The sequence below is a fragment of the Dioscorea cayenensis genome, chromosome 5 (assembly GCF_009730915.1).
Source record: "Dioscorea cayenensis subsp. rotundata cultivar TDr96_F1 chromosome 5, TDr96_F1_v2_PseudoChromosome.rev07_lg8_w22 25.fasta, whole genome shotgun sequence".
NCBI classification, from domain to species: Eukaryota; Viridiplantae; Streptophyta; class Magnoliopsida; order Dioscoreales; family Dioscoreaceae; genus Dioscorea; species Dioscorea cayenensis.
In genome coordinates, this window is record NC_052475.1 from 14,407,532 (window position 1) to 14,476,565 (window position 69,034).

The 69,034-nt window shown below is 36.7% G+C and overlaps 3 protein-coding genes, 1 long non-coding RNA gene and 1 pseudogene across 5 annotated transcripts; 4 read left to right on the top strand and 1 right to left on the bottom strand.

The window, feature by feature from the left end:
* Positions 1-28,932: 28,932 nt before the first annotated feature.
* Positions 28,933-31,462, top strand: LOC120260746 (subtilisin-like protease 3). The gene is made up of 2 exons (XM_039268304.1): positions 28,933-30,541; positions 30,619-31,462. The coding sequence occupies exon 2, from the start codon at positions 30,773-30,775 to the stop codon at positions 31,295-31,297; it is 525 nt and encodes a 174-aa protein (XP_039124238.1). The 5' UTR covers positions 28,933-30,541; positions 30,619-30,772; the 3' UTR covers positions 31,298-31,462.
* Positions 29,574-30,560, top strand: LOC120260018 (subtilisin-like protease 4). Its single transcript, XM_039267464.1, has 2 exons — positions 29,574-29,990; positions 30,042-30,560. Exons 1-2 carry the CDS (start codon positions 29,574-29,576, stop codon positions 30,558-30,560), a joined length of 936 nt encoding a protein of 311 aa, XP_039123398.1.
* Positions 31,463-32,689: 1,227 nt separating the features above from the next.
* Positions 32,690-37,599, bottom strand: LOC120261458 (E3 ubiquitin-protein ligase At1g63170-like). Of its 2 annotated transcripts, none has more exons than XM_039269361.1 (6): positions 37,423-37,599; positions 36,700-36,769; positions 35,835-36,509; positions 33,973-34,098; positions 33,610-33,904; positions 32,690-33,354 (listed from the first exon to the last, which is right to left on the bottom strand). In XM_039269361.1, the coding sequence occupies exons 3-6, from the start codon at positions 36,494-36,496 to the stop codon at positions 33,130-33,132; spliced, it is 1,308 nt and encodes a 435-aa protein (XP_039125295.1). In that variant the 5' UTR covers positions 36,497-36,509; positions 36,700-36,769; positions 37,423-37,599; the 3' UTR covers positions 32,690-33,129. The 2 variants fall into 2 exon arrangements, with proteins under 2 accessions (XP_039125295.1, XP_039125297.1); XM_039269363.1 differs by having other exon boundaries at positions 35,835-36,511; positions 36,701-36,769; positions 37,450-37,515.
* An 8,170-nt stretch (positions 37,600-45,769) lies between these two features.
* On the top strand, positions 45,770-47,046 carry LOC120260019 (annotated as a pseudogene).
* Positions 47,047-63,383: 16,337 nt separating this feature from the next.
* LOC120260473 lies at positions 63,384-65,202 on the top strand. The gene is made up of 3 exons (XR_005536413.1): positions 63,384-63,505; positions 63,867-63,939; positions 65,087-65,202. It is a non-coding gene; the product is annotated as an uncharacterized LOC120260473 (long non-coding RNA).
* Positions 65,203-69,034: the final 3,832 nt, after the last annotated feature.

Below are 69,034 nucleotides of genomic sequence, written 5' to 3' on the forward strand. Positions count from 1 at the left end.
ACAAGCACTTATCAAACTAGCACTTATCAAGCAACAACAGAGTCGACCGAGCAGAACAGCGACACTTGAGGCTTCTTTATTTTATGTTCTTATATTTTTTGTATTTTATTTCTGCATCTTATTTTGGACTTTTATTACTCAGAAAGGATCTTCCTTTTGAGTTTATCTTTTATTTTCAATTGCTTCAAGTTGTATTTTATTTTCATATTTTTATAGACTCGAGTTTATTTTGTTTTTGTTGAGCTTCACTGAACCCCCTTGTGTATACGTGCAAATGGTCTTGTGAGTCTAGAATCTGAGGAATAGTCATTGGCACGGTCAATGTGACATTCACATGGCCGCGTGTACCCCCACAACCCATTGGAAATCAACTCTCAATGAAATTAGCTCCATCAAATGTACCAATAGGAGTTTAGGGGAGTATTGTTTCAATTACCCATCTCCACACATGTTTTGATTGCTTTACATCTTATTGTGCTTCCATGTACATTGAGGGCAATGTACATCTTAATTGTGTGTGTGGAGGGGGAGTTCACATTACACATGTTCTATACTTATGTTTCATTATGCATGCCCATGTAGCCAATGGCGGTTCACCTTAGTTGCAATAGTTGTATTCATAAGTTTAGGAGAATTTCTAACATTGAATGCTCTCATGCTCTAGTTTTTACTTGAATTTGTTCAGGAATTTTTGCCCGATTGACACTTGTTGCACTGCTCACTTATTAAACCTTGTGGAAACTCAAGTTTGATGTTTAAGGGATTGTTTTAGTTTGTTTCTTGTTTTAATTTCTTCAAAAAAAATTTGAAAATTGCAAGTAAAGAGAAACGAAAATAAAAAAAAAGTTATGGTTGAATTGTTTGTGCATTAGGGGTGGAAAGAGCTACCACTTATGAAGCATGAAGCTACTCTCATAAGTCGGATACTAGTTATACCCTAATGAGAGAAAGAGCTATCTCATGGGATGAGTGAAGGCTACTACCCCAGTAAAAAGAGCTACATCCTTGAAAGTGTGAAAGCCACCATAGTGGCCACTTAGGAAAGGGCTACCTTAGAGGATGTGTGAAGCTACTACCTTCTCATTTATTCTTTTTGTACATAAATAAGTCCATCTCACTTAGAGCTTTGAGGAGTATACGTTGAGTTGACTTAAGTCAGTTTATACACACTTACACGATATCGGGTTTTTGTCCTTTTTGATTGAAGTTTTTAGCTAGAGCATTGATTTTTCCTATTTGGTTTTAGAAATTTTCCATACTAGTAGAATGCTTCCTTTGAATGCTTTTGCTTCCTTCTTGAATGCTTCAATGTTTTATTTTTGTTTGAGGACAAGAAAAATCTTAAGTGTGTGGGAGTTTGATAAGTGCTAATGTATTAGTAATACGAAGTATTCTTTTCTTATATTGAGCATTACTTTTCTTAGATTTTATCGCTTATTCTTGTGTACATGTGTTCTTTTGTACATGTTGGGTTGTGGAGATAATTGTGGAAGAAAGGAACCAAAAGTAGATCATGGATGTAATTTTTGATGAAGTTCTTGGATTGAACAAACATGAAGACACAAGTTGTGCTCAAAGACATTTGGGTGCGTGCCAACCTCCATTGTGTTCAAGAAAATATACAAATTAGAGCGGCACAAAGGCAATCATACTCATGTGTTCCGACTTGTGCAATATTAGCAAAATCTTCGTCAATGTGATTTCATTGAATACGCAACGTGATCTACCGCATGGATGTGTGCCCATTCATGTGGCCTCGATCACTATAGCAGTCGGGAGTATTTTGGTGAGTACTACAGCAGTTTACTGTAGCAGATCACTACAGCAAAAACATTGTAGCAGTTACCGTTCATAGCTTGTAGGTTATCAACTTTTGCAAATTCACACGGGCGTGTGGAAATTCCACACGCCAGTGTGGATGCCCGATTCCAGCCCCTATAAAAACCATGATTTGGGATTCTTTTCCTATCCTTTTATCATCTTTTCCCCATCTTTGGAGGCACTCACGGCTAGGGTTTAGAGAGGCTTTGGCTAGGTCTTTGGAGTTGTTCTACGTCCTTTGACACCGCATTCCTTCGGAAGATAGTTATTAGGGGAGCTTTCATCGGCATCGATTCGATGAGGTGTGCCCTAGGCTTGATGAGGGAACCCTTGAAGAAGATGAGGCAACTCTACAAGACTATTGATACAAACTATGAGGGGGTTTTACTTATAGATTACATGCTTTTACATTCGATTTCATTATTGTTTGTATCTTTCTCCATGAAGAGCTAAGCTCCTAGTGGGTGCTTGGACTTGTAAACCTAGAATGATTTTGTTTCATTGATCTTTCATTATGTTTCTTTAATTGATGTTTTTAATTGAGTTCCAACCTTGAATGCTTGTTGAATTGATTTTCCCTTAGAGTGACACTAGGGTTTAGAATCTATCTTGGTAATCCTTGCAGATGAGTGACACACCATGAGAGTTAGACAAAGCTAGGTTGGAGAGGTTAGAGAGGATGAGTCGAGAGGTAGCGGAACGTCCCCTTTCCCTTTCGATGTAATTTATCCTACCTCCACGTTCCAAGAGTTCTTTGCGGTCACAATTGAGTACAGTGCTAAGAGACAAACTCCACTAGGGCTTAGTTGCGCAAGCAATAGAGTGAAGTTTTGGAGTAATCCTTAGTGCTGGGGCTTAATTGTGACTAAGGGTCTTTCTCCTGGACCAAAGGATTAGATGTATATTAGGGAATAGGGTTTATCACTTTGAATCCCCAAATCTTCATGCAACCTCATACAGTTCGAGGCGTTGAGAGTATCCCTTTCCGCCGGGGCATAGTGCGAGGGTTAGTCACAGCTGACCTTAGGTTTGGGACCGTGTGTCTTACGATTTCCACGACTCATTAGACATCAGTTATAAGACATAATGATTGGTCTTGCACTTGAAACAATATTCCTAGGGTGAGCAATGTCCGGGTGCCCCATTATCTATTGATTACCTCTCTTATTATTCTATTGCGTCTCTTTTTTCTTTACTTTATTTCTATTTGCATTGATATTGTTCACACCTCTCTTAAATCATCTTCACTATAGTTAAATAGCAATACTTGTGTTTTTGAGCACTATTCCCTATGGATACGACTACCCACTCACCAGGGTACTTTATTACTTCGATAACCCGTATACTTGCAGTACACACACGCAAGGGGTGTGTCAACAATGCGTATATAAATTGTATATCTGGCGAGCAAACACCGAGCACATTAGTAGTTATTTCTAGTTTTCTTGTTCTATATCTTGGGCAAACAACTTTTTGCACATTAACACCAAGACAATTCTACATTGAAGTAAACATCTTATGATTAACAAGCCATCTACCATATTTTTCCACCACCTATCTACAATTGTTATGTGAAATTACCGTAAACATTTTCCATCTATGATCATTTAAATTTTGAGAATAGGTTCGGGTTTCTTCAATAATACATCGTGACATAGGATAATTGGCCTGAACGGCATGAAAATGTTGGCTAACTGTCTTAGTTGATCTGACAAAGTCAAAATTAATTGTCCTATGTTTTATGTGGTGTGCCACAATGTTTAAGAACATCACGATCATTCCATCAACCATGACATTTCTTGTACAACGAAGCCCACCAGTAGTAGTCAGAAATTGATATAATTTTTGAAAACATTGACGATTCATCCATAGCTTATCGATGATGTTCACAACGAAAAAAAATGAATGCATACATCATGTGAAGTAAGTGCTCCGCTTGAACATCTTCCACTATTTCGTTAACCATATCTAAAATTAACAAATGAAACAAGAAACGTTTTGTAAGAATGATTAAACTATGAGTTAAACTATGATAACTATGATGGATTAATATATATGGTCCAGCCCTTATATATATATATATATATATATGTCATTCCTATACAATCATGCATATATGTTATTGCTATACAATGATTAAACTAAGATTCTAATGTTTGGATAAGCTTGGAATGGGCGTGAGAATGAAGATAACTGACAAGCCTCATCAAAGTATATTCTTAGTTTGTCCTTAATCAAACCAAATAATTAACTATACACACATTCCAAAAGCACTAAATCATAAGTAAAAATAATAATAATAATAATAATAATAATAATAATAATAATAATAATAATAATAATAATAATCAAAGCAAACACATATATCATTTATGATGAAATTTTTGAATGAATTGTTATTGATTTGATTCAATTTGGTGCTGAAGTGGAATACATATATCATTTGATAAGCTATTCATATGAGCATGAAACTCAATGAGCATTTACGATCATAAATGAGATAAACGTAACACAAACTTATCAACAAATGTCAACTAAAACATCCACAAATAAGGTATATTGAAAGGCACATCAAAGCATAGTCGGAATTGCTAGTAAATCATTTATATGAACTTAGTGAAAAAGTTTATGTGAAAAAATGAGAATGAGATGCCAGACAAGAAATAACTAGAAGTCTAGAACATAAAAAAATTAATTATAAAGTATGGCAGGCATTTGTATCATAGGAAGTTAGTGCAAGTGCATGTCAAATTATTAGGCAAATTAAGAATAAGGAGTCAATACTGAAGAAACTGAAACCATCACTCAATCAAAAAGCAAACAAAATAAAATTACCATAATTGCAACACACAAAAAGTGATGAAACCACTTTTATTATTGAGGACAAGGTTGAAGAATAAGACTACTTGATTCCGATTGAAAAATAAAAAATTAGACAGTGAGAAATAGGGATCTAGCCAGCATGAAGTATGCACATATTGTCTAGAAGATATCGAGTAGTAAAATTAAACAAAAGACCTAAAAAGAGCAAATTAAAGAGGCAACACCCAGCAAATTGTCGGGATTATATTGTAAGGTAATAAACTATGTGGCTACTAAAATACCTATCCTCCTTCATGCACACACACACACATACAGACCAAAAAATAAGGATAAAAAATTAAATTAAAATTAAACAATGATCATCAGCACGGTTGTTTATTGTCCACAATATGACAAAAAATAAAAATTACAAGCATAATATGGTAAAATGAGATTAAGAGAATGGGCGATCAACTAAACTTAGTCAACATGACAAGCACCTTAATGCCTTAAGGTGAATAACCATGGGCAGTTGAAGTGATCGTTAGGCATCTAACTAATAGTTAGGGAAATGCCAGAATCAATCTGTTTAGAAAACCAAGAAGTAATAAGGTACCTTGTTAGACTCCTTCGAGACCAAATAGGAGAGGGAGGGAGGGAGAGAAGAAGGACGAGATCATCGTCGGCGATGGATCTAAAGCTCGGAGAAGGAATGAGAGGAGAAGGACCAGATCGGTGAGTCTCAACGAGAAAAAGAAAAGATAAAGAAAGGTGGAAATATTTCTAAAGTAAGGGCATAATAGTCATTTCAATATCAAGGGGTCCAACTCCCCCAAATTTTGTTAGGATTGGGAAGACTCCACATGCAACCTTCTCATTACCATGCCAACCATTTACTCACTCCTATCCTGGTTGCCAAACATGGGTTTAAACCTCAAGGGTGCATCTCATTCCGACTCCCAAGGCATGAATCCAGGAGCCAAATGCCCTCTTAATTCTTACTTTTGGAGGTTATAAACATTAGGTTTTATTATGCTCTAGTTTTCATCCAATTTTCTTGAAATGTTTTGTCTAATTGCTACTTCATACACTTTTCTCACTCATTAAACTTATGAAAACTCTAGTTCAATATTTGTGGGATACCGTAGTGTTAGTTTAAATATGAAAAAAAATAAAAAAAATCCAAAAAAATTTCAAATTTTTTTTTTTTTGTGTACATAGGGGGTGGAAAGAGCTACCACCTTTGTTGTGTGTAGCTACTCTCATAAGTTGGATACTTGTTATGCCCTAATGAGAGAAAGAGTTATCTCATGGGATGTGTGAAAGCTACCACTCCTGTAGAAAGAGCTATCACCTTAAAAGTGTGAAAGCCACTCGGGCGGCCATCCGAGAAAGCGCTACCTTAGTAGATGTGTGAAGCTACTACCTATTCTGTTTGTCTATAAATAAGTCCCATTGTATTAAGCACTTTGAGTAGTAGACATAGTGTTGACATGATTTGAGTTCCTCACACGCAAACGCTTTCGGATTTTATTGCTTTCTTTTTTATTGGATTGTTTGCTGGAGTATTAATTGTTTCATCTAGTGTTTGCCTCTCTCCATGATTTTAGAATTTTGTTCTTATACTCTTGTGGTGAATCTAAGGCCAAGCACTTCTCTTTCCATTCCATGAATTCAATGTTTATTTTTACTTGAGGACAAACAAATGCTTAAGTGTGGGGAGTTTGATAAGTGTTTGAGTGGACATATTTCTTTATATATTTTACATGTATTGAGCATCATTTTTATCATGTTTTGTGGCTAATAAATTGTATTTGGTGTTTCATTGTGCAAATAGGGTGTGAAAGCCTTGAGAGATGAAAAGAAAGCAAAGATAGGTACTATAGTAAAACACTGTTCACACTCCCTAGTCAGAATTCCACCAGGGCGTGTGGAGAAATTTGTAGCCAACTCGAGCGGGTCAAGGCACATGACAGCTCCGAATTCTGATTATAAATAGTCATTTTACCCTATTTTTTTTACATATTTTGTGGGGCTCTTAAGATGTGAGGTAGTTATGGTTTGGAGAGGAGGTCTTTGTGGCTTAGGAGGCTTTTCTTCACCAAGTTTAATCGATTCCTTCTCTATCATAGCATCAAGGAAGCTACCGGTAACCCTAGCTTTGGAGTGGATTCCATCAAGATGTCGAAACTCTCCTTCAAGGCCATCAGTTCAGATATAGGAAGGTTTATTTCTATGGCTTTTATATACTTTCATTCTTTGATGGTTTGTTTTGTATATTGCTCCATGGAGAGCTAAACCCCTATAGGATATTTCGATTTGGGAACCCTAGGATTCTAATATTGTGTAGATTTGCTTTGTGTTTCTATTTAATCCGAGTTTAGTTGAGTTTCAATCTTGTTTTTCTAATGCTTGCTTACTTTATTGATCTTATGGTTGTTTGGTTTGCATAATTTGTTCACCTTGGTTAGAGAGAGGTCTCCATTAGGGTTAGAACCTCAAGATTGAAGAGAATTGAGAGGGAGTCATGAGATAGTGGAGTATCCCCTTTTCCCCCTGATTGGTGTATTCTATCTCTGTATTTCCTAAGCTTTAAGCAACCATATGTGGTGTGAGGTGTTGAGATTGAGAGAGTTCTCCATCGGGACCTCATAGGGGTTTAGGGACCTTTCACCTAGAGGTAGGGTTAGGCCTATTCTTAGGAATCAGATACACCCTTTGGAATCTCTAGAGTACTATGCGGTCATATGTGGTGTGAGGTGTTGAGGCTGAGAGATCTCTCAGCTGGAACCTCGTAAGGGACTACTATCGGTGATCTGGAGGTAGGATCTAATTATCTTTAGATTTTCACAACTTAATCTACTCATTATAGAAGCACTTTGCACACCTGGTACCTAATACCTGAATCTTAGGGGGAGCATTGCCCGAATACCCCACTTATACTGATTGAGATCTCCCTCTATTTTATCCTTAAATATTCATTTTCGGTATTCATTTCTATACATAATAGATCATCACTTCATCCCATTGATCAATAGGCTAGATAGTAGTGAAACAGCTACTACTAGTAACCATGTTCCCTGCGGATTGGACTACCCGACCCATTGGGTACTTTATTACTTTGATACCCGTGCACTTGAGGTACACACACACAGGAGATGTGTCATTGAACTCTAGGCTTTAATTTATTGACATTGGTTGTTGGATCTTTGATGATTTAGTTGTTTTCTTAATTGCAATCATCTTTATTTGCATCTAATTCCATGTTTTGTTGAATGATTGCTATTATAGAGAGAACCCCCTAGTTTTCATACATCTGATGTGCTTTGTGACGAGAAAAAATTCCCACCTAACATAGACATGACGCAATTTGAGAGGATAGTGAGTACACCTCTAGTTAGGGTACTTTGGAGACTCATTCTTGCGCAATCCTTTCAAGTGAGTTAGTGATTACCTCCGTGCTCTTTGCAATCATGTGGAGTGGATTTAAGGAGAAATTACATTGAGGTTTCACAGAGTGTTAATGTGATTATGTGGATATTTGTATCAGCTCTACACCTATTCAGTTACTGTTTATCTAAGAAATTGGGGTTTGGTATAATTGTGTATACCTCTCAGTTCAAATTGGATTGCATACTTAAGCAATCTTTGTCCTATACTTCATAACCCTAGAGGGATACGAGGCCTGGGCATCATTTCTTCCCTTGATTTCTCTCCTGCTTTATTTCCGTATTTCTCATTTAACTTCTTTTGTTCACACACACATCACTCTAATACTTAGGCTATTTTTTGGAATTAGAGCTATTACTAGTATTCAATTTCTTCCCTGTAAACCGACACTAGGCACTTACACACACTTTCTTATGCGATCAGCACACACACTTGCCTAACTATCAAGTTTTAATCGCTATTACAGGGGAAGATTAGTGATATTAGGAACACTTGAATTTTTGTCACTTTATCCATTTCTTTTCTTTCATATTTTTTTCTTTTGTTTATCTTTTTTCTTTTCTAATTCTTTTTCTATTGTTTGTTTTCAGTATATGCCACCAAAGGGCAAGGCAACAAGACTAGCAGAAGGTGAGAGCACTATAGAAAGAGTGATTGGAACCAGATTGAGAACATCTTTACTAATGAGATGGGATCTTTGACAGTGAGTGTTGAGGGAGAGTAATTGGATGCCATGGCAGTTCAAGGAAACAGACATAGGACCCTTTCAGATTATACTCATCCCACTTTTGACGGTTCTCAGTATAGTTCCATGGGCTACCAGACAAAGATTCTAATGGCCACATAGGAGGATTTCTTGAAAGGGAGAGCTAAGTAGTGGGTCCAGGCTTCCTAGAGCATTTATCATGACTTAGGGAGTAGCTCCTCAAAGTAATCTTTGATCATTATTTCCCAGCAGGAAGAACGACCAAGTTGTGTCAAAAGATTATAGCTTATGCATAGTTGGAAACTGAATTGGTATTTGAGGCATAGGAGCGATTTAAAGACTTGTTAAGGAAATGCTCGCATCACAATCTCCCCAAATGGATGGAAGTTTAGATTTTACATAAAGGCCTTTATCAGAGTATCAGACAGCTTATTGATTTAGCAATGGGAGGATAGCTTGGTAGTAAGGCCCCAGAGGCAGCTAAGAAGTTGATTGAAGAAATAACCATAAACAATTATTAAAGGAACTCAAGAGGCAAGTCAGTTGGAAAGCCAGCCGATATGATTGAGGTTAGTGAAGTTACAGCACTAGCAGCCCAAGTAGAAACTTTAAGCCGAAAGATTAATAACTTGTCTACTTAGAAGACGACTACAGTCATAGTTTGTGGCACATGTAGGGGCACACATGCTTCGAGAGATTGTTCCATTATATAAGTGCCGCATGGACCCCTCGAATAGGTAGATTTCATTGGCAGTGACCTCTGACAATAAGGAACAGTGGCACGTATAACCCAAGATGGCGGAATCACCACAATTTCTTTTGGGTAAACCAAGGGCAGCAGCATAAGCCCCCTTCAAGATTTCCTTCTCACCAGCAAAATAATAAGAGACCCACATTGGAGGAAGTACTTACTCGATTCATTCAGAGCATAGATATTAAGTTTTAGCAACCCGGCAATCGATTCCAAAGCATAGAGGCATCAATGAGAAACTAGCAAGCTTCTCTTCAGAATCTAGAGTATCAAGTGATGCAAATTGCTAAATTATTGTCCAAGCGTCCTGAAGAGAGTTTGCCAAGTAACACATAAGCCAATCCTCGTGAGCATCTCAAGGCTATCACTCTTCGGGGTGGTAAAGATATGGGGATGGGTAGCGAAAGGGTGATGGAGAAGGAAAAAAAGACTAAAATTGATATTGTAGATAGTTCAGTGAAAGAGGGAAAGACCGCTCTAACTGTTGACAAGAGACACCACCACCGGTGATGGAGTATATCCCTCGCTTCCTGTACCCATCAAGATTGAAGAATGATCACACGGATGAACAATTCAAGAGATTTCTAGATCTATTGAAGCAAATGCACATTAATGTACCATTCATTGAAGCTCTCTCTCAAATGCCAAAGTACACTAAGTTTCTTAAGGATCTAGTAACAAACAAGCGGATATTTGAAGAGGTATTAACGGTCACACTAAGAGAGGGGAGCTCGGCATTGCTTTAGAAATGACTACCGAGGAAGAAGATAGATCTTGGGAGCTTTACTATTCCTTATAACATTGGTGGTTTGATTAATGAAAAAGCCCTAGCTGATCTAGGTGCTAGTATAAATGTAATTTCTTACACCATGTGTAGGAAACTTGGACTTAGTGACCTTAAGCTGACTATGATGGCCTTGCAACTAGCGGACAGTTCCATTAGGCATCCTAGGGGAATCATAGAAGATGTGTTGGTTAAGGTTGATAAATTTATTGTCCAGATAGAATTTGTGATTTTAGATGTAGATTAGGATATTGAGGTACCCCTCATTCTTATTAGACATTTCATAGCCACCTCCCGAGCCCTAATTGATGTTAGCAATGGTAGAATGACACTTAGGGTTGATGACGAGGAAGTCATGTTTGCTCTATCTGATACCATAAAACATCCTTCTACTTCTAATGATACTTGTTATTTCAATGATAAGACTAATTTGGTTATTAATGAATGTGTGCAGGAAATTTTGCACAAGAAGCTTTCGAGGAGTCATTGGATGACCCTTATGCTAAAGAGACCACCCCTTTGCTTGCAACAACTTTGGTTGAGGAAAGCATGAGCAAGAAGCATTGTTAAGAGGTCACTTCCCCCAAGAAAGGCAAAAGAAAACCTTCACCCAAAAAGGTAACCCCCAAGTCAGTTTTTTCATTGGTAAGTTATCTATTTTCTCCGATCTCACACTTGGGCACTATTTTGGAGACATTGATTTTGGTTTTGAGGAGTGCTTCTATTTTGAACCTTCTTGACTTGTGTGTTCTAGGTACGTCAAGCTCGTTATTTTAAACAAGCGCTTCTTGGAAGGCAACCCAAGCAAAATATTTTATATTTTGTTGAGTTGGAGTCTTTAGTAGAAATTTTGTAGTTTTACCTGGGTTAGTAATAATTGCTCAGCTTGTCTTGAATTTACACGTGTTGGTTGGTTGTTTGTTACTATAGACACTCATTTACCACTTCATATGTTATATATGTACTTGAGCTTAACAATAGGAAACAAAGGGAACTCTGCTCAAATTTTCAGGACTACTTACAAGCTACTTACGCCCATAATCAAGGCTATAAGCCTCAAATAGAGAGTTTTGTAGGCATCTTATGCCCGTAAGCCACCCCACAAAGGGGTTCCATAGAGTCTTATGAGTGCACTTACGACCCATAAGTCCTAGAGGGCACAGTTCAGAGCTTTCTTACGGGTCCTTTATGCCAGTAAGTGATAAGTGCTTGTATATTAGTAATACGAAGTATTCTTTTCTTACATTGAGTATTACTTTTCTCAGATTTTATCGCTTATCCGTGCGTATTTGTATTCTTTTGTGCATGAAGGGTTATGGAGACAAGTGTGGAAGAAAGGAACCAAAAGTAGATCATGGATGCAATTTTTGATGAAGTCTTAGATTGAACAAATGTGAAGACACAAGTTGTACTCAAAGACATGTGAGTGTGTGCCAACCACCATTATGCTCGAGCTCACATACAAATTGGAGGGGCACAAAGGCAGTCACATTCATGTGTTCTAACTTGTGCAACACTAGCAAGATCTTTATCAAATGTGATTTTATTGAAGACACAACGTGATCTACCACATGGATGTGTACCCATTCATGTGGCCTCGATGAAAAGTGTGGATTTGGCAGAATTTTGGTGAAGCACTTTAGCAGTAATGTACCAAATCACTGTAGCAAAATTACTGTAGTAATTATAGTTCACAGCTCGCAGAAATTCAATTCCTGGAAATTCACACGGGCGTGTGGAAATTCCACACGCCTGTGTGGATGCCCGATTCTAGCCCTATTTAACCTGCAATTTCAGACGTTTGAAAGAACCTTTTTCTAATCTTTTCCCCATCTTTGGAGGCGCTGGCGGCTAGGGTTTAGAGAGGCTTTGGCTAGGTTTTTGGAGTGGTTCTACGACCTTCAACACCGCGTTCCTTCGGAAGATAGTTATTGGGGAGGCTTTCATCGGCATCGATTCGGTGAGGTGTGACATAGTTTTGACGAGAGAACTTTTGGAGAAGACGAAGCTACTCCACAATACTATCTATACGGACTACGAGGGGCTTTTACTTATGGATTGTATGCTTTTACATTTGATTTCATTGTTGATTGTATCTTGCTCCATGGAGAGCTAAAACCCTAGTGGGTGCTTAGACTTCTAAACCATAGGATGATTTTGTTTCATTTATCTTTTACTATGTTTCTTTAATTGATGTTTTAATTGAGTTCCAACCTTGAATGCTTGCTGAATTGATTTTTTCTTAGAGTGACACTAGGGTTGAGAATCTATCTTAGTAATCTTTGTGGATGAGTGTCACACCATCAGGGTTAGACAAAGCTAGGTTGGAGAGGATTGAGTGGGTGAGTCGAGAGGTAGCAAAACATCCTTTTTCCCTTCCGATGTGATTTATCCTACCTCCACGTTCCAAGAGTTCTTTACGGTCACAATAAAATGAAGTGCTAAGAGACAAACTCCACTAGGGCTTACTTGTATGAGCAATAGAGTGAAGTGTTGAAGTAATCCTTAGTGATGGGGCTTAATTGTGACTAGAGGTCTTTTGCCTGGACCAAAGGGTTAGATCTATATTAGGGAATAGTGTTTATCACTTGGAGTCCCCAAATCTTTATGCAATCCCACGCAGTGTGAGGCGTAGAGAATATTCTTTTTTGCCGGCATAGTGTGAGGGTTAGTCACGGTTGACCTTAGGTTTGGGACTGTGTATCTTAGGATTTCTACGACTTATTAAACATCAGTTAGGAGACATAGTGAGTGGTCTTGCACTTGAAACAATAGTCCTAGGGAGAGTAATGTCCAGCCGCCCCACCTTACATCGATTGCCTCTCCTATTATTTTATTGTGTCTCTTTCTTCTTTACTTTGTTTCTATTTTCATTGATATTGTTCACACCACTCTTCAATTATCTTCACTATTGTTAAATAGCAATACTTGTGTTTCTGAGCACTATTCCCTGTGGATACAACTACCCACTCACTAGGGTATTTTATTACTTTGACAACCCGTGTACTTGCGGTACACACTCACAAGGGGTGTGTTAGTAAGTGAGGCCATAAGGGTCATCCAATACCCTTTATGGGTATACTTTAAACCGTTACAGCCTATAACCTCCAAGGGAAATAACCAAGGTTCCTAAAGGGTACATTACGCCCGTAAGATAAACCATAAGAGAAAGACAGAACTTTACGGCCTATAGTATAAAGATTCTTACAGTCATAACATCTGTTTTAAAGGAGATGTACCCTTACAGGATAGGCCTTATGGCTGTAAGCACAACGTGATTGTTCATTCTGAGAGACTTACAATCACGGCTTACTCCCATAAGTCACCCATATGCACCTAGGGTTTTAACGTAGACAGTGATATTTGATCTTCATTTCGAATTATTTCTCACCGGATTTTGGTCGCCTATGCCATTTTCACCTCCCATTTACCTCATTCTCCTTTTCGATTTCTAGTGGTTTTGATCAAGTTTGGATCATACCCGTAGCTCTTCACGGGCCCGTTTTTCTTTTTTCCTTTTTTTCTCAAAGGTAATCTTCATTTTTCATGATTTTTAATTCAATTAATTAACATTTTGCATGAAACCGGATGTATGAATGATTAGCAATGCATTATGAATGTTTAAGATGCTTAATTTGTAAATTTTTTAACTACATTGTACAGGAGGGATCCTTACAGCCTAAGCCCGTCGCTTATGGCTGTAAAGTCACCATAAAGGTGACTTTTGCTAATTCTTAGAGTCGTAAGACTTCCCATAAGCAAACTATAAGCACTCCTAATTCATGCAAATTTCAGATTTTTTGTGTTCTAAACATCATATTTTCTCTCTTACAGGATGGTCAGAGCAAAAAGGGTAGCTTCTGGGTTGGGAAAGAGGAAGAGATCCAAGGCATTGACCTCGGATATAGCTGTTGTAAAGGAGACCTTGACCCCTACAGTCCCCTTGACCCTTATATTTCAAGAGTTTTGCTTCCTAGAGTGGTCATCCCCTTGAGGACAAAGCGGTTAGGCCAACCCGGTATGGTGGATTAGCCCATTCTTGTTCAGCTGGGGTTGGAAGAGGAAGGGGTATGATGCAGTCAAGAGGATGGAGCCAACTATTTTCATTCGAGAAGTAGGCATACCAAGACATGATCCTTGAGGTCTTGTCCACCTTTAAGGTAGATTGAAGGTTGGTGGGATTTAACAAGGCTGACACCATCCATTTCTAGCTGTTCAGGGAGCAGCGGAGGATGAGCTACACTGAGATCTCTCTATTAACAGAGTTGTATGACATCGACTACACCAGCGTTCCTCAATATGAGTAGCTTCTCATTGACTTTTCATCTAGCGTCATGCCTTAGGAGCGTGGTAATACTTGAGCCGGGGACGGAGCTATAAGCTGGGCCTCACCAAGTCCTCATTCCTTACCCGACTAGCTCTCAGGTATGTACACGCTGTCATCGTCCTATCTTTTGCTAAGAAAGGTGACAACACCAGAGTGGTAGGGCGGCATAAGCTCTTATTCCTATTCAGTCTGGTTGAGAATCGCCCCATCTATCTTGGCTACACTCTAGCTGATTTCATTACTCACCAGGGCCAACACATATGCATAGGTGCAATCTTTGCTAGTCCATACAATACACAACTCATCAGGGGTATAGGACTAGGAGATCGACCCCAAGGTCAGGAGACCATGAGCAGTTCGGCACCCCTCGGCATGGACACTTTGTGGCTAATGGGGATGGTCATCCGTCATGACTCCATATGGGTACTAACCCCCAGTCCGACCGAGCAGCCACTAGAGGGAGGTAAGGCTAAGGATGATTAGTCGAACGATAAGTTTGATAGTGAGTCATCCTTACCATCGGCCACTGCACCCGCAGGATCACCGATCATAGTAGTAGCTCCTCCCCGATGCAGATCCCATATTCAGGAGCTATAGGCTGAGATACAACAGCTGCAGGAGAACTAGCCGACTATCCTTCCAACACAAGTATGATTGGAGTCTGACCTCGGCCGTGACCTGGATTTTTTATCCGACCTGGTCCTTCCTCTAGCTCCATCTCCTCAGGCATTGATTCCTCTCTCATCACGACATCCACCGACTGAGTCCGCAACATCGGACACCGTCGAGAATTAGTTCTTTTATTTTGTTTTATCTTTCATTTTCCCTCATTGTATTCAGTATTTTGGCAAGGATTCGCCCTGCCTATTTTTGTGACTTTTAGCGGATTTCAATTTCAGTTTTTGTTATTTTATTTTGTTGAGTGTTAATGTTTTTCTTATTCTTCACAGGACATATATGCAACACCCAAAATGCTCAATTACAAAGGCGATGCTGACTCAATGATTTCTTGACCTTGAGTGACCCCTAACTGCTAGGGCACAACAATGGACATATTAGGCCAGTTCCAAGTATCAATGAACTCTTCAATTTTAACTGGAGAAGTACTCATATTCCACTCCCCTTCTATTCTTGTTTACATTATCTTACAAGCTTCTATTTACACACATTGAGGACAATATATGAATTAATTGTGGGGGAGGGGTTTAAGCTTCATTGTTAATTATTTTACATGCCAAGTATGACTTATGACAGTGTATTTGTAATATAGTAGGAATTCCTTAGTATTATGGTTGACACATGCAAGTTTGTTCAATTTTGAGTTCTTATATTTTTAAGTGTACACTCTATTCTTGGCTATTCACTTAATTAGAGCACATGACTTGTCTATTGTAACAACTTAGACCATTGTTGGGCTTTATTTAGTTTTGTTCATTTTACTTCGTGTGGGAAAAAGAAAAAATTTTGCAAATTTAAAGGAATTTTAAAAAAAAAAAAAGAAGAAGAAGAGGAGAAAAGTTGAGAAACGGAAAGAGCTACCACTTTTGAAGTGTGAAGCTACCTCGATAAGTCGGATACTATGTATGCCCTAATGAGAGAAAGAATTATCTCTTTAGGTGAATGAAAGCTACTATATTCAAGTAAAAGATGTGTTAAGAGCTATCAATCTTGAACATCAAAGCCGCTCAATAAGCCCTCGTGGGAAAAAACTACCTTAGGAGTTGTGTGAAGCTACCACCATTTAAATAAAAATTGCTGTGGATTTTTACTTTTTGATGTCCTCCAGGTCAAAAGAAGTGAAGTAGAGAGTTGTAATACACACACAGTGATAATCTTGAATAGAGTGTTCACTATATTTAGAACTTGAAGTTTTTAGCATTCTTGTATTGTTGAGACCCAAACTACTTGTGAAACTCCCCAATTCTTGAGCACACGAGGTCTTGCGCTTTCTCCACTTGGTTTGTAATGTTTTATTTTTTTGCTTGAAGACAAGCAAAAGCTTAAGTGTGGCGGAATTTGATGAGTGTACATTGTTCATGTATTTCATATCATTTTGTACATTCATTTAACATGTATTAGAACTATATTGTAGAATTCGATGCTAAATCTAGTGTATTTTACATTCTCAGGCATAGGGCAACACTTCAAGATAAGAGAGAGCCAAAAGAAGCATTCCAGACCTTAAATGAAGGATTTGGAACTTTCTTGGCACCATTTAAATAAAAGACAAGACAAATTGAGTGGCTTACGGGCAGCTTAAGGCCAACCTTACTGTCGTAAGTTAATTCCAGATAACCTTGAGGGCATGCTTGTACCAGTAAGGGGGATTCGGAGCCAAATCATAGAACCTTATGGGCAAGGCTTACACCCGTAAGGATGTCCGTAAGGACAATCAAGAGGAGTTTATGACCACAGCATACACCCATAAGGGCAATTGCAAGAAGCAACACAGTGACGTTTACGGCCCAGTGCTTGCACTCGTAAGTTAGACCGTAAGCAATCGGGTATAAATAGAAGTGATGATGATTTTTTAAGGCATTATTTTCTTTACTTTTGGGTGATTCTTGGAGGCGAAGTTACGGAAGAAAGGAGACGAATCTCCAGTACTCAAGGGGGTATTTGAAGGGAGATTTGGATCCACATTCAAGAAGATTGGAGGTCATAGCCATCAAGCTCACCTTGGCAGCATCCGTGGAAGCTTTCCTATTGCTTCTTCGGCGATCCTCCATTGGAGCGATTGAGAAAGGGCATTCATGGTTTTCATGTCTCTTCCTATTATTTGTATCTTGAATGCTTACCCTCCTTTAATGAAGGGCTAATTTGTAAATGTTTGGGCATAGTTAAACTGTTTTCTTAACTGCAATCATCTCTATTTGAATCTAATTGCATGTTTTTTATCAAATGATTGCTATTATGGTGAGAGCCCCCTAGTTTTCATACATCTGATGTGCTTTGTGACGAGAAAAAATTCCCACCTAGCATAGACATGTGGCAATTCGAGAGAATACTGAGTACGCCTCTAGTTAGGGTACTTTGGCGACTCATTCTCCTGTAATACTATCGAGTGAGTTAATGATTACCTCTGTGCTCTTTGTAATCATATGGAGTGGATTTTAGGAGAAATCATATTTCTACTCTATATTCAAATTAGGGGCAATCTCTTTCTTTGAGGAAGATTATTTACTTAAGAGATTGTCATTAGCTTACAGTGAGTTTTCATAGAGTGTTAATGTGATTGTGTGGATGCCTGTATCAACTCTGCACCTATTTAGTTACTATTTACCTGAGAAATTGGGGTTTATTATAATTCTGGAAACCTATCAGTTCAACTAGGATTGCATTCTCAGACAACTTTTTTCTGTACTTCATAACCCAAGATGGATATCATGCCCGTGCATCGTTTCTTCCCTTGATTTCTCTCCTACTTTATTTTTGTGTTTCTTAATTTAGCTTCTTTTGTTCACACACTGATAAGTGCTTGTGTATTAGAAATATGAATTATTCTATTTTTACAATGACCATTACTTTTATCATATTTTATCGCTTATACATGTATATTCGTGTTCTTTTGTGCATGTAGGTTTGTGGAGACAAGTATGGAAGAAAGAAGCCAAAGTAGATCATGAATGCACTTTGTTGATGAAATCTTGGAGTGAACAAATGTGAGGACATAAGTTGTGCTCAAAGACATATGAGTGTGTGCCAACTTCTGTTGTGCTCAAGTGAACATGCAAATTGAAGGGGCACAAAGGTAGTCACACTCATCGGTTCTGACTTGTGCAATGCTAGCAAGATTGTCGTCAAATGTGATTTTATTGAAGATGCAACGCGATCTATAGCATGGATGTGTGCCCGTTCATGTGGCCTCGATGAAAGTGTGGATTCGGGAGTATGGTGGCGGAGTATTGTAGTAGGTTAATGTAGCAAATCACTGTGTCAAAGGCTACTTGCCTCTCCCGACCGAGTTATACATACATTCATGCCAGCCATAGCATATCAGTGAATGGTCGGGGTGACATCATTGGAGTTCTGAGCAGATAGGAGATGTTATATTTGTGCTCCATGGTGCAAAGGGAGCCGATTCACTTAGGACATATAGTAGTAGAGTATCTGAGACACCAGGGTCAGTATGCCAGGATCGGCGTCCTCTTCTCCGGTCCCTACATTACGAGGCTCATCATGGGTATGGGTCTTTTAGACGCCATTCGTGGGACCGAGAAGATGATCATACCGGTACCCCTCGGTTTAGAGACAATGAGGCTTATGGGCATGATTCAACAATATAAAGATGGGGTGTTTGTGGGCCCCCACCAGAGCCAGTCGAGGCCGAGGGAGATGTAGCCGAAGGATCTCAGCCGGTGCAGGAGCCCTAGCAGGTGCAGATAGCGATAGAGGCATCTTCTACAGCACAAGAGCCACCTCCCATGCGCATTTTCTCTTCACCTTGAGCCCATGATCATTTTGAGAGACACGACAGTGCTGTGGGGGGTGCTACAGAGTGACCTGGCCGAGGTTCGTGCGCTACAGGCCACGAACCACATAGAGGTTATGACGCGTCTCGACATCTTACAACAGATTCTCGAGTGAGACGCGACATCACCCTTTGTTATGAGACCTCGCACTCCTCAAGCATCACCGACACCACTATCACCACTAGAGGCACCATATATTTCAGCAGTAGTAGTAGCGGAGCCCGAGATAGCACCAGATACAGACGCTTGATACGTTTTTTATTTTCTTTACATTTATGTTTCGTATTTTATTTTTGCATTCAGTTTAGACTTGTATCACTCAAAAAGGATTCTCCTTCTGAGTTATCTTTTATTTTCGTTGTCTCGAGTTGTATTTCTTTGCTTTATCTTTATATACTCAAATTGTTTTTGTTTTTGTTGAGCTTTACCGAACCTCCCTTGTGTATAACTGCAGATGGTCTTGTGAGTATAGAAATTGAGGAATAGTCATGGACACAGTCAATGTGATTTTCACATGGCCGTGTGTGCTCCACAACCCATTGGAACTCAACTCTCAAGGAATATAGCTCCATCAAATGTACCATTAGGAATTCAGGAGAGTATTGTTTCAATTGCCCACCTTCACATATGCTTTTGAGTGTTATACTTTTTATTGTGCTTACACATACATTGAGGGCAATGTACATCTTAAGTATGGGAGGAGTTCACATTACACATGTTCTTTACATAAGTTTTGACTGAAAATGCTCACGTAGCCAATGGCGGTTCACCTTAGTTACAATGGTTGCATTTTTAAAGTTAAGAGAATTTTTAACATTGAATGTTCTCATGCTCTAGTTTTTACTTGAATTTTTAGGAATTTTTGCCCGATTGACACTTGTTGCACTACTCGCTCATTAAACCTTTTTGGAAACTCAAGTTCATTGTTTAAGGGACTAGTTAGTTTTGTTTCTTGTGTTAATTTTTGCTTAAAAAAATGGTTGAATGAAAAAAAAAAAAAGGAAAAATATATACTTGTTTTGGTTGTGCATTTGGGGTGGAAAAAGCTACCGCCTATGAAGTATGAAGCTACTATACTCTCATAAGTCGGATACTAGTTATGCCCTAATGAGAGAAAGAGTTATCTCATGGGATGAGTGAAAGCTACTACCCTGGTAGAAAGAGCAATCACCTAAAATTGTAAAAGTCACCTTAGCGGTCGCTTCGAAAAGGGCTACCTTAGAGAATGTGTGAAGCTCCTACCGTCTTTTTGTTTTGTTTTATAAATAAATGAGTCCTTTATACTTAGAACTGTGAGGAGTATACGTTGGGTTGACTTGAGTGAGTTTACACACACACGATTTCGGGTTTATTGTCCTTTTTTATTCGAGTTTTTAGCTAGAGCAATGATTTTTCGTATTTAGTGTTGAAATTTTCCTTACCTGTAGAATGCTTCTTTTGCATACTTTTGGTGAACCTAAGGCCAAGTACTTTCAATATTTACTTCTTCTATGCTTCAATGTTTTATTTTTGCTTGAGGACAAGCAAAAGCTTAAGTGTTGGGGAGTTTGATAAGTGCTTGTGTATTAGTAATACGAAGTATTCTTTTCTTGCAATGAGCATTATTTTCCTCAGATTCTATCTCTTATACGTGTGTATTTGTGTTACTTTTGTGCATGTTGTTGATGAAATCTTAGAGTGAACAAACGTGAAGACACAAGTTGTGCTTAAAAATACGTGAGTGTGTGCCAACCTCTGTTCTGCTCGAGTAAACATGCAAAGTGGAGGCGCACAGAGGCAGTCACACTCATGTGTTCCGACTTGTGCAAAGCTAGCAAGATTATCATCAAATGTGATTTTGTTGAAGAAGCAACGCGATCTACTACATGAATGTGTGCCCATTCATGTGGCCTTGATGAAAACTGTGAATTAGGGAGTATTTTGGCAGAGTACTGTAGCAGTACTGTAGAAAATCATTGTAGCAAAGTTATTGTAGTAGTCACTATTCACAAACCGTAGAAAATCAATTCCTGCAGATTCACACGTGCATGTGGAATTTCCACACGCCCGTGTGGATGCCTAATTCCAGCCTATTTAAATCCGCAACTTCAGCCAATTTTGGAATGTTTTGGCCCTATCTTTTTTTCTCATCTTTTCCCCATCTTTGGGGGCGCTCACGCCTAGGGTTAGGAGAGGCTTTGGCAAGATTTTTGTAGTGGTTCTATGGTCTTTAACATTGTGTTCCTTTGGAAGATAGTTTTTGGGAGAGCTTTCATCGACATTGATTCAGTGAGGTCTGCCCTAGGCTTGACGAGGGAACCTTTAGAGAAGATGCGGCCACTCCACCAGACCATCGACCCGAATACCAAGGGGGTTTTATTTATGGATTGCATGTTCTTACTTTTGATTTCATTATTGATTGTATCTTGCTCCATGGAGAGAAACCCCTAGTGGGTACTTGGACTTGTAAACCCTAGGATGATGTTGTTTCTTTGACCTTTCTATTATGCTCCTTTAATTGATGTCTTTATTTGAGTTCTAATCTTGAATGCTTGTTAAATGAGTTTTCTTTTAGAGTGACACTAGGGTTGAGAACCTATATTGGTAATCCTTGTGAGTGAGTGACACACCTTGAGGGTTAGACAAAGCAAGATTTTAGAGTGTCAAGAGGGTGAGTCGAGAGATAGCGGAACATCCCCTTTCCCCTCCGGTGTGATTTATCCTACCTCCACATTCCAAGAGTTCTATGCGGTCACAATAGAGTGAAGTACTAAGAGACGAACTCCACTATAGCTTAGTTGCGCAAGCAACAGAGAGAAGCATTGAAGTAATCCTTAGTATCTAGGGCTTAATTGTAACTAGGAGTCTTTCACCTGGACCAAAGGGTTAGATCTATGTTAGGGAATAGGGTTTATCACTTGGAGTCCCTAGAGCTTTAAGCAACTTTGCACAGTGTGAGGTGTTGAGACTGAGCGATTTCTCCGCCGGGCAAAGTATAGGGTTAGTCACGGTTGACCTAAGGTTTGGGACCATGTATTTTAGGATTTTCATGACTCATTAAGCATCAGTTAGGAGACATAATAGTTGGTTTTGCACTTGAAGCAATAGTCCTAGGGGGAACATTGTCTGGGTGCCTCACTTTCTATTGATTGCCTTTTCTCTCATTTTTTTATAGCGTTTCTCTTTCTTGTTCTTTTTATTTCTTTTCATATTGATATTGTTCACACTACTATCGATCCATCTTCACTTTAGTTAAATTGCAATCCTTGTGTTTCTGATCACTATTCCCTGTGGATACAACTACCTACTCACCAAAATATTATTACTTCGACAAACCCATACACTTGCGGTACATATGCAAAAGGCGTTTTGTCACGACTTCTCCATAAAACCATCGACACGGACACCAAGGGGGTTTTATTCATGGATTGCAAATTTGTACTCTCGATTTTATTATTGATTGTATTTTGCTCTATGGAGGGCTAAACCCCTAGTGGGTGCTTGGAATTGTAAACCATAGGATGATTTTATTTCATTGATCTTTTATTATGTTTCTTTAATTGATGTTTTAATTGAGTTCCAACCTTGAATGCTTGTTGAGTTGATTTTCCCTTAGAGTGACACTAGGGTTGAGAATCCATCTTGGTAACCTTTGTGGATGAGTGATACACCATGAGGGTTAGACAATGCTAGATTGGAGAGGGTTGAGAGGGTGAGTCGTCAGGTAGCGTTCCGTCCACTTTCCCCTCCGGTATGATTTATCCCACCTCCATGTTCCAAGAGTTCTTTGCGGTCACAATAGAGTGAAGTGCTAAGAGACGAACTCCAATGGAGTTTAATTAGGTAAGCAACAGAGTGAATCGTTGAAGAAATCCTTAGTGCTGGGGCTTAATTGTGACTAAGGTCTTTCGCATGGACCAAAGGGTTAAATCTATATTAGGGAATAGGGTTTACCACTTTTAGTTCCTAGAGCTTTAAGCAACCTTACACAGTGTGAGGCGTCAAGACTGAGCGATTTCTCCGCCGAGGCATAGTGTAGGGTTAGTCACGGTTGACCTTAGGTTTAGGACCGTGTGTTTTAGGATTTTCACGACTCATTAAGCATCAGTTGAGAAACATAATGGTTGGTCTTGCACTTGAAACAATAGTCCTAGGGTGAGCAATGTCTGGGTGCCCCAATTTCTGTCGATTACCTCTCCTATCTTTTATTTGCGCCTCCTCCTTCTTCTTTCCTTATTTCTATTTTCATTGATTTTGTTCACACCACTATCGATTCATCTTCATTCTAGTTAAATAGCAATCTTTGTGTTTCTGATCACTATTCCCTGTGGATACGACTACCCACTCACCAGGGTATTATTACTTTGACAAACCCGTGAACTTGTGGTTCACACGAAAAAGGGCGTTGTCACACACACATCACTCGATCACTTAGGCTATTTTTCAGAATTAGGGCTATTACTAGTATTCACTTTCTTCCCTATGGACCGACACTCTGCCCTTATGTACATTTTAATACGCGATTCACGTGTACACTTACATCCCTATCAGATTGGATCCATAGTAGTTAGTAAGAGGACAAGGAAGGATCTCATTAGATTAAAAAGGTGAATAATAATGATGATGATAATAATAATAATAATAATAATAATAATAATAATAATAATAATAATAACAACTAACATCTATGATTAGAAGGTATGGAGTTCACATTTATAGCAGCAACTATTGATGCCTTTTTCAATTAAGTAAACCGATGGGCAAAACATTATATGTAATCAATCAAAAGCTTTGAAAAAAACAAATAAAAATAAACAATATAATGTTCCATTGTTTTAAGTAAACTATTTTGTTGTACCATTGTTTAAGGATATCATTAGATTTTTATTAAATGAAAAACCAAATTGTACAACAAAATAAACAATAGAACAACAAAGTAACAGAAGATAGAAGAAACATAGAATGGGGAAGGTAAAGAAGAGAAAGAGCATAAGAACACAGAAACTAGGAGGCAATCACCGGAGGTGAAGTTCTCATTTACAAACAAGACTAATGGAAACACAAAAGGAAAAACTACTAAATAGGCAAATTTGACCTTGGGTTAGCAAGAGGCCTGAACAAACTATCTGGATAGATCTTCTGATCTAACACTCAAGAAGTCTAGCGAGTGTTTGAGGTTTCTAAGCGAGTCTCCTAGAAAGCGTTACTGTGGGTCTCGAGCTGTAAAAATCCAAAAGAGAAGCATATGAATAATTTTTAAAGATGATTGAAAAAAGGGAAAGTGCATGCAACTTGAAACCCTAAAAACATATGTTTTAACAAATGACTCTTAAAAGAAGATCCCATAATGAGCACGAGCTTCCAATGAAGGTAGCCAAAATCTCCAAACCTCACATATGGCCTATGGGCAAGAATGCAAATCTAGTGTTCACCTAAAGAAGTCCTAGATGCACTCGGTAACACTTAAAAGAAAAGGTGGTTCATTACTTTTGAAGCTCAGTGACAAAGGACATATGAATCAGTAGCACAATGGATGTTACAACAACCTCTCATTACCAAATTGATAAGGAAGAGGATTTTGTTATCCTAAGCCATCTAATAGAATAGAATTATCTTACTCAGGCAACACACATTCTAGAAATGAGCACTTAAGAAACTGTGAAGCCCTTCATCAGAAAGAAATTTGTAGAAGAAATGCTAGGAGAAGATCGTATTGCCTTCTAGTTTCCATATCTTCGTTTCCTGGCTACTCACACAATTTGGAATGGAAGATAGGAGAGGCAAGTTTTTAGGGAGATAAGCTGTTTAGATTAACATCTCTAGGGTGAAAGAACCCTAGACGAACTACCTAATTGAGATCAATGGGGTGGTACAGTCTTGATAGAGGCCAGGCCAAATATCTTTATATAGGGGCACTACCCTCCTACCCATGCCACAAAAAGAAAAAAAATATATACACTTTACTGAATATCTACATATCAACATTATGGGGTACTGTACTATGGTCATTTTTCATTTTGAGCATTGAACTCCAATTTATATCATTTTAGTCACTCAACTTTAATTTGTGCTCGCCGGAAGCGTACTAAGAGAATTACAAACATAATTTGATTACATGTATACCGAATTACCATGATAACACCAATTCGATGGTCATATGCATATGCAGACATGACATATCATTAAAGAGGGCCATATAGCCATTTTTATTAACACTGCACATGCCACCTTAGCTCAGTTAACTATTTAATAAGAGTTTCCATGTGGCTTTCTTTGATGACGCAGCATATCTGCATATACAGATGACATGCGAACTAGTGTTGTCATAGTAAATCCAGTATATATGTTATCAAATTCTCCCCGGAATCCACTTGGTACTCTCCGAATGAACACAAATTAAAGATGGGTGACCAAAATGATACAAATTGAAGTTTGATGCTTAAAATGAAAAGTTACCATAATACGATACCCATACAACAAATTTACCCCAACATTTTGCCATTAATAGTTTGCAACTAGTATGCAATCAACTAGATAAATTCCCTCGCTATGTGTCAAGATTTTTGCGATTGTAATAGTTTTGGAATACGTATTTCTATTTGTAACGGTAGTTTTAATAGAATTTTCTCCATATTATTAAACCTAAATTTTCCAAATTAATAATTCAATAAAATTACCCAAGTAAATAGTAATAAAACAATTAAAAACTAAACAATATTGACACAGAATTTTAGCAATACTGCATATAGACATAAATTTCAAAATATAAATAAAGTAATTTAATTAACTAAATTCTAATATTATACATAGAATATGTATTACAATTAACAAAGTAACTACAAATGAAACAATAGCTAGTAGAAGAACAACCCAAAACTAAAATGATAATAATATTTAGAAGAGAAATAAAAGGGGAAAATAAATGTAATTAAGCAATAAGATATTGCATAGATTTTTTAACAACACTTTGAAAGAATCAAAACCATGTTAATTATTATTTTGAGATTAAATCATATGATCAATGAACCTGCTCTAAATTATATCGTTCTCTTTCATTAAAATTTTACTATTATACTTTGTTAAGAAACTCATTATTTTTATGAAATTCCAACATCTTCTATCATTTGATTTTCCATGCTTTTGTGTCTTCAATTTTTTTACACAGTTTAGACATTTTTTATTTTCAACTATAACTCTTTTTATTTTCAATAAAACTCAAAAATAATCAATGCCAACCATTAATGAAAATATATGCCCAACAATCTCTAGCATCTATTTTTCATATAGTTATTAAACACATATTGGCCGACTTGGTAACTTAATCCCTAATTTGGGCCACTTATGTAACCTATCTTGACCACCTTGAACCAACCAACCCCACTGAATTGTCATGATTTCTATGACCTATTGAGCATAATGAAATAAATTTTTCATTCTTTCGCTATATTTATTTTCTATGTTAAAAGAAAATTGATACATAATTTTCATTAAATGAAAAATTTGTAAAAAAAAAAATTGCTTACTTTTATTTCCTAATAATTATGCTTGAAGCTTTCCTTTGTTAAGATTTTTTGTTTTTGTGTGTTAATTTATAGTTACGATTAAGTGATTAACAATTTGCTTATTTTCCTTCAAATTATTTATTTTATAATTAACAAATAGTAATGAATATTATATTATATTTTATATATCAAATAGCTAAAAAAAGATTTATAATTCTAAAATAATATTCAAAAATACTTTTATTAACCTAACATTTACACAAAATTGAACTATTTAATCTAATATCCAAAGCATAATGTTTGCACGGATTCTAATAACTATACTCCAAACATTTTTTAAGCTATCGGTATACCATTTTTTTCATAAAATATTTTTTAATAATTATAATTTGTTTGAAACATAGAATGGAACAAAGCATGCAAAGTTCTAGACGAAGAGCTTGTTGACTGGGGAGACGATGAATACTAAGATTTTATTGTAGAAGATTTTGCAGATGAAGAAAATTTTCTCGAAGAAGATAATATCCCCCTTGAGGTACATGAATGCATTTTATAAGATGATCAAGCACTTGATGAATAGTGTGGCCCAATTCCTAACCTTTGTGACAGAGAAATGGATCTGGATGAAGTAGGAGAATCAGTGACCAAACATTCTCAAGAAGCGCAATCCATATGTCCCTGTGTTTCAATTCCAATGCTTGCTCAAATTCGTAGGAGTGATAGAACCAAGAAACTTTCTACCTGTTGGAATAAAGAGGCAACATTTCTTCCTCACCCACCTAGATCTGCTAAGAAGAAGATTCTAGAGGATCCTCGAGAAGCTAGGGACCCGTAACATCAACACTTACCCTCTAATTTAGTTCAAAATCTCAAGCGCTCTCTAGTCTTCTTGAGTGAATGACCAACTAAGCACAACAACACCACGAAACAACCTGCTCGGGAGTGATCCACCCCCTCTCTTCTCCCCCTCTTTCTCCCTCTAACAGTAGGAGAAGACCTTTGTCATCTTCTAGCGGACTTCGTTTTCTTAGCTGTGGTGCTTCTTTTTTTAGTTGTATTTCCGGCTTGCTAGTCTTTGGTTGTTAGAAGTATATTACCTCTGGTGATGGCCTTATAACTTGGTTGGTTATAATTTGTTTTCACTTCTCTGGTTTCTGTTGCTTGTCTTTTCTGTTCTCTTTTGATCTATATTTGTTCCTGTCTTTTTTTAATAACTCGCGATTTATCCACTTTTATAAATATATATAACTATATATATATATATATATTGTATTTCTTAAAAAGTTATGAAATTATCACTGTAATTTAGGAGATGAACATAATTTATAAGTTTGGAAATAATTCACAACATACAATTGATCTTTTCTGATAATAAACCCATGAATTGTTTTGTTCCTGAATAACATTTACTTAAAATATTTACGTATCAAATTTTATATTTTCTCACAAAATAGTATTTCCATTAATGAGTTTGTAATACTATGAAAAATAAAACTTATTTGTTGTAGAAACACTAGAAAAAATATATAAATCAAAATATTATTATATCAGGATAGCAATAAGAAAATATATAACATTATTTGTCATCCCAAATCAAATTGTAACAACAATACAATAAAATCAAAATAATATTTTATGTAAATTTAAAATATATATATATATATATATCTGTAATTGACAATAACCAATTCATCATGTATATCAGTGTATAGAAGGATGTGGCAGGTCATTTTTATAAATCTAAAATAAATAAATACATTTGATTTCACGTTAGTTCCAAACCCTCATTGATTGAAATCTATCCATCTCAGCTTGTAGTTATTTTGTTTGCCGATATAGTTGTCCTCTATATATATTCTACTATAGAAAATCTGTGTGCATGGTTTTGGTGTCTAGTTAATTCCCTAGAAGGTATCCTATATTTCTGTGGTGAATTTGGCATTTCGCAGGCGAAGAAAAACCACAGAGCTAGAGTTCTCTGCTAAAATCATTATATTCATTAAAAGAGTTCTTGTCGCACTTTGTAGATATTTTATTCTATAATATGGCTTTCCCTTAATTACTATTTCTTGTTCAAGTACAAATGCTTATCTTTTCATTTAAAGATGATAATGAATGATAAGAATTTTAAAAAAAAAAGTAGCCTTGTTTAACTGATTTCTTGTAATTTTCCTATAATTATGTTTGTCTAATCAATTTTCTTCCCATCAATTATTGAAGTTTCCATGGCATTGTATTAATTTTTTAATTTGTGGCATCCTAGAAGTAACACGGGCAAATAAAGAAATATATATATAGGGAGGAAGAGAGCCTTTTACATGCATAGCTGAGTCCTTAGTTGATTTCCACCCTGATCATAATGAAGGGTTCCACTTCCATTTTAGTCCTCTTGTTCATCTTCTTTTTTGTTACGAGTGTTCATGCTTCAAAAACAAGTGAGACTAAGCTTTGATCAGTGGCTAGTCAGAGCAGTAATAGCAATGAGATATTGACATACATCATTCACTTGACCAAGCTTGAGGGCAAGACCTTACTTTGCTATAAAGAGTTAGAGAGCTGGCACAAATCTTTCCTTCCAAACATGACATTGGACTCCGGTGAACCCCGGCTAGTGTACTCCTATTTCGAAGTGATGACTGGCTTCGCAGCAAGATTAACAACGGCTGAAGTTGAAGCCATGTAACGCATGGATGGCTTCCTGTATGCAGAGCTAGATGTTCAAAGAGAACTCGAGACCACATACACCCCTCAATATTTGGGGTTAAGTGATACATCAACTGGAATATGGTCAACAGAATCCAACATGGGAGAAGGCATCATCATCGGAGTGATAGACTTAGGTATCCCACCTAACCACCCATCATTTTCTGATGATCAAATGCCTGCAAAACCGGTCAGCTGGAATGGCATATGTAACTTCACCAACTTCTCTTGCACCAATAAGATCATTGGCAGTGCGGCATTTGCAAATAGGATAAAATGAATAGTCCACCAGTGGACACAGGTGGACATGGGACCCATGTGGCGAGCATAGCCGGCGGGAATTTTGTGAAGAACGCCATGATTGTTGGCAAGTTCAATTACACTACCTCTAGGATGGCGCCCAGAGCTCACCTGGCCATCTACAAGACAAACTTCACCCTTGTTGACAATCTAAAAAGTTATGATCAGGCAATGATTGATGGAGTGAATATCATCAATTACTCTATAAGTGTCGAGCCAACTGATAACTTCTACAATGACGAAGCTGCCTTCTCTAGATACAAGGCCACTGAGAAGGGTATTTCTGTCTCCGTCTCCGCCGGTAATAGGGGAAACCCAAAATCTCTAAGTCATTCCGCTCCTTGGCTTACAATGGTCGGAGCAAGCTGGCCGGATAGAAGGCTTGCTACGGCAGTTAGGCTTAGCAATAGTGATGAGTTCATCTGAGAAACTGGGTTTTACCAGCCAACTCAATTTAACTCTTCCATCTTCCATCCTATTGTATACCCTGGAGCCAACAACAAAAGGGAAACTTTAGGTTGCTGGAATGGGTCTTTGAACAACATTGATGTGAAGGATAAGACAGTGTTGGGCTGGGCTGGCAATGATAACATCGGCAAAGGACGTGTGGTTCTTGCCGCCGGTGGCGCGGCCATGATTCTCATGGGTCCAATAAAGAATACCCGAAACGACAAACATGTTCTTCCAGTATTGCATGTCAACTCCAACGACGCCAACAAGATTTTGAATTATTACAACTCGCCTGGAGGATCACCACCCAATGCCAGCATCATATTCAAGGGGCAGGTGTCCGGTGGCCGCCCGGCTCTGACCATCGCTCCTACTTCATCCAGAGGTCCTAGTCAAACTAACGGTGGCATTTTGAAGCCAAATGTCATTGCACCAGGCTACGAGATCCTTGCAGCATCCATTGTCAAAGGCGGTCCCTTTAGTAATTATTTTAAGTATGACAAAGTTAATTAGGTCATTTATTAGTTAAACCTTACTTATACAACTAACTATAATTTTGCTTAAAATTTAGATTTGATAGTAGCACTTCCATGGCATCACCCCATGTAGCGGGAGTAATGGCTTTGATCAAGAAGAAACACCCGACATGATCTCAAGCTGCCATCCAGTCAGCGATAATAACAACTGCTAATGATGTCAATCTTGCTGGAAACAGGTTCGTTGACATGAAAAATTGGAAGCCGTCTAACATCTTCGCTCGAGGTGCTGGACATATCAATCCCCCAAAAGCCATGGATCCAGGTCTTGTTTATGACCGAAACTTCAGTGACTACATTGGCTACATGTGTGGTCTAAAGTACAATCCCACCCTCATGCAACATGTCACTGGGAGAAGAGTGAATTGTGCCACAGTGAAGAACATCACACCATCTCAACTCAACTACCCTTCCATCATGGTAACTTTGAGCTCCAAGTCTTCGAATGAGACTATAATGAGGACAGTGACCAATGTTGGGAAAGCCAACGAAGTTTACACACCTAAAATTGTTCATCTGGCCAATGCAAGTTTGATCCTTTCTACAAATAGACTCCAGTTCTCTGCTATGGACCAGCAATTAAGTTTTAATGTCACCATAACCATTATGCCACCAGCTCTTATTAAGGGCACGATATCTGAAGGAAAACTAGAGTGGATATCCATGTCAAATAACCATGTTGTCCGAAGCCCCATTGCCATTGTCTTTGATTGAACCCTTTTGCCTTACGTTTATGCATCATGCATGGTTCCCTGATCTTGATGTTTGCTGCTAAGATAAAAATGCTTGTTTTCTTTTTATGCATGATATATCTTACATTGTATTTGAGTAGTGGATAATTTATGAATAAAAGGGAACTAGCTTCGTATGTTAATTATAGTTTATGTCGTCATGTATACTCTCATTGGCACTGAATTATATGGATGTATTTGCTTTAAGCGCCACACCCTGACTTGATCAACGGACTGAGCTTGTGATGACAAATGGTGCCTACAACACAGTGATTTAATATACTAGACATGCAGTTAAGCCTTAAAAGCCAGCTTCCAAACACCAAGAGGCAGTCCAATTGGTTGACGAAAATGTGAAAATATACCTGAAAATTATGGGGTAATCAAAAAAAATATTACTGCTTTTGAAGTAATTGATATAAATAAAACATTTCTTATTTTAATAGGAGTGGTTTATCGCTTTTCAAAAAATAAATAAATAAATAAATAATTCTCAGCATTAAAATATTACTAAAAAACTCGATAAACACATTACCTCTAAAATATATATTAATTGTACTACTGTGATTACAAGAAAAAATTTTGGACAATTTTTCTTTATAAGTAAATTTTTATAGACGAGATTATCTTCAATTTTTAATGATCAAACTTAATAATTAGACTTAATTGTCTATTAATTTTTAATTATCATTTTAAATTTGTATTTTATTATCTGTTGTATTTATATTTTAATAATTATATTTTTAGTAATTATATGTATCGCTCAATATATTAATTTTGATTTGAATTTTCAATTATATTTTATTTGAAAGTTTTGTTATATTCCTATTTTAAGTTTTTTGAAAATTTTAGATTTGAGGTATTTTGGAAATTTTATTATTTTACTAGATTAATTACCATAATTAACCACACATAATGATCTGGATCTATGTTTTTCATGTAATTATAATCATCTGCCGACATCGCATTTAAAGCATCCATCGCTTTGTTATATGCAGGAATGTAACTTGATTTAGCAAAATTTTCTTAGGATTAGTGTGAAGTATTGTTCACTATAAGGAAATATGAATGTACCAAAAAATAAATATCATGTCCACAAGGGCACATAACATGTCAAAGCATTATTGATATAGATTGTTTATTGCCCACGTCAATAATTTTTATCTGGAATCCCTTAGACCACCTCGTGTTAAATAAAAATCCAAATACGGTAGTATCCTCAAAATTTTCTATTGGAAATCCGTCACTGAAAATCATTTATGACGAAGTATTGATTTTTTCCAATGGAAACTTCCATTTGGAAACACATTGAGAAATCTCTTTAGAAGCAGTAGTACTACAGGACATCAATTCTCTGAACAACAAACACACCACATCAAAAACTCAATGGATCTCCAGCAAACAGACAGGGTCCGGAGCTCCATTAACTTGGCTTTCGACTGCCGCTTATTATTCTCAAATACAACAGTACATTCTGATTGATCAACCAATACAACCATACAAAAGTAAATACTAAAAATATTCTGATTGATCAACCAATACAACCATACAAAAAGCTTTATGTGCTTTCTTGTGTTTGGCCTATAAATGTCAACCATTAAACTTTTCCATTCAGTAATGTACTGACCATATGTTCATCCTGTACAAGAAAAAAGGGCCCATTTTATACCTATGCTTCTGGTCCTTGCCAGCACACTAGCACTCATGTAGATAAACACCAATTGCATATGACAAGGGTGACATCCGGATCACAATATGCTTCAAAATTTTGACTGGGATCCAATAAAAACCATACACCAGCTGCATTTACTCTGGCTATAGATGGTCTGCACTGCTTCCTACCCTCTGCTCATTTTGGTGACTGGTTGAATTTGCACTGGAAAATGCAGCTGTGGATCCTCCAACTTCAGACTTACAAAGAGGGCATAAAGCATTTAGCTTAAGCCATTTATCTATGCATTCCATGTGGAAGAAGTGGGAGCATGGCAGCTCTCGGAGCTCAATTCCATCTGTGAACTTTGTAAGGCAGATAGAGCAAACCTGCAAATACAACAACATGTGTCATCATCCATCATGAATAAGGCATTGGAATTCCAATTGGAAAAATGTCTTAAAATAAAAGCCAGCCTGGTAACCAGATTATGCATAACAGTTGAACATCCAATGCAAGGTTAATATAGTCCAAGGTTTTTGTAGATCTACCATCTAGCAATAGTGATAGTTTTACAGGCCCTTGTAAGGTCAGGAACATGATAACTGGAGATAAGACGTAAATGTATGAATATGAGAACTTACAGTATCTTCAGCAGAAATAAGACGCTCCTTGTCAGTACCAGCAGCCAGGATCCCTACCTCATCCATGTTTTCTGAGCTGATCTCACTATCATCACCATTTTGGCCTCTCTTATATTTGAACTTGTAACATGGCAAGTCATTGATGACATCAGCGGTTGCTCCTCTATTGTTGGGCATGTCCTCTCTAATGCCTAAGAATGAAATAATGCACGGCAGGCAGCAGCAGATTGTCGCACACAGAATAAAAGGCAGGGCATAACCAATACAGCTGAAGGCAAGGAACACTATGCATAACCTGAGAAATAGGTAAATGTGTTAGGATGAACAAACTGTAAACAAGTTTCAAAGAAAGAATTTATACACCTGTACAAGTTGGGAGCATCTGCAGCAGAGGAGTGCCCGCCAAATACCCACACATTCCCAACAACAAACCACACAGCAAAGCAGCAATCCAAAGCCATCTTGAAGTGATCCATGAAAGAAATTAGCCTGACAAACAAGTAAGCCTCTCAAATGAAAACTTAAAACTAGATAGTTCATCCAAAGCAATACTTAAGAAAAAGAGAATCCACCTTGCAATAACATAGCACAACAAGAAGGGGAAAAACATTTCAAAATTAATCAAACTTGTTAGCCTCATAGGTGTGCTTGTAAACAAGGCTTGAAGTTCATCAGTATTTTAGAGAAATGACCTCCATGGACAATATGATCAGATGATCAAACTCAAAGGCAGTATTTTGGTCAATTTACAAAATGAGGACTTCTCATATTCCTCACACGTGATGATGTTAACTAGCAAATAGCAATTCATAAAAAGACACTCATATTCCTTTCTGTACATGAAGAGGGCAACAAGTTCAAGTTTATTACAGGTGTTTTTTGGTTGTAGGGGTAGGGGGATAGGGATTTGAAATCCCAAATTTGAAGAAAATTTATTATTAGGTAGTTAGGATATTGGAGGATGAGGATATTTACAGCCCTGATATGAGCAATATTGACCTATCTCAAAAATATCAGGGATATATCTGCATCCATCCCTCCTCATCACTTCTCCCTCTCAATCCTACTTAAAAACAAACACAAATAGCCAAATTTCCTCAAACCAAATAGCACATTTGAAATGCAGATTTTAAAATCCCTACAACAAAAACACACTAATGAATTTCCAAATTTATGTTTATTAAATATCTCCATATCCAAATCACATGGTTTTACAACTCACTCTAAACAACGACACCTTACATTAAGGTAACCATCAGTGCTTCACCTATAACGCTAAGAAATTCAAAAGGCAACTATTGAATACCAAGCAATCCAACAACTTCAAGCAATTTTGCCATGCTTGTGTAGAGTTAATCCATGTCTTCATCATATATATAGGTTCAGCATGAGCCCAAGGAAGCCAAAATTCTTCAATGACCTCAAATAGTAAATATCCATGCTTATTCCAACCAAGAACTAGTACATGTTTCAAATCGGTCCATCAATTCCCCTCAAATAATAAATTCAAGCTGTTGTCGACAGCAAAAGAATCAAAGGTTTTATAGAAAGTCAAGATATACATAGGATCCTTAGTGAATCTACCCGTCTCATTACATAGAGTTGCCTAATTCCTTAGAGCACATTTTCCAATCTGTCAGTAGATCCAAAATGCAAATTTTTAACAAAAGAAGAGCAGTACAGATTAGTATGCCAACTCTATGAAGAGTCATCATCTCCTAAAATTCATGAAGCTTCCTACCTATGCATGAGTATAGAAAAGTTGTGTTGTTTGCAAAAATCAAAATGGCACCACAAATCTATGTCATCTATGGGCAAATTCATCATCCAATAAACAACGATAAGAAAATCCTCAAAAACAAAGGATCATCTTCAATACGCTAAAGATCTGTATTAGTCCCACACATCTTTACCAATGTACAGGCACTCCCCAAATCCGCCATACAACAAAACCTCTTATCCAACTAAAGCATGCACCTAAACAACAAGTATGAGACTATAGAATTAACAGATAAGTTATAAAAACAGAGGCATAAAGAACAAAAATAAAGTTGTCATGTATGGAGCCCCAAAACAAACCAACAAAAGTGCAAAATTTTCTTTACAACATATAATCAGCGTATATCTAGCTCTCATAACTCACAAGGCATCTATCCATAAGCAAATTGTTAAATCAATTAATAAATACAGTATGACACATACACAGTTGTGGCCTTAACAGGTACCTCGGATTAGAAGCAACTAAATTTCGTCCGAAACATAAGCCTGCAAGATTCCAATGTTGTTCTGCTCCTAGTCCTTGTGTAGCATTAACCGCATTGTCAGCATGAGACTCAGTAGAGTTATTTTGAGATGAATACCAACGTAATTGTGAAGCATTCTGCCTAGGGCCGCCCCGACTATTGTGATAAATGTAGCGCCAATAGAGATGAGGTAACGTAGCAGCTAAGCCAGCGGCATAACCTATGATCCATTCAAATAATGGAGATCGTGGATGCTCATGTCTTGATAATAACAGAACTATAATAGCAGCTGTGATCTGGCTCAAACTAGCAATAAGTTCTACTGAAATCCAAAAACCAGAATTCATGGGGCTTCTACGACGGCGCCCATAATTATCATTTCTCCTCATAACAGGAATATTTCTAGAGTTTTGCACCGTGGGCAAGGATAAAGATGATTGAGGACCTAGAGTTTGTGCACTTGCTGAAGACCTATCTTGATGATGCAAGCCATCCGAGTTACCAGGACCATCTCCACAGGATGTTGATGATGAAGCGAAATCCATACTTGTGATATCAATTACATGATCTAGTGACTGCGCCATTATCAAAGGATGCCTTTCAGCTTCAGCTTCTCCTAGTGAATCCACTGAGGGAACTGCCATCAAACTCCACCAGCTAAATTGAAAACAAATAGTTGCATTTAAATAATTAGCCAACTGATTTTCTCAGCACCATCAGTCTTTCTTTGCCAACTAAAGAGAGAAATAATAAATAAATAAATAAATAAATAAAGTAACAACTTGACATACAAATGAGAGCAATCTTACAAGCAAATCACGTAAATTATCTTATCAAAAAAGCAAACCTTTTTTCTTCTCTTTTTCTACAAACAGATGCCTCTTCAGATCATTTGAACCAGCAAAACAGGAAGAGTTCTGTCAGATCACAAGTTCACAAACAAATAAATCAGCAATTGGACATCAAAACCCAAAAGTCCGCTATATTGCCAAAAGATTATCAAATTGCATTTACTGAGCTAGTTATCAATGAATAACATTCTACTTTTCAAATTGCAGAGAACTACTAGAATATGTCAATCACCAACGGTCAATACATGTGAAAGAATCAGTAACATGAAACCACACCAAAATTGAGTTCTTGACAACCAAATCCAATTAAAACACGATCTGGTGCTACCTACAACGCCCAAATTAAACAACTGTAACTCCAGGAAAAAAAATCCTACAGACAACATGAAATTAATACATCAAAGAAAACAATGGATGACTAAAGCAAGAAGCATCGCAAACACCAAAACGAAGTCTAATCAATAGAACCATTTGCCAACTATAGAAAAATCAGTCAAACGCCATCAAGATCGCACACCACAAGCTAAACAATCATCAAAGAATACCAAATGAACACTCGGATCCCAAAAATCATCTTTAAAAATGAACAACTAAATCAACGATTTTAGAAAGAGCAACCTCACATTTATCAAACCCTTTCCTAGAAACCATAAAACCACCCCAACAAAATAAAGAAAAAAAAAACCACAAACGTCAAGGGATTCAAGGAAAAATCATACTGAATCAAAGAGACAAATTGGGGAGACCTTGCTCCTCCTCTCTTGCCGAGGGTTTTGCGGAGTAAACCCTAGAAATTTGGTTTTAGCTGAGAATTTTATTCATATTTGAGACTTGCAGATGGCGTCAGGAATACGTTTTTGCATCGAAGGACCTCGAGGTCCACGCTAAATTTCAGAGTTTAGTGCAACCAAGATGCCCTTCTATTTTTAAAATACCTAATAAATATCTATACTCACGTAAAAAATATATATTTTTGAAAAAAATAAAAAAAAATTTAGTAAATTATATACATATAAGACTAGTTCGTTAGGAACATATATAGATAACAATTTTACTGACTTATATCAGCCGTTGAATTTGAATCTAATAGGCAATCATCTATTAGGGTGAACAATGATAGAAATAGTATTTATCACCAGTTTAACATTGGCCATAAACAGCATACAAAAATACTGGTTATCAAACAGTTCAATCAACAATGTTATAAATAGTGCTATGTAGAGCATGAAAATTTTTTTTTACCAAGATTGTTTATCAAACAATTCACTCGATAATGCCATAAACGGTGTTATGAAAAGTGTGAAGTGAAATAAACAATGCTATGAATAGTTAAAATGGGATGTACAGTACTTTAATAGCAACCATCAAAATTAGAAGGGGCATGGGCCTGTTTTAACCGGGGCCAACTGATCTGGGTCGTCTAAAGAACAACCCGTAATCAGTTCGGCCAATAGTGCCGGCCAAGTCGACCCAGCCCGAGGGACCCCCAAAAACCGACAGACCTGGTCAAAATCCGCTGGTTCACGGGTCAGCCCGCCTGATTTTCATTTATTTATTTAAATAAAATTATAAAATATAATTTAAAATTAAGAAATATGTGAAAAAAAGAATTCACAAAATTATTTGAGTTAGTTACCATTGCTTTTATAGGTAGTTGATATGGATTTTAAGTAGTCTAAAACCTATATGTTGTTTATATAGTAAAAACATAATGTCAACTAAAATTGCACTGATGGATTGATTAGGGGATATTGTTGTAAGTGTGTTAGTGTTATGAAGTCATGAGTTCAAGCCTTGTCAACTACTATAGTTATAATATGACAATTGTTAATACAATGGATATTTTTATCCTAATTTAGATTTTTCATAAAAATATATTGCTAATATGAAGATTAATAAAAATTTATAGTTAAAAGATTTTGTTTTTATAAACTATGTTGCAGGAAAAAAAAATTTTAATTAATCTATTAAAATTTTAATTTAATTATTTATTAATCAAGATTTCAAAGAGTGTTATGATTTTACCTTAATAATTAATAGGTATAATACCTAGGATAGTCCCTCTAATATATCGAAATGACCATTTAGTTTCCATATTATTTTTCGCTCGCGGGAAGCCCTCTATTATTTAGTTTGAGAAAAAGTAGCCCCTCCCCCTAACGCCCGTCTCATGTTCCGTCTGCGAGATGGCGTGGCATTTTTTATGATTAAAATATTATTATAATACAAAGTTTAGTCCCTCTATTATTGCGAAATGGCCCTTTAGTCCCCATATTAATTTTTGCCCTTAGGAAGTCCCTCTAATAGGGGGTAAAGGGTCATTTCAAAATAATAGGGGGACTAAACTGTGTATTATACCTAAAAAATTAATAAAAAAGAGACTTCATAAGGGCAAAAATAATAGAAGTACTAAGGCCATCTCCAACCCAAAACTCTATATTTGGCGCTTCAATACACAAAAATACATCTGCTACAGTAAAAACTTCTCCAACCATCATCTCTATTTTTAACTATAAAATAGAATATTCTTCTCACTTCACACTTTTATATTCATACTAGTAATCTTCAAGTAGAGGGTAAGGGCGTGTTGCTTGAGATGGTTCAGCCTTGCGAAACTTGGATAATTCTTCTTCCGTGGCAGGAAGCCTGTTTTGGCCTTCTTCTGCTCCACATGGTACACTTGTCCCTCTGTTGGTCCCTGGTATGGACCAGGGCAAACAGCTCCTCTGTTGGTTTATCCTTTCCTAAACTGGTGAGTGTCTCAATTAATATACCAACAGCTTGCAATACAGCCTCTTCCAGTTCTAACACGTCGGAACCAAGGGATTATGTTTCATCAGCCTTTTTCTTTTGTAGAGGGACCCTTCTTTTTTAGCTCTTTTAAATGCAGCTTTGTTTGGTGGGGCTCTCTTTGGCGGTGGTCTCTTTGGTGGTGTCTTCTTGACTGGGGCTAGTTTTGGTGGAATTCTCTTCAGAGAAAGTTCTGTTTGACTGTGTTGATGTGTTTCTACGGCAACCTTTATCTCATAACATGCCTAGGGGGAGTCTCTTCGGCTATTAACGGAATATTTGTGGCTACTAGATATCGATAGGGGAGACCGTAGAAAAAATTTCATCATGGGGACCTCCGAAACAGGATTGTCATCTGTGGGGACTGAACTGTCATCGGTGGGAACCTGTGCTGCAGGTTCTGGCTCGGGTTAGTAACTTGCTGTTGGTAAAACCTAAACATCCTCGCAAGCAGTTGCCTCATGATGTGTAGGAATTTCATCAATGGCAGTCATCTTTGTATCATGCTGGCCAGATCGGCCTTTCCAAGACTGCACTATCTGTTTGAACCTCATACAAAAAGTAGGGATTAACCTGATGAAGGAGGACAACTGATATCTGTTAGTGTCACACGGGTAGCTGAATCTTGAAGTAAAAACGCTCAATTTCCCCTCTTTCACTTTGCATCCTCTCTGTCACACTCGTTTATACAAGCTCGAAGATCATGATATTCAATTAAAACTTGCTACAATAACCACTGCATGTCATTGTCACCTAGCGGAACCTCGTTTGGTTTCTCAACCAACGATTGACGGCAACCGATTTTGTTAGAGATGGATTGCGGGAATTCATCCCAAGCATGCTTCTTTACTGGCTGGGCGGTTGGCTTGTTCCCAGCGTCTGGTGTGGAGTTTTTTTTTTTGAAGGCCTCTTCGGCCTAGTTGGTTATCGAGACCTCCTTCTTGAGTCACCCAATTGGATGATCTATTAGAGGTTTGTTTGCAGTTCTGATTGACATTACCAACTAAGTCATTCTCTTTATCGTTTGGTGGCACAAGATCGAAGAATTACAAAGAAAACACACAACAAATACTACGTCGTCAGCATATTATACACAGTTAATATAAAACATACACATGAAGTCTTGACTGTACACAATAACTATTATTTTTACACATGAAACTAATATATTACATAGGAACAAGATAGTTCAGATAGGAACATGATATGCTACATAGTATTTAAGTATAATACATAATAAACGATTATAATACACATGAAATAACTCATTACACCAAAGTAGCAAACATTCTACAAAGCAAGATGAATAACTTACTTGTTTTCCTTTGAGTGATTTCAATAGCTGCCCGATAGACGCTGTCTTTATGAAACTTGACTCCTCGTAACACATTATACGGGGTGTCCAGTCCCATTCGTAGTTTATTCACACTTCCCGTCACCTCATAAAACCAAATGATCAGGGCAATGGAGTACCCTTACATATAGCTTGCAGTAGTGTACTTTCTATTACATCGAAGTTAGAGACGGACGGCTGTTGAAGCGATATCGGTCACTAGCCCCTGTGAGTAGCATGAGCTCAAGTGTAACGACAGAGCGAGTCCAGATCGTCAGCGTACCTTGCTGCGAATGGTAGGGCATTCAGAGAAGTACTGGGGAACAAGATGGTAGTCATGAAGTACACCACGAGGAGCTTTACAAAGGGCTCTTCCTCACCGTCTTTGCTGTGTACAAGCCTAAATAGGTTTTCTTTAATTGCATCTCTATGACGATTATGCATTTTGTTGATAAAAGCTTTTTTCAAAATCGGATTAGACTCTCTCGTGCTTGAAGGATATTGTATCTCCATTCGTAATGGATGCCTAGAATGAGTGTGATGTCTTATGCTCTAAATGAGAGCGTGCTTTCCCCTATCTTAAAGCACTGACTTCGGTCATCGTACACCTACAACAGTGCGTCAACAACCCTTCTCTCTTGCAACACGGGTGTGACGTTCATCAAATGGGCAAATGGTGTTTAGCGGAGGATCTCCCAGTGCTGCCTCTTCATTTGTTTTTTCAACTCCGAAATCATTTTAACAACAGAAGCCAGATAACACCGAGCGTTCACAAGTGTTGTTTCCATTTTCTGTTCTATGTAACAAAATGCGCACACTGAGTCAATGACTAAAAGATAAACATAATATTATACACATCAAAGCACAAATTTTACACAAAAACTGCACAAACAAAGTGACAAACATTACCATCTATAAGCCGCAGAATGTCGACATTTACACAGGAAGTAAACAATATTACACAAAAAATAAAGAATGCAATCAGATAGCCATCCTTTGATGGCCACCCGTTTATGTTTTCTCACCTTTGTGCTGGATTTTTCCTTAGAGGAAGTCACCAATCTCCAATTCACCGAAGCCCTTGCAGGAGATCTTCAGGAACAATTCAAAACCAAGGGTGGAACTCTCCGGAGAACTCAAAGGTGAAGCTTTGAAAGAAAGATGACTGCGGGGAAAGGGGATTTCAACGGAGTTCACCACATTAAGGAGGCGAAGGGACACGACATCTGCGAAGATAGGGTTTCCAAAGTGAATCCCAATGATTCGCGCGTCAACCACAGGGCTATTTTCATCATTTCAGCCAATTGACAAGACAGGATCAGCCACGATTTCATGAGATAAGGGGTAATATTATAACTTCCTATCCCACTTAACGTCTCCATTGCCTCCGTTAGATGAAAATGGGGCTGAAAAATAAATAAAACAAAAAGGAGGGACTTATAAGGAAACCCAATATTTGAAGGGATTTATTGGGATTATGCAAACTATGGATGGATTTTTAGGAACTTTCCTGTAATTTATATAATAAAAATAAAAATATATAAATCATTATTGATAATTAAAATAAATAAGATATTGATCATAAAATAATTAGAGATTTGAAATCTATCTTTAATCCTTTGATTAATTTCATGCAATGTATAGAAAAAAACCTTAATGATAATATTAGATTATGTAGATAATATAATAGTAAATAAAAATTTTAAATGTTATTTTTAAAAAATTACGAATTGTGTGTGGCAACTTTGATTTAAATTATGAGAAATATATGGATTTTAATTTCTCTTATATTAAAAAAAAATACACAAACAATTTAAGTTAATTAGCTTTCATTCGAAATCAAATTAAGTGCGAGCTTTATAATTTATTCTTTAGTTATTATAAATTAAATTGATTTTGTCTCATAATTAATTAAATTTTTTATTTTAAATTTATTTAACAAAATCACTTAATTTTTTTTTTAATTTTTAATTTTTTCAAATTAAAAAAAAAAAGCTCCTGTAAGTGCGCAGCATGCGCATGCTAGGCGCAATAATGAAGAAACTAACTAATGGCTCTATTTTTTGGGGTGTTCAATAAATAGAAATAATATATATACACACACATATATGTGTTGGGAATCATCATGTAATTATCTTTCATCTTTGTAATGTTATCTCTAAAATCTTAAACTATAATTCCATCTGTTTGTATAACAAGGTGTTTAGGCAATTATAAATCATTTTATAACAATTTTATGTAATTTTTTTAATATAATCTCTAATATCTTAAACATATTAATTGGGTATGATACCCAGGATAGTCCCTCTAATATATTGAAATAGCCTTTTAGCCCCCCCCCCACCTCTTTTCTCCTTTATTATTTTTTGTCCGCAGAAAGTCCCTCTATTATCCAATTTGGAAAAAGAAGTTCCTCCTCCTAACGCCCGATTTCCATCTGTCATGCTCACATGGTATTTTTCACGATTAAAAAATTAAAATATAATATTTAGTTTAGTACCTCTATTATTTTAAAATGACCTTTTAGAGCAACTCCAACCTAACGCTGAATATAACGTTTCTTAGTAAAATTGGCGCAGAATTTGGTCCAATCCGGCGCCAAATTCGAGCTATATTTAGTAATGCCATAGCTAGGCAGAACATGTAGCGCACTCAACGTAGTAGCTGCTTAATTTTTTTTATTATTTTTATTATTTTTTCAGCTTTTCATTTTGATTTTTTTTTCTCTTTTTCAGCTTTTATTTTTTTTGTTTTTATTTTCAGCTTTTATTTTTTTGTTTTTTTCATTTATTTATTTTTTTATCTTTTTTTCGGTTTTTTTCGCTTTTAATTTTTTTCATTAATTATTTTTTTAATTTTTTTAAGATTATTATTTATCCTTTTTTTATCCTTTTTGATTTTTTTTGTTTTAATTTCCAGTTTCTTTTTTTTTATTTTTACGGTTTATTATTTATCTATTTTTAATTTTTTTTGGTTTTTTAGTTTTAATTTTCAGTTTATTTTTATCTTTTTTTTTATTTTTTTATTTTTTTATAAAAATTTATATTTATAATTTATATTTTAATTAAATTAAATAATTTATAATTTAAGTTTGTTATTTTCCATTAATAAAAAAATAAAAAAATTAACGAAAAATAATACACGTAAATATAACTTCATTAAAAATTAACAAAAAAATTACACTGTAACAATAAAAATAAAAACATAGAAAATAGTCACAACATAGATTATCATCGATAGCAATAAGAAAAACCACAACACACAAAAATACAACTAATGAAAGTCAAGTAGATCGGGTCTCAATAATCGCCATGTTATCGCCACTTCCACCAATATCGCCAAAAGATATCACTAAACATGTTAGATCCGTATAGGGGTGGTTGTTGAAAAATGTCCTCTTTTCTCGTAAAAATTTTTCGTTGTTGTGCTTGTATACAAGCACGAATATTTGGATCACTATAGAATTCAAGTCTCGTGATCAAAAATTTTTGTCCTCATATCTCATTTGTTGAAAAAGCAAGATTTTTTTGTTCTCGCATTTCTAAGAACATTTGTCGATCCGCATTAGTCTTCTCTAACATCTCCATAATCTTAGAGTTATCATCTTTTAAACCACTAATAGAAGATGCTACTGGCCATCCATTTTTTTTCTTCAATTTGGCTTTCTTCCCGTCCGATCATGCGCTGCAAGGGTGACCCACCAACACTATCATCTAAGTTAAGAGAAATTTGAGAAAGTCCAGAGATTCTCGTGCTTGCGATTCCGAGTGGGATTTTCAGATTCTGATGATGCATAGTCAAATCCATGCTTTCGATTAATTTGTCTAGATGTAATAACATTATCTTTAAACTTCTAAAAGTTCCTTACAATGTGCCACACATGATCAAACTTGAATCCTTTCTTATAGTTAGGATCGTCCCAAAAGCATTCTCTTTGCTCGATCTCATCTCAGAATGATGTCATGAATTATCTCTTGTCAAATTATAAATTTATGAAGAATAAAAATATAAAAAAACTTACAATATCTTCGCCCTCGACGCACCACTCGGATTTAAATTTTTCCACTTGTCGAATACATCCGCTCAATTTCTTCAACGCTTTTCTATTGTCTCGCATCCCGCACTCGTAAAGACCGAGCAGAACGTTCCACCGAAGATTTATCTCTTGTCAAATTGTATTTCTCCTCCATTCGAGACCATAATTGCTCTAAAAGACCTGGTTCGTACTCAATAATGGGGTCTTGAGTCATTTCCATGTATGTTTCACAGAGATGGACATCTTCAAAAGGAGAGTACCCCGCACTACGAGATTGTTTAGACATGTTTTCTTCGATTACAATGAAAGTGAGATTTTTTGATAATATTGGTTAAAATGATAAACGACATGAAGTTGTTTATATAGGCAACATAATATTTGATATCATCCCACCAAACCCTATCGTGTCACACTTCCCAATGCCAGAAGATAAGAGATTGAATAACGTGCCATCTTATCTTCTTAGCAACCGTCGGATGGATTTCATCTCGCACCGACACCGTTGGATTTGATATCATCCCACCAAACCCTATCGTGTCACACTTCCCAATGCCAGAAGATAAGAGATTGAATAACATGCCATCTTATCTTCTTAGCAACCGTCTGGATGGATTTCATCTCGCACCGACACCGCTGGATTTGATATCATCCCACCAAACCCTATCGTGTCACACTTCCCAATGCCAGAAGATAAGATATTGAATAACGTGCCATCTTATCTTCTTAGCAACCGTCGGATGGATTTCATCTGCACCGACACCGTTGGATTTGATATCATCCCACCAAACCCTATCGTGTCACATTTCCCAATGCCAGAAGATAAGAGAATTGAATAATGTCCCCAATTCTTATAAATTGACCTTTTTATTATTCTTTCCATTCATAGAGCCATAAACATACACTCAAAATGAATTACAACATCGAGAAACTTCAATATCGGAATAATATATTGTCATCATCATCTTCAGATGATGATGACAATATGTTATCAATGTATGATCTATTTTCAGTGGAAGAAGATGCAATGCATCGTGTTATTCAAAATAATAACATGATATTAGAGTTAACCGTTAGTCATCTGAACAATCGTCGCTCCCATGGTGGCTCTATTCCAGGGCATGTTGTTATCAATCGCAACCGTGAAGAAGCAGATCGCAATTTGTGGAATGATTACTGGAGAATCCACGCTACAATGTCGAAAATGTTTCACCAAGATATCGGATGTCACGAAGTTTGTTTCTTCGCATTGCTACTAGCAGCTAAGGACCATGATAATTACTTCCAACAACGCCGTGATGGTCTAGGTCGAATTGGGTTATCTAGTTTACAAAAAAATTACCGCTTTTCGAATGTTGGCATATGGTTTACCCGACGATGCTACGCATAAATATATAAAAAAATCGTGAATCAACTGCAATTGAAAGCTTGAAAAGATTTTGTCACGCCATCATAGAGATTTTCGTTGAACAATATCTTAGATCACCTAATGCTACTGATATCGCAAGACTCTTACACATCGAGAACAACGTGGCTTTCCGTGAATGTTAGGAAGTTTGATCTGTATGCATTGGAAATGGAAAAAAATTGTCCCACAAAGCATGTATCGGACAATATAGAGAAAGATATGGATGTCCAACCATTATTCTTGAAGCGGTAGCTGACTATGATCTTTGGATATGGCACGCTTATTTTGGTATGCCAGGTACCAACAATGACATAAATGTTTTGGAGTCTTCGAATTTGTTCTCCAACCTAGCACAAGGTATTGCTCCTCCCCGCTCATTACGTTATTCAGCAAGTGAGTACCATATGGGATATTATTTAGTCGATAACATATATCCAAAATGGTCTACTATTGTACAAACTATTCATCAACCACGAACTCCGAAGAAAAAATATTTTGCAATGAGACAAGAAGCATGCAGAAAAGATGTCGAGAGGGCATTTGGTGTTCTACAATCTCGTTTTGCAATTGTAGGGTGACCAAAGACGGTTTTGGAGGAAAAAAATATCTTATATGACATAATGATCGCATGCATTATTATGCACAACATGATAGTTGAGGATGAACGAGATCTCAATGCACCAATCGTGGATGTAAGTGAAGTGGCAACCCTAGTAGTTGAATTGGTACAAGATGAAGATGCTCGATTTGAACAATTTCTTGGTCACTATGCAAATTAAGGACAAAGACGCTCATATTGCACTTCACAATGCATTGATTGAACATTTGTGGTTGTGCTATGCAAATGACGAAGATAATTAAAAAGCTTGTGTGCTACTTTTAGTTTTTTTAATAATGTGTTGTTTTCAATCGATGGTGCTTGTTTGTATGTTATGTTTTTATTAAGTAATTAATGTAATGTAATGTTTGTATTTATATTTGTAGTTTATCAATCAAATTTTATATTTAATAAATATTTATAAAAAATATAAAAAAAAAATTTATATTTTAAAATAATATAATATTTAAATTCAATGGTTAAAAGTGAAAAAATTAAAGACACGGATTGACAGGTATTTTTTTGTTTGTATTGTATGGATTTTCTATATTATGTTGTCATTATTAAACATATGTGTAATAATTTTCTTTCATGTGTACGTTTAACATTTTCCGTGTAACTCTTACTTTTTCATGTGTAACCATAACCATTTCCTTTATAATATTACATTTTCCTGTGTAAAATATAAGTTTCTTGTGTACTAAATCTATTTCCTGTGTAGCATATTTTTGTTATGTGTATTCTGATGGATTTCTATTTAAATTGTTTATACAGTTCTGTCATCTAGAGGGATTAGAATGAGTATTGGTATACCACCTGTGACAACCTCTTCATGCTCCTCGAAGGAAAAGAAAATGGCCTTCGATGATGTTGTGGATGCCCTCGTCCTCATAATCCATGAAGAATTGCTGACAAATCCATTGGTTTTCAAGAAGCGTGCTGTTCTCACGCGGCCACTAGCACTTGCTATGCAGAAGTTGCAATTCACTATAGAACAGGCATTATACATGATGGAAAATGTCATCTATGGGCACAAGACCGCCGAAGTTATACTTATGCCAATCATACTTCACAGTCATTACCATTTGCTTGTTTTGGACATTCAAAAGCAAAAGTACTTCCACTACTCGTCACTTAGGTCAGACATTTATAACTCTGAAGCCATAGACATGGTAACTGACTAAAAATTAATTTTAAACCTTGAATTCTCTTTTACTGATTAACTAAGAAGTTTCATTTAAAGTTTCAGTGGGATTTATTTGAATAATGTACTGAGATGAACACAAGGCATAACAAATTTCAACACCTTCCACTAGATCATGTGTGAAATTACCCCCAGCAAGCACCCGAGAGGTTTGACTGTCCGATATTTTGTGTGCGCAATATAGAATAAATTCTGAACAGGGAAGAGTTGGATATACCACAGTTGGACGTCATATTCCTTTGCCTCTGTTATGTCACCCGGTACTCATTGATGTTATATAGAAAAAATTATACCTAGCATGAAGGTGAAGAAGGCTACCACAGACGAGGAGGCTGACAGGAAAAAGGACGAGGCCAGTTAGGAGACTACCACCGCTGGCAATGATGGCGAAGGGAGAAAGGACGCCACTAGTGAGTAGACCTCCGTCACGGCAAACAAAAGGACCATCATTGACTTGAATTGCTGTCCTGATATAACTGTGCTTGGTTCTGATGTTACTGACAATAAAGCTACCATAAACGAGGAAGCCGCAAACGAGGAAGCCATTGACGAGGAAGCTGCCGCAATCGAGTAAGCCGTTAACAAGGAATCAACCTGGAAAAAAACATAATGTTGTTTGTGAATGAAGATGTTAACCTTTCAATAACTCCATTATCCAAATATATACTTGTTTATTTATTTATTTATTTTTGTTTGTTAATGGAAACATTGCGTATGCAATTAATTACAAAATTGACCTTAACTTCAAAATGTACACAGGAAACGGAAATACTACACACCAAACAAACAAAATACATAGGAAACATATTTACTACATAGTAAACCGAAACAGTGACATGACGCAAAATGAGTACATAAGACATGCAACAATTTCACAGGAAATAGAATAAATACATGGAAAATGTAAATAGTACACAGGAAATGAAATTAGTACACAGTTAAGTAGGAAACTACACAACAACAAAAAAGCATACAAAGATTATGCTTGTATTACAAAGAAAATAAAAGTCACATACGATTATGGATACTATGGTCAGTCCGATATGGTTGCATTACAAGATCTATGATTATGTCTAGCTTGATGACACCAGTTACAATGTAAATCACGGACATCGAAGGCCTGTGACTTAATTTGCTTCATCCTTGGATGGCCGGGTCGTTTCCTCAATATTAGCGGTCGAATTCGGAGGTCACAATTATCGTCAAATGGCTTGTCACTATCAGTAATGAGGGATATTGGGTTGCCATATACCTGACAATATCATTCAACTGTGAAGTAATCGTCTACGTAGGAATGAACATTCGTGTTTATTTGCATGATCGCAACACATGCATGCTTGTACTGTAGGCCATGTACTTCCCATCTTCTGTAGGAGCAACCACGAATCTGGAGGTTAACTACACTGTTGTGGTAGTCAATGACTTTGTATGTGTCTTCAGTGGATTGGCCCACCCTCAGAAAATGACTGTCATCGACAATTTGTTCAACCTTCTTAGGTAGAGGTGTGTATCCCACAGTAAATTTATTTACTACACAATAACAATATATTTTACACAGAAATGTACAAATAATACATAGTAACACATGTTAATACACAAAAATAAATGACAATACACGAGAAATATTTATAGGTGTATAGGGAGCCTAACCTTATCTAGTCAACCATGCTTATTATTGGTAGATGGCAAGCCTCTTTAATCCAGGCATTGAAGGATTCTACCACATTGAAGTACATCTCACACCATTGCATTTCTTTAAATAAAAAGTTCGACCAATTATCAATGTCGGACTTTTGTAGCAACCAAGCGTGTGCATCACCCGATATACATACAAGTCCTTGAACTGCATCATCAAACTCTTTCGAAGTGTATGCGTACTCAATTTTTATGATTACTGCTCAACATTACTCTATCAAAGCTTTCCTGAGCCTAGCGTTGGTCTTCATGAAGTTCGCCTCCAAGTGTCGCAGGCAATAACCATATAGTGATGAGGGGAACCCTCGTGAGATGGTGTTGACTAGACCCTTGGATTGATCTAAGATAAACATTATAATCTTATCATAGTCATCTTGACCGTACAAGGTCTCCCTAAGACTTGCAAGAAACCAAGTCCAGTTCCCATCAGTTTCGTTGTCAATGATAGTGAATGCTATATGGAATATACCCTCATTACCATCTTTGGTTGTTGCCTCTAGCAGAATCCCATCATACTTGCCAAACAAATGAGTTCCGTTAATAAAAATTAATGGCATGCACCCATGCTTGAACCCCAACAAACAACCCCTAAAGGAAAAAAGCGCGCTTAAACTGCTCACTGTATTTGGCAATGATGACAACGCTACTGGGATTCATCTCGGCCACTTAATCTGCATACGAAAGAAGCAAATCATAGCTACTAACCTCGCTGCCACGAATTGCTAACCTAGCAACCTCCTTCCACATCCAAGCACGCTTGTCCGGTAGACGAACACCATGGTCCCTCAATATGCCTTTCTGCATGTCAACAGTTTGATACAATAATCATTTATTCAATTTCTGCATGACACGGTCAGAAACTCATTTGTTGCTTGCTTTGGGATACATTGTCGTACCGATGCCTCCACCGCAAATGTGCTCCGCTTGCATTGTTTTCACCAGGAACGTGTCTATGTTTCTCTCTTTCAAAGCATGCACTCGCCATTGGCATTCCGAAGTAGCGTACCTTACATTCATCCAGACACCATGGTCCCTTAATATGTCTTATAGTTATGCTTCGCAAGGAATATTTGAAGTGGTCTGCATTCTCAAACCATTGTCCTAATTTTAATGTTAACCCATCATATGCTTGGAACACCTGCAATAACGAGTGCTCAAGAGGGAGGATGTTGGGAAAGAAAGTTGATGCCATTGGGGTTTGTGCTATCTGAGAACGACTCCCTATGTGGCAATAAATAGAAATCACACAAAATAAACAAGAACATTAATTATTACACAGGTAACCCTAATAATACACAGGAAACATATTTAATACATAGGAAACAATAATAATACACATGTAATAAGTCTAATACACATGAAATAATTATAATACATAGGAATACTATCTAATATAGAGGAACACATAAACCAAAAGTAACCAGGAAGAGCAGCTATTGTTGTATTACGGTGAGATCAAGGAGCACAAGTTTCCATCAGTAGATGCACTCACTTCGTCGATGGTGATGCCCACGATAAATTTGTTGAAAGGATGGTATATATGGCATAAGCGTTGAAAGTCCATGTCAGACTCAATTGAGCAAAGCGTTTTGTATAAGTCAGGCATCACAAACTTCACATTCACTTGAGAAACATTCAAGGTCCAACGTGTGGATATTTCATCCATGACTGTCTCCTAGGAGCTTAAGATGGTGAATTGAAGCACATATCCTTCTCCTTTATATCGCGCCACAGCAACAAAGTTTCCATTATTGATGACACCTACATAAAATTACAAAATGCTTGTTATATTTCACAGCCAGGAAAAAACATAAAAATTAACAAGAAGCTTGTAAGATTCCATAGCCACAAAGACATGAAAAATAGGAAGAAGAAGAAGAAGAGGAGGAACAAGAAGAAAAAGTAAGAAGAAGAAGAAGAAGATGATGATGATGCTGATGAAAGACAAGAAGTTGAAGCGTCGGTAACCCAAGCAAGACAAAAAAGAAAAAGTTGAAGAAGAATGAGAAGAAGGAAGGAAAAAGTAAAAGTTATCTGACAAAAAAGCTTCATTGGAGGATATGACCATACATCACATTTAATGTGACATGACTTGGAGAGAAAAAATCCAACTTTTGCTTTTTCATTTCACATGGATATTTGTGACATTTCCCGTCCATTTAAATAACAGAATTAACACCAAGAACTAAAAAGTATTTGGCTTGAAAAAAGAAGGACCTAATGGAAAATGGAAAAGTTAGAAGGACTAAATGGGAAGTTTGAACTTCTTAGGGATTGTAAGTAATTTCCCCTCTAATTTATTATTTAATAAAATTAATTTCTAAAAAAAAATTATCATGATTTTGTCTACGGCCTCATCTTTATTAAAAGGCCTAACTTATCATGTTGTTAGTAAAAAAACTAGCTTTAGGACTTCTTAACTCTACTCTTTGTTGTCGAATTTAAGCACACAATTATTCATGAAAATTTTAATTTTAATATTTAAAAGAACAATTTTTTATTACATTATATTCATTGCTTATCTTATACAATCAACCAACCAACCACCCCTTTTAAAACCTAGTACAATCATCAACTATTGTTCATTCTTGTTCTTGCTCATCCTTTCTCTTCGCCCTTGTGTTTGTTTCTCTCTCTTAATTTTTCCTTCTCTATGGACTCTCTAAGAAAGTTTGTAGAGAATGTATTACTATATATATCATATTTTCTTAGTGAAATCACTTGGCATTTTAGTATATATGTTGTTATAATTTATACTAATTGAATTCCTTTCATAATTCAATTCGGCAATGTCAGTACACCAATAAGCATATATTAATTTTCCATCCATTTTTGTTGACGTGATATTTTCTTAATTAAAAATATTATTAAAAAATGCAAATGAAAAAATTTTAAACCTAGATCAGATTCAAATCTAAAATGGACCCAAAGTCAAATCCTAATTGCTTTGGTCATTTCTCTCCACCCTTTGACACAGCCATTGCTCGATGGATGCCAACAATCATCCCACCATCATATGAACATCATCCCCCTACGATGCTTCCATCAATCGCTGCTCCATAGTACTAAGTGATGAGTGCTTAATTATGCATATTGTTCATAGTATATTTATAGAACATGACTTGCATTTTACGTTGATTCTAACTAATTTTGATGCTCGATTGCTTATTTTATCATTTCAGGACCATTTAAACCATTATGGAGCAAGAGCAATCAAAGTTGTGCATTTTAAAGTAATTTATTAGTAGAAAATGAGATTTCTTGAGCGACCCACATCTTCATCCATGGCCTACCCATGGGTGTGCACTTAGTAGAGTTACTATAGTAAAGTATTGCAACAATGTTGCTGTAGAAGTGCGAAAAATAATCTCCAAAAAAACCCACGCCCTTACCCAGGTTCGACCCATTGGCGTAAGTTGACCATCCATAGGTGTGGGTTGGTCGTGGATTACCAAATCTTGCTCCCTGAGCTTTAGTTCAAAGGACAGAGCAATCCGTGGTCATTCTAATGGACGTGGGTATCAAAAACCGGAGAAGCAATTTTGAGGGAAGCTTTTTGGACTTTTCTTCATCTTTTGGGGCCAACTTTGTTGAGACTTTAGTGGATTCTCCTTGGTGATTGCAAGCTTAGAGTAGGGTTTTCCCCTCCTCTTTTAAAGGAGAAATCATTATTTTGCACTTCATTACCAAGAACTCAAGGGGGAGAAAAAGAGGCATTCCACATCTACACCACATTATTGATGGAGTTTTTATAATGATTCATTGTCTTGAGATTTTACCCATGTTTTGTATTTTGAGCATCATCATTATGGTAGCTTAAGTGTCAATCAGTATTCAAACTTTTACTTTGGTAAGACCTTAATGAACTTGTAGTTGTACTTCATTCTATACTAGATTATGTTGTTTGGTTGTGATTTTCTTGTGTTTTTATCATGGTATTGCATTCATTGTAGTGAAATCTAATTATTTTGACCTATGTTCAGAGAGGTGTGAAACCCCAACTTATAAGAAATATCACTACTGAAGAGAACTATGACATTCCTAGTGATAGGGTGTTGTAATTCTTCCGTTTGGGGCTAGAGTGAGAAACTCACCTTAACTTGAGAAGGTCTAGAGAGAGATTCTTCCCCTGATCATGAGCGATTCATTGAGTGTATTGCAATCATATAAAACTTATGTTAGAAAAAGAATTTCACCAAAGTTTTGTAGGGAATTAGTTGTCATTATACTCAAGAGTGCTATTGTCATATCTTTGGAATCTCTACTGTCCTACCATTCCAATCTCCAATTACAAGTGTAGTCATAGGTGGATCCAAGTTTGAATACCTCCCCTCATCAATTGGTTTCTCCTCCTAAATCATTTCTCATCTTTGTTTGCATCATTCTTAGCTATAGTAATTTCTAGATTAACTCACTTTACACCTATTTCTAGGAAAGATAACTGAAGAAGGATTAGTACTAGTACACTTGTCCTCTAAGAAATATGACAACCCCACTTGCCACTTTATTAATTGTGGGACCCATACATTTGCGAGTACAACCACTCAGTTGGAGCACATCAAGTTTTTGGCACCGTTATCGAAAAACAAAATATTAGGAATATTAGTATTTCATTACTTTAGCTATTTATTTTTATTTTTCTTCTTTATTCTTTTCTTGTTGTTTTCTTTGGTTTATTAATTTCCTTATTTTTTTTAAATTTTTAGGACACATTTTTATGACCCAAGGAAATAACTCGGGATTGCTTGAAGAAAATCCAGAAATAGAGCGTTATTTATATCAAAGGCAACAAACACATGAAGTTCATCAAGAACCAACTCAGACTGCACTGTTTGAGCAAGAGGTTAACATAGAAATTGAGACACAAACAACAAAGTAGAATAAGCAACAAAGGACATTGTTTGATTATACTAGGCTTGGGGTTTTGGGAACACAATCAGGTATAGTGCGCCCAGTGGTACAAGCAAAAAAACTTTGAATTCAAGCTACAACTTGTGCAGATGGTGCAATAGTTAGCAACTTTCAATAGCTTGACGATCCCAAATAGTTATCTTGAGAATTTTCTTGAGGTGTGTGACATACTGAAAATTAATGGGGTCTCTGATGACGCCATCCAACTTAGAGCTTTACCATTCTCACTTAAAGGAAAAGCTAAACAATGGTTGCAATCATTACCCCATGGATCAATTAGAACAAGGGATCAATTGGTTGAATAATTTTTAGTAAGGTACTTTCCACCGAACAAGGCCACCAGGTTAAGGCAAGAGATCTGTTCTTATACTCAGTCCGAGTCCAAGACATTATTCGAAGCTTGGGAAGGTTCAAGGAACTCTGACAATAGTGTCCTCATTATAGATTCCCTAAGTGGATGGTCATGCACACATTTTATATCTGCCTAAACTAAAGCATTCCCCAAATCAAGGGTCAATTGAAGCTTCTTTTGAGGTCTGCAGGCAAGTGATTGACGGTTCAACATTCTTCATCTTTGGATTCCATTGTAACCATTGAGAGTAGCTTGCGGGAGTTGTCAGTATGATTTCCTTCTTGTCTTCAATCTTGGATTGCATCATGGTACTTTTGAACATGATAGGCTAAGCCATCATTCACTGCTTCTGGCCATGAATCTCAAGACTTATTGTATTTGATCTCAATGTTTTCATATAGTGGCCATGAGTATTCTTGTGAATATGTTACTTCATGCTTGCAATTTACATTGTGCGAAAGCCTTAATTGCATAACTGATTAGCTTGATGACGATTGAGAAATCCATTATGTTAGGTCACATATAGAAAATAAGGGTTAGGTGCATGCTTAGAGATAGGGTGTATGGTGTTAAACTGTTTCATATTATAGTTAAACCTAATAAAGGGGATTCACAGTGCATCATGCAAACATAGGGTAATGTTCTATTACCATATGGGATAAGAGTTGATTACCTAGACCAAAGGGATCAACTACTCTAAGAGTCTTCATGGTTCGAGAGTGCTCTACCATAGCCAATATAGGAAATCTATACATGTGCCTAGAAAGAAGTGAGCCTAGGGCACCACTCAATTCCTTGATTTTAGCCCAATTTGTTATCTCTATCCACCTTAGTTCTCAATTTACACATTTTTAGCAAAATCAATCTCTTTCCTTCGGCTGGATAATAGAGGGTGAAGAAGTACTAGTTGAGTTAGTTCTTGTGGATTTGACTACTGACAGACGTGTGTGTGTGTGTGTGTGTGTGAATAAATAAGGTTAAGCCTTTGAATACTGCAAGTGCATGGGTCATCAAATAATACCTCGTGGGTGAGCCGAGAGTCATATTCCTTAGCAAACGGTGAGAGGCTCCTATTACTTTCTTTTTCCTTAATTAATAGCCTAAACATCTACAGTGTTTTTTAATTCTACTTCTACATATTAATACAATACAATTGAGGATCATTAAGTGTAATTGGAAGGAGTTTGGCAGATCTTATGAAGATTCTCTTAATGATTACTTGTGAAATAACATTAAGGTGTGAGGATTAAATCTAGTATTGTACTAGAGGAATTCGAGGGTCTACTGGTGCCAATTTCTTGGCAACTAGGTCTAAACACTAGGAACTTAAGAAGGAATCTCTTCCACCCCAGCCTCCTATGCTGGCCTTAAGTTTAAGAAATCCACTAGAAGGGCTAATAAAATCCTAATTCATAAATCTAATCAAACCCTAATCCAGAGATCTGGTAATACCTAACCTCTTAACGCATGCATAGATCTAACAAAGCATGGGTCTTCTGATGTGTGGGCATATCTTCCTTAATCACATCAGCAAACTATCATTAAGCAAACATGCAATGATTCACAAAAATACTATAAAGAATAATGAATTGTCAATCAAGAATCATAAGTAGCAATCAAGATGAATTTATATGAAATTACCCTCGAATTAGGGTCCTTTAATGGATATATAAGTATTGATCAATAAATTGCAATCATCAAAAGGAAATAAATCAAAATAATTACTAGACTAACTCCCTTCAATATGGTCTCCGATGGTTGAGGTTGAGTAGATACAAGATCGTCAAGAGAACGATAAATCTCTTCTCGTGCACACACTATTGATGGATGTTGAATCTTCCTTGGAAAACTCACCAGAATCTGTTGAAACCTTGATGGAAATCATCTCCAACCACAAGGTTCTCCAAAAATCTAGCCGCCTCTCTCAAATGCAACAAAAGAATCACCCATATTCAGAAAACCCTAGGGTATTTATAGTAACGAGTTGGCTATGGACTCACCATGCATGTTGTGGAGAGCTAGTGTATAAGTTGGTTTCTTGGGCTCCTTGTTGTATCCTGGCATGGTTATCTTGTCATTGTGTGGATTGGTCATGGCTGTTATGATTCACAACGGCCATTGTTGAGGCAGTTATGACTTTTGTGTTGTTATCTGTGATTCCACACTACCACGGCTTGATAATGGCAATGATAAAGGTAGACAATGGCTGTGGTAAGATGTCACCATGGCAGTTGTGAGCTATGGAGAAACCCTAATTCAACAAGTTGATTTGTTTTGCTTCGAAATGCCCCCATATTCATTTCTTTGGCCCTAAAATAGAATAAGAGCTCTAGTGAACAAAAGAATGAAATTATATACTATTTTGGTGCTAAACATGTCTAATCTCATTCTAAATGTAGTATAAAAGATATATAAAATATGCACTTTTAAACACTTACCAACTACAGACCTTCGGGGTACATTGTACTACTTTTACAACCTGTGCATTTGTGATGATACGCACGGGGTGTATCAGGTAATCAACAAAGTAAATGAGATTGAAGTTGCTCTCTTGACGTATAATGGTGTGATAGTTACCATCCTTTTCATTTAAGTTGTTTCATAATATGAATAGTTGACAATGAAAGAGCACTACAACCAAATCAGCTTTTTATGTTGTTTTATGTCTTTTGGATCCACTTTGTCATCACCCTCCTTTCTTGTCTTTCTTATATGATTACATGTGTCTATTTGATGGATTTTAAATTTCAAATGATTGGTTTACCACATTTATAAAGTTAGAAAGAAAACAAGGTACTAATTAACTAAGGTTATTATAAATAAAAACAATAATATTGCTATAGAAAGTGTAAATAATAATAATAATAATAGTAATAGTAATAATAATATGAACAAAAACTCCTTTATAAATTTCCAGTTAACTATATACTCCCTTATTTTGTACATATTCTTAAAAATTCCCTACTTTCTTAATAAGTTACTCTTTAGTCTTCTTCTCCCTTAAAACAAGCTTTCTTTTTTTTTAAAAAAAATGTAGCCAAGCCACCACAAATGCACACACAAGCCCCTGAGATGCCCAACACGAGAGAAGAAGGCACCATTGCATTGCATTAGAAGGAAAAAAAAAAAAGGGTCCCTTTTCCAAGAACACTATGAAAACCGAAGCATAAGAGCTATGAAACACTACTTATACATGGTGCCCGACATTCCTCTTCTATTTTTAATATTGTACAAGTTTAGGGAAGATGATGTTCAACATTCCTATTATTATGATTGGATTTCATGTGAAAACTCCTACATTATGGTGATTATATTACATAATATGAAAACATTCTATAGTAGGAATTTTGGGGTTGATTTGTGCCTTATTTTTTTTTATTGGTTATTTATTGATTTTGATGAAGTAGATAAACCACATTTATTAAAAGAACAAGAATAAGTACAACATAGAGATACAAAACAAGAAATAGGCAGAAGTAAGAAAAACAACTATGGCCCACTAGATGTGGGACAAAGTACTCTAAACAAAAACAAAAGGACCTCAACTTTAAGAGAAAGAGGGGCCCTAAGTGAACTCAGAGGAACACAAAATAGGAACATACTAACTGGAGAAAACGCTCAACTCCCAAGTGCTATAGATACCCAAAAAATAAACAAATTAGTCACTTTAAAAATCATTGAAGAAGAACCAAAATAAGCGTTAAAGATATGCCAATATCTATTTAGCCAAACACTCTAGATAATAGCTCTGGTCAATGTATCCCATGTAACTCTTTGCAGTACTCTGAGTCGTGTCATCTAGGGTCCCCATGGCTGAGAGAGGGGCTTTGGGCAACTAATTCAATTAAGGCTCCTAAGAAAATGCTCCTAGATTTGCACCACAAAAGGGTAATGGAGAAATAATTAATATGAAATTTCTATTACCATAAAGCATAGAGCACAGGTGGTGGTCGAGAGCTTGTTATATTTTCTTTTAGCCAAGTTTTCCAGTGTAAGGAGTTTGTTATACCAAGCTATCTATGTGAAGGCTTTCACCTACTTCAAATAAAAGCCTTGCCAAATGGCCTCACTAGGTCAACATTGAATGCCTATGTTAATGAGGAAGTTATAAAAAGATATCTGAGTGAAACATCTGTTGGAAGTAAGGCACCAAAGTTTTACATTTATGGAGTTTCTATTCAACCGAGTTAAGTAATAGTCAATAAACAGGTCAACTTTTCTTAATATGTGGATAAAGTCTAGGATGATGTCTTTCATGATACCAAAAGTATAGGGTGTGTAAGCAAAAACATCTGCCCACAAATAGTAAGAAGCATGCCTGCCAACCCAATGATTTAGCTAGAAAAGCATAGAAGTGCCATTATGAATGGTATGGGACAAGCATGTTTGGAAAGCAGGGAGATAACTCAAGATGCCTCCCCAGAAAAAGGATCTCTTGGGTGATGAACTTTGAAATAAGTTTGAAAGTTTATGGTATTGTAAGTAGTTAAACTGTATGATTGAAGTTCCACACTAGCTTGCTTCTGAAAGAAGTTTGTACCACCACTTACCTAATAATGTTGTGTTAAATTCTACAATATTAAGAGTTCCCCATCTGCTTGCATCCCATGATCTGTAGACCCATTTCTAGTCCATAGTTTGCATCCTACCTTATCGATATCAAGGCCACACCATAAAAAGTCTCAACAAATGTAATCAATAGCTCTTGAGACCCATGATGGGAGTTTGTAAATGGGAATCTAATAAGTGGGAACATGCATGAGAACTAAGTTAACTAAGGTAAGTCTACCTTTTAAGGAGGGCATCCTAGCTTTCCAAGGCTGGAGTCTAGTATTGACTTTAGGTATCAATGTCTTCCAATCCTAGTGTTTGGGGCACCTATCAGAGATTGAAAATACCAGGATAAGTGAGTGATAGAAGACCTATAGAACAATTTAATTTATCCATGAGGGATTTATGAGGGTGGAATCCTATCTTTGTTAAATAAAGGCAAGTTTTTTGGAAGTTGATCACCAAACTTGAGATACCCTTAAAGAGATACAAGATGAGCTTAATGATGAATAGGACTTTGACTCCTCTAGCTGTCAAGATGGTCAGGTTGTACACATACTAAAGATGACAGACTTTGACTAAACACCAAAGGAACACCGTAAATCACTCTTGAGGATAAGGCATTCGAGAAAATAGTGCTTAATACATCTATGATACGCCCTTTGCATATCCTCAAGTGCACAGGTCGCACAAGTAGTAAAGTGTACCTGAATGGGTTAGGTAGTAGAATCCTTATGGACTGGTTTAGCTCTTAATTTTGGCTCTATTTCTAATATCTAGCTGACTCAAGAGATTGGATGAAATCTAGTTTATAGTAATTAAAGAAATGTAGGAAGAGAAAAGAAAGAGAGACAAGGTTGGGTTGAAGAAATAGCAGTGGAAAAGACAGTGCCCCAGACTAATCCCCTTGACAAGTGTGTTGACTAGGCAACGATTACATGTACATCTCCTTGGACCATGGTGTCCATCTACAGAAGGTTTGATAACATACATCCTCACTCAAGGCTTGGAGCGGACTTAACCTTTTCCCTAATGTGTGCTCTGCTAGAAGGAACACCAGATGATCTTTTAGACATTAGATAAGCAACTAAGGTTAACATGCTTCTTGACTACAATTGCAACTAAGGGGAACATGCATACCATATTGATGCTCATGCAAATAGCAGCAATTCCCACATTGAGTTTTGCAACATACGAACATCAAGGCAAATAACACAAAGATGAACAATTAATATAAACAAAAGAGAGATCACAAAGAAACTCAATAATCAAAGCAACTAATGTCAATACATCAAAAGTCAAGATTCATAATCCGGGGCACCGAAAGATGGTTGGCCCCTCATGGTTCTACAATACATCAAAGAAAAGAAACAAGAGAAAAGAATGCTATCCATAAGACTCCCTTCTTGCTTAACAATTTTTGTCGGAGAGTGCTCTACGATGATCTTGCCAGCTTCCTCCAATCTCACGATAATCTCTCCACCAGATCTAGCCCTAAATGATTCCAAGCTTTTCCCTAATCTACGCCTTCAGAAAAGAAGAGAAAAGATCCTCCTAAAACCTAACTTTAGGGCTTTAAAAGGTCTTTCCTATGCAAGCACAGCCGTGCTCTTAACCATGCTTTCCTCTTGGTATCTTAGGAATAGTCTCAGTGTGATTCCTAGAAAAGTGCACAGGCTCAAGCATGCTCGTGCTTGTCGCCCATGCTTCGAGAGAACGATGGTGCTATGAGTAGTAAAACCGTGCTCTAGACTCTATGAAGATCCCAGTAAAGTGCACAAGTGCAAGCACGCCTGTGCTTTTTGACCGTGCTCCCTCAGCACACCGGTGCAAAGGGTGAAATCGTACTCTCTGATTTGTGTAGATCCCAATGAAGTACACGGGCTTAAGCATGCCCATGCTTGCTGACCGTGCTTCCAAGTACGGGTGTGCTTAAGCAATTGTGCTGGAATTCTCTAAGTCTTGAAAATAGCATAGTCTAAAGTATGGGCATGCTTTCTGACTATGCTTGTCCTAAAAAGTGCATTCTAACACCGTTTTGCGCCCAAATTCAACTCTATTTGTTTCTTTTTAATCCAAAGACTAATTATCTGCAACAATTAACAAACATACCTTAACTAGCATTGGTTTACACAAAAACATGCTAAAAGAACAAGAGAATCATGCAATAGGGTATATAAAATGCACTCATCAATCTACAACTAGGACAAATAAGAGAGGAGAAAAGGGTTTCTTTGCCTAAGTCCCCGTTGGTATCTGACATATCCGCTCATGAAACCATTGATTAAGATGGAGACTTTTAAAAAGCTTAGGATGCATTTAATCCATCTTATCCGGAGACCAACAAACCCACAGTCATAGAGAAGTTCCAAAAGGATATCCGAATCCACAATGTCAAAAGCTTTGGCAAAATCCACCTTGATAATGCTGCCAGGAAGCTTATTAGCTTAAAGTCAGAGGGATGTTCAAGGTATTTGATAAGTGCTATATCATACATATTATATTGATCATCTTTTGAACTTAAGTGGTCCTCAAGAGTGTTTTCATGGATAATTGGTACTTAGTTTGTTCCATTTTGCTTTCAAAATAGAAAAAAAAAGAAACAAAAGCTACATGAATGAATTTATGAGCAAAATGGGGCCAAAAACATGAAATAGAAAACTATAAGGGCAAGGTACACACCTATGTACCTGCCTATATCCTCTTCAAACATTGGCAAGAGGATCATCCAAAGAAATATACTTGTTGTTCACATAGCCATGTACATAACGGTGCATTTCCCAGACTTAAGTCCTCCATAGAAGAACACAACCCTATAGATGACGTTATACATCTAGAGCTTTAAAGAACATGATCCAAAGGAGAACATAGGCTAAAGGCTTCTGAGTTAGAAGCATACGCCCATGCATCACAAGAACTGAAGAGAAAATCATCCAGTGATATACCAACCAGACAAAGAGATACACGGCTATGTATACCCGGCCTATAACCTAGGGATGTGGGTGAAGTACATGGCTGTGTACTTGCCCGTATACCATCCAAATTCCTGAGGGTATAAATAGAAAGCTAAAAAAGGTTATTTGGGGGTCGATTTTGGGAAAGTGACTTAGGGATAATGGCTAGGGTTTTGAGCTGAATCTAAGGAAAAAGAAGGAGTTTGAAGAAGTCACAAAAGTGATGATTTAAAGGGTAACAATATCAGCTCGCATGTACTCCTATTATGGAAATATTGAGAGGGGGTTTCTTCATCCATGTTTAGTTTTCTAGGGCTTTATTTCCTTTACTTAGATTTGAACATTGATCCCATAGAGGGCTAACTTCCACGGGTGTTTGGATTGATATAGCTTGGGATAATTTCATTTTGATATTGCTTTTAATATTGATTGCCTTCGGCTTGTTGGGTTTGTGGTATTTTGACCATTTTCCTACTTTCTTACTTGGTTTTTGACTCATTCTTTGTGTGTATCTTTAGTGTGTGAGTCCTCTTAGTTGTCTTTTGGTGTTATATTTTAAGCCAGTATCAAGTGAAGGCATGAAAAGGTAGGGAAACCCTTAAAAGTTAGCCCAAGGCCTTGTGGTCTCCCTTGGAGGCACAAGGGAACCCACAAAGCCTTTTTGGAAGCTTCACGGCCTCCCTTGTGGCCGCAAGAAAGCCCATGAAGCTTCTCTAGATTTTTTTCAAAGCCTCCCTTGCGCCCACAAGGGAGCCCGTAAAGGGAACCCGATGGTGGGGTTCCTAGGGCTTAAAATGCCCCATCGTGCCTTTTTCTTTTCCCCTTCTTCTTGCTCTTCTTTCTCCCTTCCCTTATCCTCTTTAGATCTCCTTTTTCCACTCTTTAATCCTCTCTTTTCTTGGCTTGGATTTGGAGTTAGAGGCTTGAGGATCTCTTCCCCCTCTCTTGTGAAGGTGTTTCCATGAGTTTTGAGGTATGGTTCTTCTCCTTCTTCTTCCCTTCTCTCTTGTGGTTTTTTTTTAATTTGTTTGGTGGGAAATCCTTGGTGAGTGGTTGTTCTTGAGTTTAGAGCCTTGATTGCTTTGTATTTCCTTGGTTTGGTGAAGGATTGAGAGAGATTTTTATCTCCTAGGTTAGAGTTACTGTAACTCCAGTGAGTTCTCCTTGTTTTCTTGATTTCTTTGGATTAGATTGAGACCTAACCCTTTAGAACTTCATTAGTAGCATGAGTTTTAGTTTGAGCAAACCCTAGAATTGATTAGGGTGGATGAACCTAGGATTTCTTGCTTGGCTTTCGTATTAACAATTGCTGTGTTTTGTTGTACTTTGGAAAGGAGGTGAAGCTTTGGCTTGAGGCAAAGAGTTAGCTGAGGATTAGCATCATTGGAAGTGAAATCATCAATTTTTGTGAGTAGGACTATTAAGCATGACCCTATTAGAATATTGCCAATATTTATATGCTTACATATTCTATCTTGCTTAAATGAAATTTTATTGGTTATTATGATTGATTTTGAGATGTTTTTATACCTAAAATGAGTTTATTGCTTGGTGCTTCTTTTATGCAAAGTTTGTGTTTAATGAGAGGATTTTTGGGTTGTCACTTAAGTTGCTTATTGTGCAGTGATTCATGTTATAAACTCTTTAGAGTTGTGTGTGCATCATTCCCTTGTAGAATGGATGGTGATTCTTGATTCATTTGAGTATTATGTTGGTTTTTGTACTCTGTGTGGAGTTATGTTTGCTTTGTTTAGATTGTATGGTGGCATCCTACTGTAGTAGGTGGTCTCTGTGGCCAGCCAAGTAGAGGTGGCGTGGTAGACCGACTGACCTTTCATTGGTACAATTAAGGTGGGAGTGTAGAGCTCTGATTGGATTTCATTGGGAAGCTGGAGGCACCATACGGTGAACCGATGGGTCATTGTCAAGGGTATGAGTACCTTGACGGCTTTGAACCTAGCTGCGGCCATAGTGAAGGTTTGGAGGATTTTCTAGACCATTTCAGGCTGTGTGTGTTGGGAGTTGAGTATTCTATTGAGTTAGTGTTTTCTTGAATTAAATTGAGATTATTCCATTGTATTTTCTTTGATTGTCATCTTGAATTCGTGGTGAGGGGGCGAAGCCCAGTTGTCACTCTTAGGAGGGCAATCTCCTATAGATTCAATTTGGCATGAGTATTATGTTTATTTACTTCGAAATTTGTGTTACTTAGTTATTATACTTATAATTGGAACTATTTTGATTTATGTGTTTCATGAAGTTTGGCTTCATGATTAGCTTGTTTTCATAATTTGAAACCCTATGTTCAGTATTTTTGTGCTTTGATATTTTAAAACCCTAACTGAGATAGAATACCTTATTCACTCTATCTTTTTGTTGTATTGTATTAAAGTTTGCTATTATATGTAATCATGTTCTAAGCTACATTATCTTATTAGTAAAGTATAATTTTGGAAATTTATGTTATTATTTTTGGTATACTTCCATTAGAGTTGTGCAAATCTCCCCTCACTGAGTAACCTTAGTTGCTCATCCCTCTTTTCTCTTCCCAAAGCTGTTGCAGGTAGTAGGTGCGGCTGTGTGGCAGCATGCTGAGCATTTCCTACTGTCTGTCTTCTATGTATCTTTTCAGTTCATGTATGTTTATTTTGGTAATACTCATGTTGTTTGATTTATGGATCCACTAGTGTGTAGAGAACTTTGTTACATGGCTTATATTTAAGAAACTTGTTAACTCTTGGTGTATTAGCTTTGTTGTTGTTGTTAGTGTTGTTTCCCTGTGTATTTGTGAACCTCTTTATTTTTTGCTTACTCTTGTTGTTGTTGTTGTTGTTGTTGTTGTTGTTGTTGTTGTTGTTGTTGTTGTTGTTGTTTTTTTGATGATACTTCCATTGTGTATCATTGTACTTCTATATCTTATATCAGTGTAGATTTGTTGTTTCCAAGTTGTTGGTTAACCCAGCAGCATCCCGAGGGTTGAGTGGCGGGTGTCCCTCCTCGGGATCATTGTAGAGGTTGTCGTGTCCCATGGTCTTACTGGTCAGGGCATGACATGGTTCATCTATGTTTTTTTATTGTTGATATAGTGTCATACCTCTTGAGTGTGTCTACAAGTTGATAGGTAGATCAAGTAATAAAGTGTACCCACTAGATCGAGTAGTCGAATCCACAAGGAACAGGAGTATTAGTAATAGCTACTTCCAAGTTATCTAGTCAAATGATCACGAGTATGATGTTATGAACTAATTTATGAAAAGATGAATGTCATGAACAAGTAAGCAAGAGTAAAATGAAAGGATGTCTTAATAAATGAAAAATGAGATATTCGGGCAATGTTCCCCTAGGATTCAAACATTAAGCACAAGATTCACAAAGTGTTCCTAAACCAAGTTAGTTAAGTTGAGGAAATCCAAAGATAATTAGTTCCTGCCTCCAGATCACTAATACTACTCCCCTACGAGGTTCCGATAGAGAAATCTCTCAGTCTCAACACCTCACACCACATATAACCACAAAACACTCTAGGGATTCCAAAGGATGTATCTTTTTCCTAAGAATAGACCTAGCCCTACTTCTAGGTGAAAGGTCCCTAACCCCCTATGAGGTCTTGGCAGAGAACTTTCTCAACACCTCACACCATATATGGTTGCTTAGGGCTTAGGGAATACAGAGACAGAATACACCAATTAGAAGGGAAAGGGGACACTCCACTATCTCATGACTCACTCTCTCAACCCTCTTCAATCTTGAGGTTCTAACCCTAATGGAGACCTCTCTCTCACCAAGGTGAATGAATCAATGCAAACCAATCAATTAATAGATCAATAAAACAAGCAAGCATTAAGAACACAAGATTAAAACTCAACTAAACTCATATTAGAAAGAAAACAATGTAAATCAATACAAAGAATAGAATCCTAGGATTCATATGCCCAAATACCCTCTAGTGTTTAGCTCTCCATGGAACCAGTTACAAAACAAATGATAAAAGATTAAAAATCTGTAAAAGCCATGGAAATAAACTCATTTGAATTTGTGATGATGCTCCTTTCCAAACCCTAGCCTCCTTGCCTCATCAAAGCGTGAAAAAGTTAACCTAAAATCGACAAAGTGGCCTTTTATAATAAGAAATCAGGGCTCCACACAGGCTCCCACACGCCTGTGTAGGCTGGAAAAATCTCCACACGACCATAAACAGTAACTTTCTATAGTATTGCTCATGATCATTGCTTCTAAAATCTCCTTCTTCTGAGGCCATACAGCCGGGCACACACTCGTGTGGTAGATCACCTGGCCTCTTGTCAACTAAAAGCCATTGGGAAGGCTCTTGAAGTCTTCACACAAGTCGGGACATGAAGATGTGACTGCCTTTGTGCCCTTCTAAATCATGAATTAACTTGAATTCTTTCAGAAGTTGGCACACACCTCCATGTGTATGATCACAACTTGTGTCTTGATCCTTGTGTCGCACAAAAAAACTCTCAAAATGTGCCGTCATGACCTATATTTGCTTCTTTTTCTCTCAACACGTCTTCATAACCCTATTTGCACAAAAGAACACCAAATACAATTTATGAGCCATAAAACCGGATAAAAATAATGCTCAATTGATGTAAAACATATGATAAAATATGTTTACTCAAAAACTTATCAAACTCCCCCACACTTAAGCATTTGCTTGTCTTCAAGCAAAACTAATCACTAAACTCAAGAAAAGAAAAGAGAAATGCTTGGCCTTAGATTCAACAAAAGGGTACAAGAATATAATTCTAGAATCATGGAGAAAGTCAAACACTAGATGAAACCATCGATGCTCTAGTAAATAATCCAATAAGAAAAGAAAAGTAAAATCCGAAAGCATGTGTGTGTGTGAAGAACTCAACTATATGTCAACACTATGTCCACTACTTAAAGTTCTTATTACAATGGGACTTATTTAAAGATAAAAGGAATAGGAAGTAGCTTCACACATCCTCTAAGGTAGACCTTGCTTGAGAGGCCTCTCGGTTAGCTTTCAAGCTTTTGAGGTGGTAGCTCTTTCTACCAAAAGTGGTAGCTTTCAAGCTTTTCCCCTATGTACAAACAAGAAACTGATTTTTTTTTTATTTTAGTTTACTACTGAGCCCTGAGGATACTTAACTAAAGTTTTCAAATGTTTAAGGAGAGAAAAGTGCACGAAATAGCAATCAAATAAAAATTTCAAAGAAAATTGGATGAAAACTAGAGCTTGATAAATCCTAGTGTTTTCAACCTCCAATAAGTAAATAATTAAACTCTTAACCATGAGATGAACCATCATTGGCAACAACAGCATGATCATGAAAAACACAAGTAAAAGACATTTATAGATTTGATCTCATTTTCATTCGTAAAAGATATTAAAATGTGTGACCAAGACAAGTGAATAGCTACCCACATTATCAAAGTTCCTGCTACTAATGCTAGTGGAGTCATTGACGAAGTGATTGTATTCGCGTCCGGAGATATATATATATCTATATATCAATGCATAGGTCATTGATCTTAAGTCCATTGGCAGTAGCACTTCAAGACTTGATGATTTCAAGTATGTAAAGGAAACAGAGATGCATGCATTTAATGGTCAGTTAATGGATGCCGATGAAGCGGCAAAGCATGACTTTGTCACTGTCTTTGATGATCTAAAAAAAAACCAAATACAAGTGGTGTTGCTGGTACACATGGAATATATGTATGCATGCGTGCTTTGGTCTTTTAAAAAAATAATAATAATAACAATAAAAATCCAAAAAAATACATGGACGGGATGCATGTTATGTGTGCATATAAGTAAAAATGTAAAAAAAATAACAATAAAAAAAAAAGGGGGCATGCATACGTGTATGGAAAAAAGGGCATAAATAGTAATAAAAGAATGAGAAAGCATGTTCGTTTGCCCGAGATGAAAAAAATAACAAAAAGAGAAGAGAATAAAAAAATTAATTAATTAAAAAATGATGAATGATAAAAATTTTTTTTTAGAAATATGCGATTTCACGTGCATGTTTTAAAAATGGTCCCACTTGTCATACACATGGGTACATATATATCTATCCCTAAATATATATGTATACTCAAATAAATAAAAAAATCCTCTATAATAACTGTGGACTGAAATAGATTTAAATAAATAAATAAATAAACAAATAAATAAATCTAGAAATGATAGCATCGTCGCTAATCTCAAAGCAACAACCAGGATGTTGGTCTCGAGATAGTAGTTAAATTTATCTCAAGGTGGCAATGAGATATATAACGCGATAATAAGACAAAAGGCGTAATGGTGGTCTATTCATTTCAAGACAGTGACCAAAATTATAAAAAAGAGGCGGTAATGAAATATACGTCTCAAAATGGCAATGCTGGGCAGCAACGCAGGTGACAAAGACGCGAACAGCAACGGCGATAATATATATATATATATATATATAGATATGTACATATAAGTGATGTAGTAAATATGTTTATTTATAATTCATAAATC

Coding starts and splice junctions, on each gene's coding strand:
- LOC120260018 (XM_039267464.1), top strand. CDS start 29,574: ATGAATAGTCCACCAGTGGACACAGGTGGACATGGGACCCATGTGGCG. Junction 29,991..30,041: donor ATAGAAGGCTTGCTACGGCA/GTTAGGCTTAGC, acceptor GGGTTTTACCAG/CCAACTCAATTTAACTCTTC.
- LOC120261458 (XM_039269361.1), bottom strand. CDS start 36,496: ATGGCAGTTCCCTCAGTGGATTCACTAGGAGAAGCTGAAGCTGAAAGG. Junction 34,099..35,834: donor TTAGTTGCTTCTAATCCGAG/GTACCTGTTAAG, acceptor CTTGTTTGTCAG/GCTAATTTCTTTCATGGATC. Junction 33,355..33,609: donor TTATTTCTGCTGAAGATACT/GTAAGTTCTCAT, acceptor TTGTATTTGCAG/GTTTGCTCTATCTGCCTTAC.
- LOC120260746 (XM_039268304.1), top strand. CDS start 30,773: ATGAAAAATTGGAAGCCGTCTAACATCTTCGCTCGAGGTGCTGGACAT.